This window comes from Megalobrama amblycephala, linkage group LG3, assembly GCF_018812025.1.
Source record: "Megalobrama amblycephala isolate DHTTF-2021 linkage group LG3, ASM1881202v1, whole genome shotgun sequence".
Classification (NCBI taxonomy): Eukaryota; Metazoa; Chordata; class Actinopteri; order Cypriniformes; family Xenocyprididae; genus Megalobrama; species Megalobrama amblycephala.
The window spans coordinates 235,635-307,723 of record NC_063046.1 but is presented as its reverse complement, the minus strand read 5'-3'; the positions used below and the strand labels follow the sequence as shown (position 1 = coordinate 307,723).

At 37.9% G+C, this 72,089-nt stretch overlaps 2 protein-coding genes and 2 long non-coding RNA genes across 6 annotated transcripts; 1 reads left to right on the top strand and 3 right to left on the bottom strand.

Moving 5' to 3' along the window:
• Window positions 1–12,129: 12,129 nt before the first annotated feature.
• Window positions 12,130–30,434, bottom strand: LOC125264208 (GTPase IMAP family member 9-like). Of its 2 annotated transcripts, XR_007184028.1 has the most exons (5): window positions 29,191–30,434; window positions 28,961–29,023; window positions 28,253–28,338; window positions 23,191–24,681; window positions 12,130–12,824 (listed from the first exon to the last, which is right to left on the bottom strand). XR_007184028.1 is itself a non-coding variant. In XM_048183413.1 (4 exons), the coding sequence occupies exons 1-4, from the start codon at window positions 29,229–29,231 to the stop codon at window positions 23,858–23,860; spliced, it is 1,014 nt and encodes a 337-aa protein (XP_048039370.1). In that variant the 5' UTR covers window positions 29,232–30,434; the 3' UTR covers window positions 23,143–23,857. The 2 variants fall into 2 exon arrangements, 1 of the variants encoding a protein (XP_048039370.1); XM_048183413.1 differs by lacking the exon at window positions 12,130–12,824 and having other exon boundaries at window positions 23,143–24,681.
• Window positions 26,848–27,565, bottom strand: LOC125264211. The gene is made up of 3 exons (XR_007184033.1): window positions 27,548–27,565; window positions 27,289–27,341; window positions 26,848–27,217 (listed from the first exon to the last, which is right to left on the bottom strand). It is a non-coding gene; the product is annotated as an uncharacterized LOC125264211 (long non-coding RNA).
• Window positions 30,435–32,662: 2,228 nt separating the features above from the next.
• LOC125264202 (tripartite motif-containing protein 16-like) lies at window positions 32,663–54,632 on the bottom strand. 2 transcript variants are annotated; one of them, XM_048183409.1, is made up of 12 exons: window positions 54,471–54,632; window positions 54,224–54,384; window positions 50,503–50,669; window positions 46,202–46,817; window positions 44,374–44,439; window positions 41,906–41,947; window positions 35,153–35,298; window positions 34,904–34,999; window positions 34,575–34,799; window positions 34,339–34,489; window positions 34,176–34,235; window positions 32,663–33,573 (listed from the first exon to the last, which is right to left on the bottom strand). In XM_048183409.1, the coding sequence occupies exons 4-12, from the start codon at window positions 46,791–46,793 to the stop codon at window positions 33,032–33,034; spliced, it is 1,920 nt and encodes a 639-aa protein (XP_048039366.1). In that variant the 5' UTR covers window positions 46,794–46,817; window positions 50,503–50,669; window positions 54,224–54,384; window positions 54,471–54,632; the 3' UTR covers window positions 32,663–33,031. The 2 variants fall into 2 exon arrangements, with proteins under 2 accessions (XP_048039366.1, XP_048039365.1); XM_048183408.1 differs by having other exon boundaries at window positions 54,224–54,286.
• Window positions 54,633–61,855: 7,223 nt separating this feature from the next.
• On the top strand, window positions 61,856–67,359 carry LOC125264206. Its single transcript, XR_007184026.1, has 4 exons — window positions 61,856–62,420; window positions 62,582–62,646; window positions 62,815–62,896; window positions 66,749–67,359. It is a non-coding gene; the product is annotated as an uncharacterized LOC125264206 (long non-coding RNA).
• The last annotated feature ends 4,730 nt before the right edge of the window (window positions 67,360–72,089 follow it).

The following is a 72,089-nucleotide window of genomic DNA, read 5'->3' as shown; positions in this document are numbered from 1 at the left end:
GCTAAAGTTTGACTAACAACACATGGAAAATATGACTGACAATATTTAATATGTAAGAACATGTGGAGCATGCATTAGAGCGCTTTCTGTGAAATGTAACCACAGAACATTTATCCATTGCCATGTGTGTTGTGTTTGAACAAGTTGCAGGAGTGTCGTGACTCACATGGTCTCTCTGCCTTTCTCTAACGTACCTACCTAACGTACTTAGCCTTTTGTTTCCTCCCTTTACAATATTTTTCTTTCTTTCTTTTTTTTGCAGTTTTTAAGTGTGTGTAATTTTTAGGGAATTATTTGTATTCCATTATCATACTTTGATATTAAAGGGTTAGTTCACCCAAAAATGGAAATAATGTCATTTATTACTCACCCTCATGCTGTTTCACACCTGTAAGACCTTCATTCATCTTCAGAACACAAATTAAGATATTTTAGTTGAAATCCGATGGCTCCGTGAGGCCTGCATAGGGAGCAATGACATTTCCTCTCTCAAGATCCATTAATGTACTAAAAACATATTTAAATCAGTTCATGTGAGTACAGTGGTTCAATATTAATATTATAAAGCAGTGAGAATATTTTTGGTGCGGCAAAAAAACCAAAATAACAACTTATTTAGTGATGGCGGATTTCAAAACACTGCTTCAGGAAGAATCGGAGCGTTATGAATCAGTGTGCCGAGTCATGAATCGGATTGTGTGTCAAACCACCAAACTGCTTAAATCACGTGATTTTGGCGCTCTGAACAGCAGATTCGACATGCTTATTAATTTATGCTCCGAATGAAGCAGTGTTTTGAAATCGGCCATCACTAAATAAGTCATTATTTTGTTTTTTTGGCAAACCAAAAATATTCTCATGGCTTTATAATATTAATATTGATCCACTGTACTCACATGACCTGATTTAAATATGTTTTTAGTACATTAAAGGTGCCCTTGATTCAAAAATTGAATTTACCCTGGCATAGTTAAATAACAAGAGTTCATTACATGGAAAAGACATACAGTGAGTCTCAAACCCCATTGTTTCCTCCTTCTTATATAAATCTCATTTGTTTAAACGACCTCCGAAGAACAGGCGAATCTCAACATAACACCGACTGTTACGTAACAGTCGGGTGAACGCCCCAATATTTGCATAATGCCAGCCCACGTTCCCCAACAATTATCAAAGGGATTACACAAGGGCAGCCAGTTAATGTCTGGATCTGTGCACAGCTGAATCATCAGACTAGGTAAGCAAGCAAGAACAACAGCGAAAAATGGCAGATGGAGCAATAATAACTGACATGATCCATGATATCATGATATTTTTAGTGATATTTGTAAATTGTCTTTCTAAATGTTTCGTTAGCATGTTGCTAATGTACTGTTAAATGTGGTTAAAGTTACCATCGTTTCTTACTGTATTCACGGAGACAAGACTGTCGTTATTTTCATTTTTTAAACACTTGCAGTCTGTATAATGCATAAACACAACTTCATTCTTTATAAATCTCTCCAACAGTGTAGCATTAGCCGTTAGCCACGGAGTCCAGCCTCAGATTCACTCAGAATAAAACTTTTAACATCCAAATAAATAATTTACTCACATAATTCGAAGCGTGCATACAGCATGCATGACGAACATCTTGTAAAGATCCATTTGAGGGTTATATTAGCTGTGTGAACTTTGTAAATGCGCTGTAATATAGTCGACAGCTGGTGTGGCAGGAAGCACGCCTCTTAAAGGGGCGGCGTCGAGTGTAAATCAGTGCATTGTTAATGATGCCCCAAAATAGGCAGTTCAAAAAATTAATTTAAAAAAATCCATGGGGTATTTTGAGCTGAAACTTCACAGACACATTCAGGAGACACCTTAGACTTATATTACATCTTGTGAAAGAACGTTCTTGGGCACCTTTAATGGATCTTGAGAGAGGAAATGTCATTGCTGGCTATGCAGGCCTCACTGAGCCATTGGATTTCAACTAAAATATCTTAATTTGTGTTCCAAAGCTGAATTTCTTGCGGGTGTGGAACAACATGAGGGTGAGTAATTAATGACAGAATTTTCATTTTTGGGTAAATCTCATTTACTGACTATTATTTTGTAGGTCGCTACGAATTGTCATTGCCCCATCTTCATTGTGAAAAATGCAGAGAAACATGGATACCAGGTGTGTTTGAAATGCAGAACAGTGGCTACTGGCCTGCAACCATGAACTTCTGCACGATTTATGACGAGGAAGTCTTCATGTCCTTTGAAGACTTAAAAATGGCTGCTCCAGGATTGTCTCCTTTAGCATTCATAAGAATTAGTACCTTTTCTCATATACTTATAAGCCATAGCATTAAAACATTCGGACTAATTATTTTTAAGCTCCAAACTCATGCAAACAAAACATTTTTGTATTCAGAACTTCAGTCAAAAATCCCAGGAGATGAGCAGTGTAGTCCATATTTACACCTGGTTTTAAGGGTGCTTTGACACTAGCACTTTTGCTAGTTCGAGTTTGTTGACGTCAAAGTCCAGTTCATTTGGATTAAATGAACGTCTTCCGAACTCGGGTGGACACCCTTAGGATGCATTTTGGTTGATCGGATCACCAGTAGATGCAGGAGACCATTCCCGTTTACACCTGGGGCCTGTACTGTGATAGTAGTTGAACAAACTCAGGATTATAGGATTAGTTTAGAGTTGACAAAACCAAACCACTTCAATCCAGCTTTGTTGGTAGCATGATGCTGATCATCAACTTTCTCCGACAGCTCAGTATTTGATCCTGAGTTTGTGAAGTGTGTGTGTGCACATGAAGGTGTAACATCAACAGTGAAGAGCCAATCGCATGCCTTGCAACAGAGAGCAAGAGGGCTAGCAAGATTCAAAACTCTTGCTGAAGGTTACACACATTTTCACTGAAGAAAATACTTGTCCATGAAAGAGATGTAGCGATTTAAACTCGAACATATAAGGTCACTTAGTCATTTTTAAAGCATTTTTATTACATGTGATCTGTATACATCAAAATTAATTTAAGCTAAATGCTTAATAATAATAATAATAATAATAATAATAACAATTGCTTGTGTGTAGTTGATTAAAAAAAGGATTTATATAATTATATGATCTATGTTGTTATTAGTTTAACTATATAGTGATCTTTAATTTGGAGCGACTTTATTGCCTTGGATGTGTCAGCTCACATCTGATTGGTCCAATTTCGGTTTGAGATCTCTTATAACCACAACAAAACCTCCCCTGGAGCATTTTTGCAGTGCAGTGTAAGTTACTATGGCAATGAACGCAGATAAAAACCAAGCCAAATTTTAATGCTATATAAAACCCAGGATTACCTGCAAACTAATCTGAAACTTAAAGGTCCCGTTTTTCGTGTTTTTTTTTTGAAGCTTTGATTGTGTTTATAGTGTGCAATATAACATGTGTTCATGTTTCGCGTGTAAAAAAACACAGTATTTTTCACATAATTTACTTATCTGTATACCGCTGTTTCCACTGTCATAAAAACGGGCTGATGACTTCCTTGTTCTATGAAGTCCCTCCTTCAGAAATACGTAACGAGTTCTGATTGTGCCAGCGGTTCCTGTGTTGTGATTCGACAGCAGCTTAGCGAACCTTGCCCGGAAAGGTCACGCCTCTTACCATAACGTGGAGATGCATGCGCTCAGTGTTATTGTAAACATGTCTTTAATTTTACCCTATCAATTTGAGCCAGAATCAGACCCGGTGATTGGACTGCGGGATGAAAATAACAACGTTTCGACGACATGGCGACAAACACACTCTACAAACGCAACTCTTGTGTATTCCTGTGGGCGGAGGTTAGTCAAAAAACTGTTTTAGTGACGTCATTAAAGAAGGAAGTAGAGGGATGTAGTCCAAACTGGCCGTTCGATGTAGGCGACTTCTGTTAAATAAAATATCTCGCTTGGCATTGAACTTTGAGCTTTAAAATTTTACAGATTTTATTTATACTCTAACAACAACATTACACACTAACTAAAGTTTGAAACATGGGATCACGAAGAACGGGACCATTAACTGGCTAGCCAGCTAATTTGACTTCATGGTACAGGCCCCTGGTATTTTAATCTGTCTCTTTTGTCCACTTCTGTCCTAATTTCTAAGAGAGGGTGTCTATGGGCAGGTAAATGTATGGGCTTTAGATTACCAAAAACATATAGAGAGCAGTAGCTTTTGTTTCTGCTCTGATAACCACACAAAACCATACCTACCATGGTGAGTGAATGTTAAAAATTAGAAGTGGTTGTAGAATGTTCCGCTTGGTCTATATATATATATATATATATATATATATATATATATATATATATATATATATATATATAATATTTATTGTCTTGTCTTAAAACCAAACCTGGGTGTTTAGCCAACTTAGTTTAAATCTCATCCGACTAGTGCACATCCCATAATCTTTATTCATTAGGTCAGTAGATGGAGAGTGGGTGAACTTTAGAGAGGCTGTTCCAACGCATTCAATCACAAGTGCATTTACACTATGAAAGAAATCTGGTTGAATGCATTTTTGACTACCTCTGGAAGTGGTCGAAAGTGGACAATCTCAAAATGTTTGTTGGTCCCATCTGGCACCAACAATCATCCATTTGATTATCAAATCAAATGCAGTGTAGTGCATAAAGTAAAGATGACCTATTTCTGCATGATATTGTTAATATCAGATCCAAATGTTATAAACTGCTAAACTCCTGGGATTTTCACACACAGAACTGTCTCTGTCATCTCTATCACTTACCCAGAATTGAGACAAAAATAAATAAATAAAACTGCAAAGCAGTTCTCTGAGGAAAAACACCTTGATGACCAAATAACAGTAGCCAGACTGGTGGTAAACTGTTTCGTAGAATTGTGAACAGAATAGCATTTTTGAATAGCTTTTTACTATTTCAGTGAACAAGGAGGTCCATGATAATATTATTCTGGCTGTTTTAATGTTTTGGTGGTCAGTATATTTAACTTGTAGAGGATGGTAGATGTGGAAAAGACTTACAATGAACAAGCCTAGAATTTAATAAAATTTTATATGTATCTTTATCTAGTCTGGTACTTTTTGTGGCGATACATTTTTGAAGAGCTTTTTCGAGTGGTCCATCTGCCGTTATGAGGTTGACAAGATCTGCGGCGAACAACATTTCATGTGCCCAGCTTGTACCCCTCTAAGGCTGGCAATTGCTGTGGACGGCAACAGAAAACTTCACCGTTTCAAAAAGGCTGGGAAGTAAGTGTTTAATAGTTGTTGTTGGTTGACTTAATCTATTTGAATGGCAATATTTTTTTATACCATTATGACTTAATGATTTTTAATTATTTAATTAGGACAGAAAGGTCAGAATTTGCTTAGACAAAAGTCTTGTCACATCTTTAACCCCTTACCAGTCACCCCCATTTTTGGCCAGGTAGTGAAAAATGACATACCCAAAATAAAATGGTTGCTGCGAACAAGTCCTCCGGACTACACACAAAACCAAGGTATCATTTGAAAGCTGACACTTGACAGTTTACTATGAAAGACTCAGAATTACTCTAGCAATTACTAATAGAGAGAGAAAAAAGCTCAAACACAATGGATAATTTTTTTTTTTTCATAATAATTGTTTATGGATATTAAAAATGCAAAAGGCAGATACATAGGGGCCTGGAAACATAAGCAAACTAAAGCCATATGTCTAATCAATATATGTTTAAAATTTGAAGGTGATACGAGCAAAAATGAACTTTTTACAGCCATTTATTTCAGTGCATGTCTAGGCACCTTTCCAAAAAGGCCACTTGGAGATGCCAAAGGGACACTTGGTAACCACCTTTTACTGTGAAGTATAAGAAGTCTATTTGATCATTTCCAAACATTTTATCATTACAATATGACAAAGCACAATTTATATACTATATCTGGTATATTTTTTTCCTCTTAAAAGTTTAGAAAAATGCAAGTATGTTCATTTTTTGAAAGAGCTCCAAAAAGACCCCAAAGTAACACTTGGTAACTTGCTAATGTAAGGAATGTAACAAAGTCTTTGTTCACTTCCAGTCTTTTAATGGTTTAGAAAGACACATTATTTAGAAAATAAAGTTTAAATACAAAAATTAAATAAAAAGTCTATAAATAAAATAAAGTCTATAAAATTAGGAACAGTTGTTCATAGCTATATACTAAGTTATAAGCAATCAACACAGTGATAAACATTTACCCAAAAATATGTATGTTTTGTATAAAACATAAACTAATACATATATAAAAAAATAAATATATACCTATACTTTGCATAAATGCTGTACATATACTCTGAACATAATCTGAATGCAGCGGTACAAAAAGACAGGACATGAGGGACATTCAGGGCAAACAGAACAACTTAGACAAAGTGCATGTAAACATATGCATTACCATGATGAGTCTGGGTATCAGTCTGAATGGTAAAGTGTCCAGTATGCATGGGGAAAAAGTATTACCACTGGATTAGATGGTTTCTTCAGCCCACTCATCCACCTGTACATACATGTACTCTCTTTCCTCTGCCCTGGAACTTCTGAAGGCAGCTGAAGATGCTGCAGCCAGTGAAGGACGCTTTGCCTGCTGTCCAGAGGCATGTGGTGCCCAGTCATCATCTGACATTCCATCACTGTTGAATTACACAAGTGGATTAGAAATGCACCCAACACAACAGATAATCTTGCACAAAGTATAAATATTTTTGCCTTTTCAAACCTGAAATTAAAATTATCATTCACAAAGCAATGTGCCTTCATACCCACCCTGGTTGTTGCCCTGATGGCACATTTACACCAGCTTACAAATTTTATATTCAAATTCCAAGGATCATTTACACAGCAATATAAAGCAATACCCACCCTGTTGTTGCCCTGATGGCACATTTACAGTTACAGTTTACATTTATCTATTCAAACACAAAGGATCATTCACACAAAGCAATTTAGCTGCTGTCCAGAGGCATCATCTGAAGTTTCATCATCACTGTTGAATTACACAATAAGAATTAGAAATACACCTAACACAACTGATAATCTTACACACCAAAAATTACACATATTATTTCATATTTTTCCTCAGATACATTTGTCTGAACTTTGTCTTGCTTTCGACATACATAACTCAATATTCATAAAAGTAATATGATCAAGTTACGTTGCATTGTATACAGTTTGTTTATAACTCAGCAAATGAATAGGGAATTTCATAGCAATTTGATATATTCGTAAGATGAAACAGTGGAGAAACTGAAAACTAGAAAACAACGAAGAAAAAAAAAAACACTACAATGTTTAGACACTTACCGATCTAAATCAGGGTCGAGACCTTCCAAAAAATATCCTCCGCTTCCGAGTCGACGCTAGATACAGCACTCTCCTCCGAATAATCCACATTTTCTTCATCACTGCTTCGCATAAGTTCCTCCGATGCAGCAGCAGGATAAAACTACTTATGTGCACGAGGCTAATGCATGGCTGGGGAATGCTGGCTGTGCGAGTGCTAGTGAGCAGCAGGTGTGTCCCTTGTATTTGCGTCACCCAGCGGGCGTGCGTAAATTTTCCAGGAAGCAAGTTGTTACGCACACTAAACAACAATAGGCTTGTTTGAGATGCGCCTAGCCTCGCCTGAAGTTCAGCCGAGAGTAGGCGGCTGCAGTGAGGGGAGGAGTGAAAAAAGTGCAGGCAAGACGAACAGTTCTCTGTTCTCGTAGTGGATCAGAACCTACGAGATCAAAGGCGGATATCGCGGGATTCACACTCGTGCGCTGTGTTGCTGATAAACTGGATGTAATTTAAGTTCTGTTGCTTTTATATGAAAATAAACATAATGAACAATACACCCAAAGTACTTGTTATTTATTTCCATTCGAAAGATGTGTGTATCAATCATTTTTACTTTAATTATAGACATGTTTTTATATATATTTTTTATAAATGACAACGTTCGCATAACCCATAGAGAGATCACTGTGTCAGAGAGTTTGGGAATATTCACACATTATTTTTACACATAAAAACATGATATTAGAGTTTTAAAATCAAACATTTTAAATCAGATCAATACATCACGGTTGTTTAAACCAATAAGCTTTAAGCTGTGTCGTCAGCAAGTCGTTTCCCATCATGCTTTTGGTCAGCGCAGTCGGTGGAGAGCAACTGCGCTCGACTGCAGAATCCGACACGTCCGCCTCGCACTCGCGAGAGGTTTTTGACACACGTCGGCATGACATCAGAGCAAGGCGGCCCACCCTCGGACACATTTCTAACCGGCATGCATCTCGCGGTGATCGGTTCTGCGCAGAATTTGCTCATCTCAAACAAGCCTAATGTTTTACACGCGAGATTATGCAAATCAACACATTGGCGTAATCGTTATGGCATAGGCTAACGTTACATGACAACACAATAGTTTGTCATTGCTGTCTTTTTACTTTTTTCCCCACTTATGTTTGCCTGTGCGTAATCGCACGTCACTGAAAGCGCCTGTCCACTTTTTTTTATATACTTGTTTATGTGTCCAGTTTTCATCGGACATCTTCTGGGCTGTTCTCATTTATTTACAGACACTCTACTAAATGCAGTGATAAGTTATATTTCATTGAATAAAGCGCTAGATGTGGACAGTTTGTCGAATAAACACGACAGCGCCCCCGTGAACAGCGCTTGCAGGATGTAAACAATGGAAGTTATATCGATTTTTATACCAGTTTGCATGCTTTTGGACAAATATTTACTATGGAAATCGTGTATTGGACTCTTACCATGGAAAAAACGTCGATGTCACCATTATATTGCCAAACATTACAGTTCCACGACACAAAAAGGTAAGGACCCCCCTCCACTTTTGTTGTCTTAGGAAATTGTTCACGGTCATACAGAATAACAAAAAACTACTATAAAGTTATCTTGATTGTATAATGCTTGCACAGGTTGAATCAGCATTCTTGTATCTTTCACACAACTTCATAAATTTAACTCAACTTGATCATTTTACCTGATAAAATGTATTGTAAACCAGCGATCACTGTAAACAATGTCACACGTGGGGCCGTCACCGATCTTTGACCGCAAAGGGGTTAAAGGATTCAACCAATCACAGATTAGAGCGTCACCTGTGACATACTGTAATTAACACATTCCCAGGTGTGTAGAAGAACCCCAGCACACCCAACCTTCATTTGAAATGTATCCTGACCTCTGACAGCATGCCAAAGATTCAACCACAGACCAAGTGCTGATCATCAAGAGCCTGAAGACCAAGTCTCCTGCTGACGTAACAGACATCTTTAATTTATCTAAACGTCAAGTGGAGAAGATAAGAAAAAGATTTGAAGAAACTGGTGAAGTTCATGACAGGCCCAGGTCAGGCAGACCCCGTAAGACAACTTATGTTGAAAAAGACCGTTTGTTGGTTCGACAGTCCAGGGCCAGCCTTTTTTCAACTGTAGCAGAGCTACATAACAACTGATCACCAGAAACCCCTGTATCTACAAGAACAGTTTGTCGAATTCTGTCACACAGTGGTCTCAATGGCCGAATTAGTGCTCAGAAACCAGCATTAAACAGAAGACAACAAAAAAATCGTGTTGCATTTGCCAAGGCCCACAGCTTGCAGGAAGGTTGGACTGTGGAAAAGTGGCAGAAGGTTGGTTTTTCCATTGAATCATCTATTGAACTGCATCCCAATCATCGCAAATACTGCAGAAGACATATCGGAACCCGCATGGACCGCATTTGATACAATGCACTTATTGTGTACATACATGTTTTTACATTGTATATATACAATATACATCTTATATTTTAAAAACACCTGCATGTAATTACATCTGTAATTAATTTCTGTAATTAAATTTATAATTACACTGTTGACCCATCCCTTAACCCGTACCACTGCCCTTAATGTATTTTGTACATGTAATTTTGTTTTATTAGTTCAGAGGACTCTGGCTACTTTGAGGGGTTGTTTCTTTGCAAAGATGATGATGTTTCCTCTTTTGTTCAGTACATCCGCAAAAAAGTGCAACATGTAAGTTTACTATACTTGCCATCAGATTGCTTGCAAGTACACATGATTCATGATTTTGTGTGTGTGTGTGTGTGTGTGTGCAAAATTGTATCCAGTGATTTCACAAAGTCATGTTTACACGAATGAATCATGCCTGTCTGCTTTTTTCCTCTCTATCCCAAATGCCATTTTTTCCTTCTTATCCTGTATTTCATGTAGGTGGGAGGCAAAGGTGTTTGTGGATCTGCAGAGTTTGCCGCTGCGAAAGAGTTTTCCTGCAAGACCAGCAGTAAGTTGGATGAAGAGGGAACTGAAGTCGCTGTCTATAGGCATGTGTTCTTTTGAGGGCACTCAATATGTTCAGAGGAGAGATCTATGCTTACCCTTTGTACCTGCAGAAAGAGCTCTGCACAGAAAATGCTACTTTCTTTTGTGCCGACATCATGTGCAAATACTGGCCATACTTGATAAAAGTTTGCCATGCCTGCCCAGAACTGAGACATGTTCTGAAAATGAAGCCTCTCAGTTATGCATGCGAAAGTACATGGTGTGAAATGTTAGGTATTTTAGACCATTGTGTTCATATTGCCTATTTTATATTTGTATTCTGTAAAAGCCTGCATGTATTAAACTTTTTCTCACTCAATGGATCAAATGGAGTGGAAGCTTTCAGACGGGCGCTGCATATACCATGGGAGAAGAAGTGGAACAAGCGAATAGCTTTTTTATCAAGGATTGGTATAAGCACTAAGTTCATGTCTAAAGCAAGTTAGTATGTTTATATGTAATGTTGGCCACAATAACTTTTCCAAATATTTAAATTTGCAAATAGCTCTTCCCAAAAGTAATGTGAGACTTTTTGTTGAGTGTTAAGTATACTTTGTTTGTTTTTGATTGACAGGGCGCACAGATTTACTCACATTGCAGTGTATGGGGTGAAACAAAATGAAGGCTCAGAATATGTGCCAAACTCTTTGCACAAGATACCAAAAGGCAATCTTTATTTATATTTGTCTTTTATTTGTTTTAAATGTAAAGCATCAGTCTCTTCTAAAGTGGCAGGAAATGTTTGAATTGGTTGATTTTCAGGTATTTCTCAGAAAATGTCATCTCATTCTCATTAAGTAACAACTGTAGACCAACACATTATAGAATTGAAATTCAAGTTATTGAATTATTCTACACATTGATGATACCTTTCAAATATTCAGTGTATTTTGGAAAAATCTTTGTGAAACTGACTTCTTAAATTTGGAAAGTGGACACCGGCAGTCCAGACTGTAAACAAATTGATGTGCTGTGTAATGACCTCAGAGAGCTCTTCACACCAGATATCATAAAATATATCTGAAGCAAGCAGTTCTTTAAGGATGAGTGGTCAAAAGTGTTTTTCAGATGTAATCCACATCCATTGGAAACACTTGGTTTATATTATTGCTGCTAAAGGAGGATCAACACCCTTTCCTTTTCACTTTCACTTACTTTTGCCACAGCGCTGAGAATGTCTGATGGGACATTCAATGTGATTATATTTCAAGACATTACTGATTATAATTGGTTTTGTGGTATTAGCTTAAGCACATTGTGATTAACCTATGCTTTTGACTTTCATGAAGATGACATTTTGTGACCAATTAATGCAGAAAACCAACCAATCACAAACTCTTAGAATTGTAACTAACCATATCACTGGTTTACTGGTTTGTACCTTTCAGACTCAGCAGAATCTACAAAAAGAGACAGAAAACCTACAAAACATGAAAACGGAACTGGCTGTGGATGATGGAGTACTCCATCAGTGGGTCACAGATGTACAGGAGTGGGCCCACAGTAGTATGTTACAGCTATATGGCATTCAGTTTACATTTGCAAAATACTATCACTGCAGTGTGCTACAACTTGTGATTGAGCAATTAATTTGTAGGCTCGTGGGTAATCCAAGGCACTCGAATCAAGTACAAAATAATTTTAAAAAGCCTTTATTTCATCTTGGCTATTTTTTAAAAACAGGTGACACATACAGACTGCACACCTACGCATTGCGGCTGGTATTGCCTTTGTCAGTGTAATGATGGGTCAGTAGACAGTGGATCCATTTGCAGCTTTATTAAAAGGCAGTAACAGACAAGGGCAAGACAGTACTGTAAACAGGGACAGGCAATGGTCGGGGCTGGCAGCAGAGAATCAGAGACAGGTCACAGGCAAGGATGGAGACAGGCGACAAACAATCACAGAGTCAGTAACAGGCAAGAGTCAGGGCCGGCGGGACGGTTCAGCAGAGATAGGCAGTCCAGGTAATAACAGAAGTTCAGTCCACAAGAAAACACTCAGAAATGATCACTACAGCAAATCAAGACTTCACGATGGAGTGTGTGTGTGTGTGAGCGTCTTAAATAGTGTGAGTGTGATATGGTACAGGTGCATGTGTAATCAGTCCCAGGAATGCAGGCCTATGGGTAATGGAGTCCAGATGGTACACAGTCAATATTCGGGAGACGGCTCCCTCCGGTGGTCCGGAGGATGCACCGGGGGAGCTGTATTCGTGACAGAGCCCCCACCCTGCGAGCGGCTCCAGACGCGAGGTGGCGGGCGCCGAGGTCTTCCACGAGGTCACGGGGCCGGTCTCTCCGGATGTGTCCGATGGAATTCCTCCACAAGATTGGGGTCCAGGATGTCTTTCGCGTTGACCCAGGATCACTCCTCTGGACCGTACCCCTCCCAGTCCACCACATACTGGAGCCTCGGACCCCGGTGCCTGGAATCGAGCAGCTCTCGAACTTGGTATCTAAAAGTCAGGAACACAAACTGAATAGTTTGCTTGACATCATCATTTCCGGTGGTAAGAACCTTTTTTTTTTTTTATACCAGATGGGATCCAAGGACTTCAGAGTGTGTTAAAGAGAAAATTACATCAGCTGAGAGCTCACCAGTAGTGATGGGACATTTGAACCGAGGCTTTGGAGCTTGTGTCGAGCATAAATGGGCGTGCCAGATGAAGCGTCGATTCGAGGCTTGTGTCGGGAATGTAGAAATCACGTGACCGATGACAAACGAGGCCTCGGTTTGTGTGGAATACGTCATCGGTTCGGTTTGAGTGTCGCTTCCGGATAAAGGGGGTTCGAAACACACGCCACCTTGTGGGTGTTTCAGGAGAAGTAGAACCAGAAGTAGTAGTAGAGTGTCGGAGAGTCCGATTTAGAGAGTTGTGTCATTGTCGTTATTGTATTATTAGAGCTATATTATTACATTATATTAGGTTAGTATAGTATTGTTACAGATCCCTTGTTCCCCGGACTCCATTTCCCAATATCCTCCTGTTCTCCACACCTGCACTCACTTCCCTCTTCATCTCCCCATCATCACGGATCACCTGCACCTGGACTCTCTCATCAGCACTCCCTTTATAATGGACTCACTCCTTTCACTCCTCGTCCGTCTTAATGTTATACTTAGTGTATGTTTGGTACTCCTTGCCCATGTTCATTAAAGTATTGTCTATGATTGTGGAAATCCGTATCTGCCTCATCTCTCTACCAGCTACATGTAACAAGTATAATTTATGAATAATTAATTATCTCTGTGTGTGTGTGTGTGTGTGTGTCTGAGCCAGTTGTCTCTGCACAAATAAAGTCAGACAGAGAAGATACATATTTTATCTTATAACCAGGCAATGCAGATGTCTGTTCAGGTCATAGGCTCAGGATTAATTAGGGCCCGAGCACCGATGGTGTGAGGAGCCTATTGGAATTGCTCAGCCAAAATTTTCTTCTTCTCCAAAATTAATCACATTTTTGAGGGCCTAAACGTTCTCAAAAACTCATGAAACTTTGCACACGCGTCAGAAGTGGTGAAAATTTACATCTGATATGGGTTTCAGAATTAGGTGTGGCAAAATGGCTTGATAGCGCCACCTACAAAATTTCAATTAAGCGCCCTTCGTGCTACGTTTCACGTACAGTTATGAAATTCGGTAGACAGATGTAACAGCCCAATACCTACAAAAAAGCCCCTGGGTGCAAAGTTTGTAAACCCAACAGGAAGTGAGATATTTTGAATTTTCTCTACAAAATTTTGGCAGTTTTTGCCATTTCCAGACGTTGTATTTTAACAAACTCCTCCTAGAGCTTTAATCAGATCAACATCATATTTGGTCAGTCTAATCTAAAGGCCTTTGAGATGTTAAATTGCGAAGATCTAGAGTTTTCGCTGAAGGGCGTGTTCGTGGCGGCCTGGCAAAGTTCGATGTTTCGCCATGAAACAGGAAGTTGTTGTAACTCGGGCATACAACGTCTGATCTGCCCCAAACTTCACATGTTTTATTAGAGTCCTGACCTGAAGACATCTATATGACAATATTCAGTTACAATCATAGCGCCACCTGGGGGCAACAGGAAATGACATGTTTTACACTGTGATTAACTCCACATAGAGATTGAACCAGCTCAACATCATATATGGCCAGTCTAATCTTAAGGCCTTTGAGATGTTAAATTGCAAAGATCTTAAGTTTTCTTTGAAGGGTGTGTCCGTGGTGACCGACAAAGTCTGATGTTTCGCCATGTAAGGTGAATCACTTTTTTGAGGGCCGAAACATACTCGAAAACTCATGAAACTTTGCAGATACGTCAGAAGTGGTGAAAATTTACGTCTGATATGGGTTTCAGAATTAAGTGTGGCAAAATGGCTCGATAGCGCCACCTAAAAAATTTCAACGAAGTGCCCCTGACACTACGTTTCACGTACAGGTATGAAATTTGGTACATACATCTAACAGCCCAATACTTACAAAAAAGTCTCTTGGAGTGAAATCTGAAAACCAACAGGAAGTGAGATATTTTGAATTTTCTTTGCAAAATTTGGGCAGTTTTTGCCTTTTCCAGGCGTTGTACTTTAATGAACTCCTCCTATAGCTTTAATCAGATCAACATCATATTTGGTCAGTCTAATCTAAAGGCCTTTGAGACATTAAATTGCGAAGATCTAGAGTTTTCGCTGAAAGGCGTGTCTGTGGCGGCCTGGCAAAGTTCGATGTTTCGCCATGAAACAGGAAGTTGTTGTAACTCGGGCATACAATGTCTGATCTGCCCCAAACTTCACATGTTTTATTAGAGTCCTGACCTGAAGACATCTATATGACAATATTCAGTTACAGTCATAGCGCCACCTGGGGGCAAGAGGAAATGACATGTTTTACACTGTGATTAACTCCTCCTAGAGATTTAATCAGATCAATGTAATTTTTTGTCAGTCTAATCTAAAGGCCTTTGTGACATTAAATTGTGAAGATCTAGAGTTTTCGTTGAAGGGCGTGTCCGTGGCGGCATGACAAAGTCTGTTGTTCCACCATGAAAAGGGAAGCCGTTGTAACTCAGGCATACAATGTCCGATCTGCTCCAAACTTCACATGTTTTATTAGTCATGGCCTGAAGACATCTATATGCCAATATTCAGTTAGTCATAGCGCCACCTGCTGGCAACAGGAAATGGCATGCTTTACACTGTAATTCCCTCCCAGAACCACATTTCAATATGCCACAAAGTACCAAACATACTAGAAACACGTAAAATCATGCAACACTTGGCTAAGTGCTAATGTATGTGATTAACGCCATGAAACAGGAAGTTGTTGTAACTCAGGCATATGATGTCCGATCTGCTCCAAACTTCACGTGTTTGATAACAGTCTAGGCCTCAACACATCTATGTCGCAATATTTGGTTATGGTCAAAGCGTCACCTGTTGGCAGCAGGAAGTGTGGTAATTCGAAATGACTTAATGGCATAATTCTCCTGTATTCATTCGCTTACATGCATGTCGACCACTGTTCTCTGTTTTCCTAAGGCCAACGGGTGGCGGTGAGCCCGGGTGCGAGGGCCCTTTCATCGCTGCTTGCAGCTTTAATTTTGTCTGCTATTTCTTTTCACAGTAGCTAGGTGTCACTAGTGAGCAATGCTGAATGAAGCTTCGGGTAATGAACCTTTTGGTGAAGCAATGGGTTGCGAAGCCTCAGTGCTTCGTGAGGCTCCATTTTCCCATCACTACTCACCAGGAGACTGTAAAAACAAGTTATCAGGCAATTGACACCATAACCGAACATATTACTGTTGAAGAATGTGAATATTCCAGCTGGCCAGAACACTTGGAAGCCCTTTACTCAAGCAGTACTGATTTGAGCTCTGATGAAGATGATATGCTTCTGCTGTAGATATTACAGTTTTTCTCCATTGGTTTGGCTCATTTCTTGAAACAGAAATTACATTCTCAAAACAACATGGCAATTGTTCACACCAGAATTTATTTTCTCATTCAATCAAATTGCAAATGTCTAAGTACATGTCTCAGTGTCTCAGTACATCTTTGCAAATGATTAAGTACAGGTAGCCTACATTTAGCACAATTTCCAAGTGAATAGATCTTGTTGATCTAAACCGATTGTTGATTCTCAGCCTAATGGTTGTTCACTCCAAAACATATCAGCGTCATTTCATTGTATAAGTCATCACATGCACAATAGTCTGTTCAATTATCAAAATTAGTCAAGAACATAATACCATGAATACCATATATGAATCCTTGGAACATTTTAAAAATGTATTACAGCAATTGACAGTCAGCTGAATTATAACCTTTTTACAATTAAGCAGTGGTTCCCAAACTTTTTTGGCTTCAGTACCCACTTTACCTGATTTGTGTATCCAGGTATGAAAGTATCTGATTTATCTGACTTCAACATTTTGCCTAAAAACTGCAGCTTACTGTATGATGCAATTATCATTATAATCCTTATTTTGAAGAATATAACATACAATAAGAAAAAGGGTCAAAGAGCTGCAATTAGTGCCTCCCATGTAAATCTATCTAATACTGTGGGTTTTACTGTAAGATTTCAGTAAGTGTAGTCATTGATGATTTTCCCCCTCCCCTTTCTGTCAAATACCCCCTGTAGTACCTCTGCACAGGGGTACATGTACCCCAGGTTTGAACCACTGGAGTATGGCCAGTAGTATATTGAACTTGTGGAGAACACAGAACATTCCTATGTAACTGTCTGTAACTGTAGTGTATGACTCTTCTGTATGACAGATTTGATTTTTTTTTTTTTTTTTGACGCTATTGTAGAGAATAATGGAATTGGAATGAAACGAGTCCCCTCACATCCTCATGTTTGTGGATGAATCTGGCTTCAACCTGGCCAAGGGCCGAAGAGTGGCCGTAATATTATTTGTCACTGGGCCACGGTGGATGTCCCAGGCCAGCGAGGGAGCAATATAACTGTGTGCTGCCATATCTGAGAATGGTGTGGCCACTCACATCCCCAGTCTTGGCCCATACAATACACAGAAGCTCCTCATCTTCTTGGACCGCCTTCATTTTGATTTGATCCCTGAAAATGAGAGAGGTCTCGTAGGGCCTCACCTACCACAATATGTCATTGTATGGGACAATGTGAATTTCCACCATGGCCTGGTCATCAGGCCCTGGTTCACTACTCATCCAAGGATGGTCATGGTGTTCCTACCACCTTACTCTCCTTTCCTCATTCCTATTGAGGAGTTTTTCTCCGCTCGGAGGTGGAGAGTGTATAAGCATCAGGCTCAAGACCAGAGGTCCCTGCTCCATGCAGTCCTATTTCTTTTTATCAGTTTTATACACAATTATATTCTGTTCGCTAGACAAAAAAACAGTACAGTAACCATTGTCAATGAAGGACTGGGCTAAGACTGAAAGGTGGGCATGAGGGATATTTCAATGATCCTCTGCCATAGTGACAAAACATCTAAACATTTTGACTTGCAGTGCTTACACAATGCCAAAGGGATGAAGCATTTTGGGGGCACTGACTGTTTAAATGAGAAGGAAATTTAGTTTTGACACATGAGTGAACTGTTTTGGGAGAGGTATGAGCTTTTGCAGGTGAACCATGGTGTTGTGCCGAACCATCCACATTATTTTGGCAAAAGCACCAAGATTGTGGAGAATGTCCGGTCTGTTTCAAGAAATGAGCCAAAGCAATTGAGAAGGATCTTTGCCATTTCCGTGGCACTGACTATTTATTTGGGAAAGGAATTTAGTTTTGAAACATGAGTGAACAGTTTTAGGAGAGATATGAGCTTTTGCAAGTGAGCTATAGTGTTGTACTGAACTGTAAGACTGTTTTGCTAAATGATCTTAGAGTTTTGAGAATGTAATTTCTGTTTCAAGAAATGAGCCAAACCAATGGAGAAAAACTGTAACGCAAATTAGCATCTTCTAGTACAAATGCACAGTTCTCACATTTATTTATGCATTAAAAAATTACATATAAGCTTGTGCCTTATATTGTGATCTCTCACATAGCAGAATATTTTAGTCCGGAGACATGTGACGCATATATAGGCCTACATGCATGCGGTTTTAACGCAGTTTTAATCACCTTTTTTGGTTATTTCATGACTTAATAGATGACAGAATTATGACGTTGCATTTATAGTGAGTAATATACAGCGCGTCATATTTGCGCGTGATTGAAAAGTGCGCGGTATTGCAACCCACCAGCTGAGAAACATTTATGTAAGCTGTAGCGAAAATTAACTCAAAGGGGAAATATTAATAATTATTCATAACTCATTATGATTATTAATTATGATTAATTATGAATATGCAAATCCGTTAATCAGATTAACTGGACGTAGCTACATTAAAATTAACATTACAATCACTTAACCTGTTCGTCCAGTGAACGCTCAGTGTTGATTGTTTATTAATTCTAAGAAATGTCAATTTCCAAGTTATGGAAAAATAATATTTCTTATTGTACTGTACTACTCACGTAGTCCGGATCTATCACTTAAGAGGCAATTCATTAGCAGACGGAGTCAGAACCAAACGTGTATTGTGCACAATCTTTATTAACTAACTCACAAACACATAACTAAACTAACAAACACATAACATAACATACATAAAGGGTCACACACACACACACACACACACACACGCAAGTCAGAATGAGTAATGATAGTGTTGAACCGGAAGAGATGCTGTTACTAGAGCTACATGAAATGTCAAAGGCAATCTGGAAAGGACTCATCAGTTTCTTTTAGCAATAGCAAAGGTAAAGTCTTTACAAATCAATACTAAATCGCTGTTTAGCATTAAAATGTACGATACTTGCAAGATGCCTTTAGGTTGAAGAGCGTCGGATCTGCAGGTTGAGGATAACTCTTGAAGTTATCATCTGAAGTTGTTGCCAGTCTGTTGGGTGATGAGCACATGGCTGGGTGTTGTAGGCCAGGGGCCTACCAGCCTTGCGGCCGGGCCTAGAGAGGCCGGCCGCAAGGAGATTTGTTCGGTCCAGAAGCAAGGAAGAAGAAGAGAGGGAGTGGCACTGTTCGCTGGTTTTTAACCTCTGGTCAAAGTCACACCTCTCAGTTGTTGACCGGACCAATGAAGATGTTGTAATTCTGGGTGGCAACACCCCTCCTGTCAGGGCTTTTACAACCCAGAAGATTAACAAGCTGAGTTCTTGAATCAGAACTATTAAATATTCTTTTAATACTGATGTGTTGCACAGGTATGGATGTACCGCATACACAAACATTTAAATCTTCCCGCTACGAACGTATAGACACTAAACATGGCATGATTGAAGTTACCGTGCAGGTCATAACATTTAACAATCATCAAACATGTAAATACAATGAGTACAATACAACATCAGTAATAATGGATACCATTTCCTGAGAAGGAATCATTTATAGCACAGTCTGTCTATACATTAATGCCATAGAGTCTGTGTTCTGTGTGGAAAATGCAGGGAAGATGCAGATTTTCTGTGTCTCTACTCTGTTCTCCATGCGGCAACCACATTCCTCAGCGCAATAAACTTGTAACTGAAAACTTCCCGGGGGATGGGGACAGACTCCAGAGTGAGCTTAAAACTATTGGTTAACTAACCAATAATTGTGTCTGATTTGCCTCAGTCATTACAAAGCTATAGATATATATAATGTTCGCCGTTCACCGTTGTTCTGCTGAAGCTCATTCGGCACCTGTATCATTTCCGCGTGCGTTTGACTTGCGCCTGGCGCTGAGGCGAAGTTAGAGTGCGCGTCTGAAAAGTCTCCCGTTTTTTTGTGGTCTTAAAGAGACGATTCTGCGTCTAAACGCAATTCTTGTCAACAACAACAACAACAACAACAAAAAATAGACAGAAACAGCAATTGTGAGCGGGGGTTGCCAAGCTTAGGCCAAGGGAATGGAGATGCGATCATGAATTTGAGTTGCATAATAAATTAACTGTGGGGTATTTTGTGCTGAAACTTCACAAATACATTCTGGGGACACCCAAGACCAATATTACATCTTGTAAAAAGGGGCATAATAGGTGCCCTTTAAGACGAGAATTTTTTTTTTTCTCTTTGATGAACAGTGGACACAGAAGATATTTCATAGAAGAATGCTGGTTACTAAAAATTTGATGGGTCTTATTGACTTCCATAGCATTAAAAAAAAAAAAAAAACTATGGAAGTCAAAGGGACCCATCAACTGACAGATTCCCCTGTGCCACTGTACAGCAGATTATGATTTACATGAGCCTAAAGAAAAAGCCAAAAAGCCTTGAAAAATTAATAATTGCAAAATTGCAACATCAAACTTAAAATTAACATTACCTTGGCCGTCCCCTGGTCTGTAAAATTGGTAGTGAATATGGGGCATTCACAGGAGGGTTGAAAATATGGTCCACCAGAAGACATAAGTCTTTTATAGCCTCTTGAAGTTCATTGATTGTGGTGATGAGGTCAAGGTCGTTCTAAAACATATATATATATATATATATATATATATATATATATATATATATATAATGGGTTTATAGTACATTGAGTACAATGGATTAATGAACGTACTAAATTATGTTTTTTTGTGTGAGTGTTTTTTTTTGTTGTTGTTTTTTTTGTTTTTTGATGCAGAAAGTTTCCTGATGGGTAGGTTTAGGGGTAGTGTAGGGGGATAGAATATATGGTTTGTACAGTATAAAACCAATAAGTCTATGGAATGTCCCCAATAAGATAGCAAAACAAACATGTGTGTGCGTGTATGAATTCAGGTTGGAGACTTTTTCCAATTCATCTCAATGGCAAAAAAGTGTCAACAAATGCTGATCATTTTAATTATGGAATTCAGATATAAAAACCTTAAAGTCTACAAATTTATAAAGTAATAATTTACCTGAACATGTAAACTGTCCGATATAATTACCAGGAGGTTGGCGTGCTCCTCAAGACGACTACGATATTGAAAGTCATTGAAGTTTCTGCTTTGTACAGCTCTTTCCGTAGCCTCTATACATATTTCAAAGTATCGACGCACAACACTACTGTTTTACTTGTAACTCTATTAAAGATAAACAAAAGGAATTTATGAGTTTCATCCTGATTTCCTTTGTCTTCCTAAACTTCAGCAGAGAACCAATGTTTGTAAGGAAGGAGGGGTTTCTTTATAGTACATTTGATTTGAGTGTATGTATGGTCTGCGCTGCGCTGTTTAAACTGGACCGCGCCGCGCTGCCCATTGGGTGGCGCTAGAAAACACGTCCGCGCTGCGCTGGTGAGATTAGCTCGCGCCGCGCTGCCCCATTGCGTGGCACTAGAAAACACGTCCGCGCTGCGCTGACGAGTCGGTCGCGCGGCTCGGTCCATTGATCCGCGCAGATGACATGTCAGCGCGGCGCGAGCTTTGTAACACCCCGCTACCTCGTACCACTTTTGGTGTGTTTGGCTTCCCATACTGACCCTATTGTTTCTGTGCGCGCGCGCGGGGTTTAAAATGAGCTCGCGGGCTCCCGTTTCCTCGCGAGGCTCGCGTGTAGATCTGGGGCACGTTCAAGCTCACACCGGTGCGCAACGTTTTGCTACGTTTTCTGGTTTGAACGACACGTTTCCTGGAAACGGTGTGCAACGGGTTTGAGATGCGTTTTCTCTTGTTTGGTGGGCGTGTCAGAAATGTCAGCCCAATCAGCGGCAACCTGTATATAAACCACGCGGTATTAAAGAGACAGCTCGCACACTGGGTATTAATGTAACATAAAAATACTTTACTTATATATTTTGCTGTTGTATTGTGAAGTTACACTTTAATAAACTGTTCTATACTCCTCTGATTATATAATGGTAAAAATTAGGCCTACCAAAGCACAACAACAGTGATCAGCAATAATTATAAGCCTATTAAACAATAAAATAATATAGATCATAACACAGTCTTGGAGGTAAGAAGGGTAGTCCTTCACCTGAAATGTTTGTCTTTTCAATGCAAGGCAATGAAATGCAAGGCAAGTGTTGTATCAAAAAAATTAGAAGATTCCACAAATCCTTTCACTGGATTGGGATGTTCTCTTTTATTCTGGACGGCAAGGGCAGTGGCTGTAACATCGAGGGTACTTTGCAGTATTAAACATATCGACTTAGTCAGGCTCCGAAAATTCTTCAAAAAGAACACAAAGATTGGCCTTCTCAGTTGCCATAGTTGCAACGCTTGCGTCATCACAACAGGGTGTTCAACGCGCCACCGTTTCCGTTTAAAAAACGTTTTGCAACGTTTTGTCGGGGCTGAACGCAGCCCTGTTATCCTCTCGCGGAAGTGATTTACTGCGCGCGCAAGCATCAGTTGAGCGCTCGGTCATTAATGGCATTAAAATACCGTCATAGACTACAAACACAAATTTTCTGACAAAGTACGGTGTGAGTGAACACAGTCTGAGGAGACGAGCAGACAGTGTGCACAGAGGAGACAGTATTCAAATTTCACTGAAAGAGCCGTGAAAGAAGCACATTTAGCCCAGCACACAGCATTGTTTGAGATCTTTGGTAAGTTTCGTAATGAAATATATGTAATAAAGGCCAGCCTTGTGAACATACGATATCTTTTATGTTCTGTGTGAAAATGCCAATGTGAACGCTAACCAGACAGCACAACTTTTTTTTTTCTTTTTTCTTACATGAACCAAGCAGACTGAACCAAGAGTGAACCAAACACAAACCTCTCAGAGCTGCATGTAGCAGATGATTGTGAAGTCAGAATCTGAGCAGAACTATTTCAGAATCACTGAAAACAATCATAGTTAATGTAAATATGATCTTTCTTTAATGAAATTATCTTTTCAACTCACGGTTTGTTGGACTTTGCTGTTTCAGTTTCTCCCATTCCTCTCGTTCTCTCTTCATCTCCTCACACATCTCTCTCTTTCTCTTTTATTCGTGTTTTATATTGTTCTCTCCCTTTAATCTCTTCTCTTTCTCTCTTTGTCCTGATTCTGTCATTCTTTCTCCATCATCATCATCATCTTCATTCTCTCTTTCTTTTCTTCATGTTTCTTCATCAGTTCTTCTCTTTCTCTGTTCAGTCTCTTCACTCTCTCCTCCATCAGGATCTTCATCTTGTTTTCTTTTGCTTCATGTTTATATTGAAGATCTTCTTTCTCTATTTTCATTCTCTCTCTCTCGTTTCAGTCTCTGGTTAAATTCATCACAAACTCTCTGTTCTTCTTCTCTTCTTTTCTTATCTTCTTCTCTTCTTGTTTTTTCCTCTAGTTTTTGTTTCTCCCATTCCTCTCTTTCTCTCTTCATCTTCTCACACATCTTTTCCTCTCTCTCTTCTTTCTCTTTCATTCTTCTTCTATATCATTCTTCTCTCTCATTAAACTCTTCTTCTCTTCTCTTTCTCTCACTCTCTATTCTGTTCATCAGTCTATTTCCATTTGACGTTTTTCCTTTTCTTTCTGCAGTCTCCTTTTCTTCCTTCATTTCCTCTATTTCATGTCTAAAAGTCTCTCGTTCTCATCTCATCTTGTCTCGTATCTCTCTCTGATGTTTCTCTTGTTCTCTTATTTCTCTTTTGAGTTCTTCTTCTCTTCTCTTTCTCTTTTTGTCTTGATTCTGTTGTTCTTCCTCCATCATCTTCATTCTCTCTTTCTCTTCTTCTAGTTTCTTCATCTCCTCTTCTCTTTCTCTGTCTCTGTCCATCAGGATCTTCATCTGTTGTTCTTGTTTTTCTCTCTCCATCTCTCTGAACATCTTACATGAGTAGAAACTCCCTCCGTTCGCTGTCACCATGTTGTCTATCTTCTCCAGTAGATCAGACACCTGTGTTCGGTCTCCAGTCTGATTATTATTGAACACATGGAATCCACACGCTTCAATCAGGTTCATCAAAGGAGATCCAGGTTTTCCCAAACACTGTTCAATGGTTTTGTTCTTCAGATCATCTCCTCTGGTGAAGAGCACCATGGTGTACTTTAGAGATTTCTCACCGAACGTCTCTTGGATGATCTTCACTGATGTTGCTTCTTCTTGAGTGAATCGTCCCAGAGGAATCAGTAGGAGAAACACATGAGGTCCAGGCAGGATCATGGAGATGCAGTGTCTGATTTCTCTCTGGATCTCCTCATTACTCAGTTCAGTATCAAACAGTCCTGGAGTGTCGATCACAGTAACGTGTCGGCCGTTGATTTCAGATGTTTCTCTCTGACTCTCTTTAGTCACTGACTCATGAGATGTTTTTGCTGTAAATGCGTCTCTTCCTAAGATTGTGTTTCCAGTTGCACTTTTCCCAACTTTTCCCAGCAGCACAATCCTCAGTTCATCTGTGTTTTCTGATGAAACTGAAATTGTAAAAGATTAAAAAAGCATTAAAAACAGAACAAATAATCAGTGTTGGGCACGTTACTTTATAAAAGTAATTAGTTATAGTTACTAGTTACTTCTCACAAATAGTAACAGAGTTAGTAGTGAGTTACATCATTGTAAAAGTAACTAATTACCAGGGAAAGTAACTATTGCGTTACTTAAAAAAAAAAAAAAAAGTCAAATGCCCCCAATATTAAATATAAGTCTAAGAATAAATTATTCTGCTTAAAACTGCTTATTTCTCTGGATTTAGAATTTCTTGGAAACATTTGGGATAATGTAAGTACACAAGTCAACAAAAATATATAACATTATTTTAGTGTTTTTTGAATCTAAAAACGAGTCTAAAATTTAATCTTTAATCTTTAATCTAAAAATCCTACATATTTGTGCCTTTAACTGGTTGCATTTGTCAGATTTATTGCATGACTCGGGAAGAGAAAAGCTGTTGCTACCAAACATTGTTTACTTAATCAAGTCAGTGTAATGGTGAAGGGATTGATCAAATGGACCAACTGACGGAAGGTTTGCAAAGAAATTTCATGCTAGCTTGTAAAAGTATTTTGTAGAATTTTCAAAATACAAAAATGCAGTATTTTATTTTGATACATGGTGAGGCTGCTGTATTTTGTTTTGATACATTTAAAATTAAGGTATTTGGTATTTTATTTTAAAATACATTTTGATGTATTTTTGCCCATCTCTGGTTACAGTCAGATATAAAAAGGGGGGATAAAAGCCAATAGAAAGTTAAATAGCCAAATAACCAAAAACATAACCAAAAAAAAACAATAATAAAAAAAAAAATGATTTTGTCTTTTGCCTTTTTGTCTGAGGCTGTTTTGTCCGATGCCTAATTGTACGAGACCTGACACCTGACGTTGTTTTTCCTGAGACGTGAAGCCTCTCAGTCTAAGGCATGATGCCTTTTCGTTGTATGACTGAGGTGTGAGAATGTCCTAAAATGAACACTGTGACTGGACATCTTGCATGTGTCCCCTCTGCAGGCATAGATGCACTTGCGATCTGTGAAGGAAGATCTGGGACCCTCAGCTGTAGTGAGTAATTCAGTAGTTTTTAAGTTATGTTTCTGTGCCTAAACAGGACAGAATGAGAGAGACATGAAGCAGTGGAAGAGAATTTCAACTGTGTGATCTTAAACTTTACCACAATTCTCAAGACTACAGTTTTCTTTGTTTTTCCATGTATCAGATTCGGGATCAATAAGGGTTATTAGTGCCAACTACTATTGTTTTCTGTCCATGAATCAAGTCAAATAAAAAAAAGAGCTGTTCCTGCATCAAACTAACTTTTCTCTGATCCGTGTGTTGGAACTTATAAATACCTGGATGTGACTTATCGATGTCAGTGAAGTAAGCCATTTGTTTGTGCAATTTTCATTGTGAATTTTGAAGTTTAATTGAATTATTAATCTTGACATTCTTTAGCTTTAGACAAGCTATGTTGACAATAATAAATAATAATCTTTGTCCCTTTTGTTTTTACTTTATAAGGTGCATTGCGAAGACGTCTTGTCAACTAAGTGCTTCAAACCCTGATCCATGTCAGCTGTCAATATCTGGAAGTGACTTACGTAAGCTGGTCAGGCTGGTTTTAGCTGGTCTCCCAGAGAGACCAGCTAAAACCAGCCTGACCAGCTTAGGCTGGTTTTAGCTGGATTTTTCAGCAGGCAGCTGTAAATAATATAATTTGTCAAGCCGTAATTTATGTTTTGTACACAAAGGAAGATATTTTCAAGAATTTTTGTAACCAGGCCACTTTGAGGTGCCCCAGAACTGTTCAGTTTCTCACAATCTTCAAAATATCTTTCTTTGTGTTCAACAGATCAAAGAAAATTATACAGATTTTGATAGGGTTTCTACGCAGTTTGGAAAAGTATGAAATTTGATTTGAGTAATTTCCAGGTTCACTAGAGTGAGTCGCAATCTTTCTTGGTGCTCTGTATCGTGACAGATTGCTGTAGCACCTCAGCTCAAGCGGCTCGTGAACCAATCATCTCTTACTACTAGTTCATTTACAGCATCAAATAAACATAAATGAACATGAGAATGAATGTTGTTTCAAATGCGGAAAGACGTCAATATACACAATCTTTCAAGTTTAACTCCACTGAGGTTAATCTTCTAACTCCAGACTGCTTTGTCGGACAAAATGGTGGATTCAATGTTCTGATTGGTTAGATCTCTTGTCAATCAAACTCCCTGCGAAGGGTCAATTGATCAGAAAGGCATCAATGAAACAGCTTGTAAAAATGTCACATTTAGCCTACCTCAGAAAAGCCGTTCAATGTCGAAAAACTAATGTCAGCTACAAAAATGAACTTTGAGAGCATTTTGCTAAATATATGTGTGACCCGTGTGGCTTGCTTATGCCCAGCGTGATGAGCGGCCAGCGACACCGGGTATTAAAACTTGGTCTGCGTTGTGTTACGTTGTGTGGATTCAGAAACAGACACGGGACAGCAAGCAGCCGATTCACTGGATCTTTTTACTGACTCTTCCATTGAATCACATTTCAAAAGGGGAGAAAACGTGAACATAAGAAATATATAGAAAACATACCTGTTTAACAGAGACAAATAAGCAGTCTCAGATTGAGTGGCCCTTATAACACTCTATAAAACAAATGATGCACCTCCATTACCATGTGCTGGTCTCACATAAAAGACAGAAATACCTCAAAGAAAGTAAAATGATGAAAATAATCCCAAGGATAGATAGAATAGTACTTTACACATAAGTTTGGGTGGAAATACCGATATAAAAGATATAATTAAAATAAGGATTAAATAAAATTAACAGGATGACAAAAGAAACCTACCTCTACCATTGAATCACATTTCAAAAGGGAAGAGGAGGAGTTAGGACAGGAAACACTTAAAGGAGAAGCGCACCTTTAGATCAGGTATCATAAAAACATATAAGAACAATTTTGTTTGAATTATAACAATATGTAGTTGTATACTTTGTATACCTGTTACATATGCACTATAGGCTATTGCATATTCATTGTATTTGTACTTAGCATGTGCTTTGATATTGAATGTATAAATCTGTTTTATGACAGCCACCATTTAAATGTTTAGGCCTACATAAAAAAAAAGTAGAAAAATAATTGTCATTAAAAATGTATTATAATGTTATTATAACCTCCTAGTGTGTAATTTAGCCTACAAGTAAGTAGCTTACAAATCAATATTAACCTAATATTATAATGATGTAGCAGCTGTGGTTCCCTGTATAGTTTACAGCATTAGTTGAGAATATTTTTCTTTGAGGAAATTTGCCATGTACTGTCCCTGATAGACCCAAATTAATCAACCAGACTCTAGTGACAAGTAGTTGTCCACAACAGATGTGACACAGCTATGAAGCTCGGGGAAAAAAGAAAATCAATAATAAATGTGTGGGTGGGCCTTGCCAGGCTCTCTTTGCCTGGCAAGGCCAAACTGATATGTCTTCTACAAGATATATCAGTCTGGTCACTCCGCCCTCCGTCGCTCCTCGAGTCAACTCCAAAACGTACCGTGCAATTGTAGCGTGTCTGAACCGGTCTCTCTCTCACTCACACAAGGACCACACGAACACTTATTGAGATTCAGCAAAGAATATCTGTAATTAAGAGAAATAATCAGTGGAGCAACGGGGCGACAGCTTCTCCCACTCTGGTACACACAGGATATTTTGTGAGGAGAAGCGAAAATCACATGCGTCATCGGCCTCAAACATGACTAGACTGATATTATACAACAATGGAAAATAACCATACAAATGTAAATCAATTATACTGCTTATAAATCTATAAATATCTTGTTTTTCTTATACATCAGGTCAATATTCTTATTCTATTACAATAAATATATCACAGTAGTGTATAATATAAGATAATTAGTATATTACAATAGTATATTAAATACAATATCTATATTACATTATTAACATATACATTAATTCAAATATTTATACAATATAAGTTCCTATAATAACATATAAACAATTGTAATACCATTTGTATGTATAAACCCATATTTCACACATTAAATATCAAAAATGGAATAAAACATGGGATATAATCAGCACCGTACCATGTGCAGGCCGCACAAAGTGCGTCACAGACAGCATAAACGATTAAATCCGATTCTCTTTCCCGTAACACACTCTGTACAATATACATTCATTATCAGTCAACTAAATCTCTTTTCTTTTTGAAACAAAACTGGTTGATCGAACATACCTGTAATTAAGAGAAATAATCAGTGGAGCAACGGGGCGACAGCTTCTCCCACTCTGGTACACACTAAGCATACAATGCTAATTAGTTAGTGTCATGATATATATCATTTAAACCAAATAACACATTAAACGATACATTTTCATCATAGCTAACATAATCAAATGTTACTATAAGTCAATCACATTCTTCCAGCAACAAATATGCATTTTAAACAAGTAACATCATCATACCAGGATATTTTGTGAGGAGAAGCGAAAATCACATGCGTCATCGGCCTCAAACATGACTAGACTGAGGCCGTTTCTCAATATGCGTACTTGTCTGTACTTGTGCTCTCGTGGACTTGTGAAACGTCATCAGTCGCTGTCCAAGTACTGTTCCAATTCAAAGTTCACATCTAGCCAAGTTCAGTTCAAATTCCCGGATGTGTTCTTGATCCGCCCCTTTTATCGAGGATGCATCGAGAGGTAACTTGTGCAGACCTATGGTGCAGACTTGAGACAGCCAGGTATCCCAGAATGCATCTCGCACTAACCAGCAAGCGTCAATAGTAAAGGAGAAACCCCGCATAATTTAAACATATTACTGTTTTTATGTCATGATATGTAGTTTTAAGAGTTTTTCAGGCGAGAATGTGTTGGTTTAAAGCTCAAATTTGTGTTTTATTGATACAGATTGCGCCTTTCTGACAATTTGATCTGACGTTGTCGGAGTTGTGAGATCCAGGCGATCACCGGACGCTCAGCGCTCATGTACCCAGCCGAGAGCAGCCTTATCTCGGCTTGTCCTTCTGACGTTTGCCGCTGGCTCCGTTTTGGCTGAGGGCAACGTGACGTTTGTTCATAACTTTATATATGGCTATTTAACTTTTGTATCCTACTAAAGCGCTGATTTTGTACGCTTGACTGAATTGTTTGCTTTATTTCTTATTGTATATTCTTACCTTTTATATTGATCATTAAAACTGACATAAAACAAAGAGACATGGTTTTGTTTTATGTTATAGCCTATTTCATTTTATTACAGTGAAGTTAATCAGAGTAAGCACAGATAGTACATTTAATATTTTTGAAATATATACGAAAAGAGGCAGGGTTGTTTAATATTTCGTTTTGTTATAAATATATGCACATTGCAGATAATCAATCACTGGTTGCCTGAGACTATTAATATGTTTTTGTTTGTTTTTTTTTAAATAAAACGAAAAGAGGCAGAGTGGTGTTTTATAACAAATTTCGTTTTATTGTTGGCTAAAATATACATAAAGAGATAACCGGAGAAGCCAGAGCGAGCTGAGTGACGTTATCAAGAACGCTGCTGTTCCATTTGCAGAATCACCGGACTTGTGTTCTCCCGTCCACGGGAGCTCGTTCTCCTGAGTCGAACTTGCCAAGTCATAACTACCAAGGATGCGAGTCCGAAGTTTGCAAACTTGGTTTTGAGAAACGGCCTGAGGCAATCGCATGTCGCACAAGAGGAAACCCCGCAGTTGTGTTCCACTGATAACGTTCCCTCTCCACAAATTCCCAAAGAAAGGTTCCGCTATTTTAGTGCTATTTTCATATAACTTGTGAACGATAATATAAGAACAAAATTTCGTGAAGTTCACTATACCAATCTTTACAAATGTAGAAAAATATAGCATTTATAAACCGATTTAAGAGAAGAAGAAAGATAAACATAATACAAATACAGAAGGAAATAAACAAGCAAGTTAGATTAAATCAATAAATTTTTCACACCAGTTACACAATCAGATTTGTTTATTTCAGTGACTCAAACAGCGTCACTCTAGTGCGGCGAAAGTCCCTTCAATATCAACAAACTTTTACTTTTCGCTGTTGACTCTCGTCGCTTTGCTAACGTCATATCTGCCCTTCTTTGATTGGTTTACTCCGCTTCCTGTTTGCTCGGATTTGCTCCACCCTAGAAATTGAATTGATTCAATGGCCGACCAGAATCATCCGCTGGTACAGTGGTGAGGCTGGATTTTCCAGGCAAGGGCTCTCACTGCAAGTATCACAACAAAATGGTACATAATACAATTCATAAATATTAAACCTTTTTAACATTATTAAAAATACATAGCCTACTGAGTGACCCTGACAATACTTCTTTTTTTTATCGTGTGACAAACTTGTTTGTTCACATAGTTTTTACGTCTATGTTTGCTTTCATTTACTTTCAAGATCTGAGGTAAGTTTGTGTTTGTCTACAACTGTAAGTTAAATTAAGATCAGACCACATTTGATGAGTAATCAATGCATTTGATTTATTATAAATATTTTATTGGGTGATCTCAGTGGTGTAATGTAACGAAGTAATAATACTTCATTACAGTACTTAAGTATTTTTTGGGAGAATCTGTACTTTACTTGAGTTTTTATATTTCTGTCAACTTTTACTTTTACTCCACTACATTCCCTAAATAAATTGTATACTTTTACTCCGATACATTTTCCCAAAGCATTTTCGTTACTTACTACAAAATAAAGTCGGAAGAACACAGATTGCAAGCAAGCATGTGCAAACAAGTGCTCGCACAACCGCAGTTGATTTCATTTTCCGGGTTGCGTCCGTTGCTGGAGCGGCTGAGAAGAGTGCGCTGTCATTACGAGACATTACTAGAGCGGCCTCTAGAGGCGAAATAAAAACTATCACTTTGTAGAATTTGTTTTGACACGTGATGTGAGGCTGCGCGCTGCACAGAGTGGGTCACTTCAAAAAGGATTTAAAACGGACAACACAACGGTATGTTATACAGTGTACAGTACACCACAGTACATGTTTTCATATAACTATAAAGTAATTAGTTTGTTGACTAGATGCTGCATTAGTGGAGAACAGTATGTTTGCCGTCAAGGCTGAGAGGACGCTAACATTAGTAGTACCTCAAGCGGTTAAAACAATGTGAAAAAAAAAAAAAAACAACAACTGTATGCCACGATTGTTACCATTCATTTGCATTAGTTTATATCTATTTGTTCGCTGTTATGCATTCATTATCCGGCGAAGTTGCATATTTAAACTGTATTCTCATCATACAGCGACAGAAGCATAACAAATCAGAAATGTAGCCTATTCAATTTCGTTTTTTATCGGCACTGTAACATATTTTGATTAGATAATAATCAATTTTTCTAAAATAGAGCCAAATAATGTGTGAAAGTATACATATAATAGACCCATGCTATGCCTTTGTGTGTTAAGAAGATGGTAATTTTTAAGCATGAGTTTGGATTTATATGAAATAGTAACATTTTACAATAAGAGTAGCCTACATTTGTAATATTAAACAAGGTTAATAAAAGTATTTTTCATTTTTAATTTCAACATTTACATTTTAACATTTTAAAGTTGTCTCTTACATTAGTTATAATGCACTATAAATTAACATGAACGATCAATGTATATTATTAGTATTTTTTATGTATAAAAATTACAATACACATTTAGCTATTTTTTTAATTTAAAGAAACAAAATGTAAGAGAGTTAACTGAACACAATCTTGCTGCTCAAACTGTATAGAACAATTTTTAATAATTTTTTTTGCTCCTTTTGTATTTTACATTTACTTGTACTTTTACTTTCAATACTTAAGTACGTTTAATATATATTAAAAAAAAATACTTTTCATACTTAAGTACAAAAAATATCACATACTTTAAAACTTTTACTCAAGTAACATTCTAAACAGCAACTTTAACTTCTACCAAAGTCATTTTCTGGTAAGATATCTATACTTTTACTCAAGTATGCTTTTCGAGTACTTTATACACCACTGGGTGATCTGTAAGCTACTTCTTACAGTCAATCCAAAGTTTAATCAAATTTCAAACAAAAAAAAAATCAAAACAAAATGATAAATTTCCACACATTTTTTTTTAAACATTCATTATCTCTTATACAGCCATGTTTATACTCATTTAATGAGAAATCTTACTCGTATTATATCTGTGATTATCACACATACACTGGTGGAATTTTGATGACAAAATAAGCCCCATGATTTCTTACTAGTACTGTTTAATCATGTTTTAAAAAACATAATAATGCATAGAATATCTGATTTACTTGGTCATTTGACACAGTTTCATCCTTGTCTTATAATATAGTCCAAGCATGGCATAGAGCGGCTGAGTAAATGTGGTCTGGACTCTGTGGATGAGGCTCATTGTGTCTGAGACGCTGTAGAAGGACAAAATCCCTGCGCTGTGATCCACATACACTCCTATTCTACTGGAGACATTGACTACAGAGAGTTCAGTCTCAATGTTATTGTGAAAAAATGAGCAACTAGAGGGAGTGCAGTACAATCTCCAGGACTGATCATTACGTCCAGCATCAATCTCAGGACCTAGTCCCTTCCTCCTGACGCTCTTATATGCCACTGCTATATCTGCTCCTGATGTCCCATCTCCACTCCACTCCACCTCCCAGTAACAGCGTCCAGTCAGACTCTCTCTACACAACGCCAGCGTCCAACAATCAAATCTGTCTGGATGATCAGGATACAGCTGATATGTATCAGCGAAAGCGATCTCTGTGTTTCCCTCAGATAGACGGAGCCAATAATTCACTGAGTTTGGGTCCAGAGTCAACGGACGGGAATCTGATGATTAATATAAAAATGAAAATTACAACAAATATTCCATCAAATTTAATATTTTTAGGTAAAAATATTGCATGAGATCTCTTTGTTGCTCTATTAATGAAATAGTTCACCCCAAACTGTAAATTCTGTCATTTCCTCATCTTCATGCTGTCAAATTATAACTTTCTTTCATTTGTGGAACATAAAAGTGCTTATTATGAAGAGCATTGGGGTTAAACATTGACTTTCATTGTATGGACTAAAACACTAAGACCGCTCTCAAAATATCTTCCTTTGTGTTCATCTAAAGAAAGAAATTCCCTTTAAGAATTTAAAGTTTAATATCAGAATGTCTGCACTTACAAAACTTTACATTTCCCAGTGACCAAATGTGTTTTTCAATACTGTAAAGTGACTTCACTGATGTGTCACAGATACAGCTATAAACTATAAAGCATCTGTTTATAATTTTCATTTAGTTTGTTGCAGATCATGTATTTTAAATAGAGTAAAAACAATTCTTGAACTGAATAATACCATTTATTTTCACACAGTCAAAAGAGTCAAACTCTCCCACTAGACTGGATTTTAGACTTGTGTGTGTTTTTGAGTTAACTCACACTGTAGAAACTCCTCTCTGGTCTGATATTCAGGAGTCTGAATGACCTGGACAGTTTTCACTACAGAAAACAAAACACATCTGCAGTTTAATTCTCATGAACAAATTAAACAATATTTAATGAATGGAGCTGAACTCATTTCTAAAAATAATGAGTTATTCACCTCTTCCAGATATCTTTTCTGTCTCCTCGCTGCAGAACTGCTGCAGTGTGTCTCTGAGCTGAGAGACAGATTTCACTACTTCATCAAAGGACAGATGAGAACTGACAGTGAAGCCATCTGTAGATCCAGAGAGAGAGACAGACGACAAACTCTACAGACACAAAAACAAAAACACAAACTCCCTGTAATTCCAGAAGCTTGTTAAAGTCCTCAGTGTTTGAGAAGATCTGTGTTACCTGGAGGAAATGAACATGATCCTGTGTTTGTGAAAGCTGCTTCATCTCAGCGTCTCTCCTCCTCAGATCATTGATCTCCTGCTCCAGTCGTTCTTCAGCTCGACTCACTGCAGCTCGTTCCTGATCTCTGATCAGCTGAATCACCTCAGAGCGACGTCTCTCAATGGAGCGGATGAGCTCAGTGAAGATCCTCTCACTGTCCTCCACTGCGGTCTGTGCAGAGCGCTGTTACACACATCACAATCACACAGTGGCTTCAGTGGGACTAGAAGAGCTCCAGCACTGGAGGAAAGTCCAAACTGAGACTCAAACTTCTTCTCCAAACTCACCTTATGAGACGCCACAGCCTCTCTCAGCTGCTGAAGATCTTTCTCTCTCTGCTGGATTCTCTGCTGGATGTTCCTCTGTTTCTCCTCAAAATGACTCTGCAGAAAACAGAAATATTAATAAATCTGAGAAATGCTACACAAGAGTGAACATATTTAATCACATCAGTTTTCCTGATTGAGAGAAAAGCACATAATGAAAGTGGAGAGGAACAACATGAACTGTCATTGAGATCCAGTATGAAGCAGTACCTGTTTCTCAGTCCTCGCTGCTGCAGTTGATACAGTGTCATGATTTCTGTGTTCATCCATCAAACACAGAATACAGATACACTGCTGGTCGGTACGGCAGAAAATTTTCCGCATTTTACCATGTCGAGGGCACACCACATTCCTACCTAAAACCACATACACATTTGAAAATAATTTTAAATTGTTAAAGTTCTTTAAATGCTGTAGTCACCGTTTGTTTCCCAAAAGTGAGAGGAGAAGATCTAATAGCAAGCAGTATATATATTTGTTAAAAAACACACACAGAAACACTGAAGGCAAACTAAAATGTAAGAGCTTAACATTAGAATGTCAAGACAAATTTGACAATCAGTGAATAAAAGAAATAACCCAGATAGTAAGCAACCATCGAAACAATGTAAAAATCAATGTTATTGCTTCAATGTTAACCACACTGAATCAACATCACATTTGCACATGCAATTAATGTTGAAAAAATGTTGACATTTTATCAAAAAAAAAAAAAAGATAATGGCATTGAATTAATGTTAGATAAAGATCAAAGAAAAGCAAGATCTGCCGAGATCTTCAGAGATTTATTGTCAACTTTTATCTTCAGTTGATTTCAGGCTGTGGCTTTAAGTCAGCTGTAGTTCTTGTGTTTCATTTTCTGAGCGTGCAAGCATGATGTTAAACCAGCTTTACATTGTAACAGTGAAAAAGACCCTCAGCGTTTCGCAGTGCCATTTCTATGCAAACTAGGCGGCCGATCGTTCTGTTCTACTACAAGTCGCTCCATCATCACGAGCAAAACTGCTGACTATGAATGAAATGGACTACATTGTGTTAGTGAGATTTGTATTAAGAGTTCAAATGTCAAACTTTCTAGCAGATCTCCATGAGTGAAGAGAATGATGGAGTATTTTATCACTTCTACAATCATCTGAAAAATCCGCTGTTCAATGAATCAGTCATCTACTCTGAACACAATGAGAACAGCATGTGATCCAGGATTGGATAAATAAACACCTACAGGTCCTTCTCAAAAAATTAGCATATTGTGATAAAAGTTCATTATTTTCCATAATGTAATGATAAAAATTAAACTTTCATATATTTTAGATTCATTGCACACCAACTGAAATATTTCAGGTCTTTTATTGTTTTAATACTGATGATTTTGGCACACAGCTCATGAAAACCCAAAATTCCTATCTAAAAAAATTAGCATATTTCATCCGACCAATAAAAGAAAAGTGTTTTTAATACAAAGTCAACCTTCAAATAATTATGTTCAGTTATGCACTCAATACTTGGTTGGGAATCCTTTTGCAGAAATGACTGCTTCAATGCGGCGTGGCATGGAGGCAATCAGCCTGTGGCACTGCTGAGGTGTTATGGAGGCCCAGGATGCTTCGATAGTGGCCTTAAGCTCATCCAGAGTGTTGGGTCTTGCGTCTCTCAACTTTCTCTTCACAATATCCCACAGATTCTCTATGGGGTTCAGGTCAGGAGAGTTGGCAGGCCAATTGAGCACAGTAATACCATGGTCAGTAAACCATTTACCAGTGGTTTTGGCACTGTGAGCAGGTGCCAGGTCGTGCTGAAAAACGAAATCTTCATCTCCATAAAGCTTTTCTGCAGATGGAAGCATGAAGTGCTCCAAAATCTCCTGATAGCTAGCTGCATTGACCCTGCCCTTGATAAAACACAGTGGACCAACACCAGCAGCTGACATGGCACCCCAGACCATCACTGACTGTGGGTACTTGACACTGGACTTCAGGCATTTTGGCATTTCCTTCTCCCCAGTCTTCCTCCAGACTCTGGCACCTTGATTTCCGAAGTACTTTGGACCACTGAGCAACAGTTCAGTGCTGCTTCTCTGTAGCCCAGGTCAGGCGCTTCTGCCGCTGTTTCTGGTTCAAAAGTGGCTTGACCTGGGGAATGCGGCACCTGTAGCCCATTTCCTGCACACGCCTGTGCACGGTGGCTCTGGATGTTTGTACTCCAGACTCAGTCCACTGCTTCCGCAGGTCCCCCAAGGTCTGGAATCGGTCCTTCTCCACAATCTTCCTCAGGTCCGGTCACCTCTTCTCGTTGTGCAGCGTTTTTTGCCACACTTTTTCCTTCCCACAGACTTCCCACTGAGGTGCCTTGATACAGCACTCTGGGAACAGCCTATTCGTTCAGAAATTTCTTTCTGTGTCTTACCCTCTCGCTTGAGGGTGTCAATGATGGCCTTCTGGTCAGCAGTCTTACCCATGATTGCGGTTTTGAGTAATGAACCAGGCTGGGAGTTTTTAAAAGCCTCAGGAATCTTTTGCAGGTGTTTAGAGTTAATTAGTTGATTCAGATGATTAGGTTAATAGCTCGTTTAGAGAACCTTTTCATGATATGCTAATTTTTTGAGATAGGAATTTTGGGTTCCCTTTCAGTCGGTCACGTTCGACGTACGTCAGTAGTGACCGACAAATTGGGATATCGCTTAGAGAGCCCTATCAGCTTCGTGTGAACTAAAACAAGCCAATGGAATTGGCGTGCGATATTTGCATAATGCGCACCGCCCCCGACAGGTGTATATAAATAGGAAGCGGATGCAATCGCACTCTGTCTTTCGCTTCGGAGCCATACACTGGTGTCCTGCTTCAGACTTCAGTAAAACTGAAACTAAAACTGCCTCAGAAGAGGATTAAACAGCGAGCTGTTCGTGTTGGTAGTGAAGGCACTCCAGCGAGGTCGCGAGCTTCCGAGGAGCCGAGCTATAAGCTCTCAACTGCTGTTGTAACAGCAACACTCTAAAAGTGTGTGTGCGTGTTGCGATTTGGGCCGGTTCCTCGGTTTGTTCAGGGAGTGGTGTACCTGAGCACATCGCGTCACTCCCTGTGTGCTTCAGCACAAGTGAGCTGATCTTTCCCCTTCTAAAAGAGCTTTACAGACGAACCCTGACAGTATGTCATTTCGTCTGTGCGTTACTGGGTGCGGTCGTTCCCTGGTCCCTGCTGATGGGCACAATCGCTGCATCTCGTGTTTGGGCGTTCAGCACGCTGAAGCAGCTTTTGTGGATGGTTCATGTTCCCATTGCGGGAATATGACTATCGCGTTGCTGAGGTCTAGACTCTCCTTCCTGAGGTCTCAGGAAGCGGGGGTCCCCTCTCCTATGCCCCGTTCGACCGATTTTCCGGCCCGGGCCGGAATGACGGTTCGGCGGTGTATAGGAAGGGTGACCTGAGGATTACGGTCAGGGCTTCCCCGCCGAGCGGAAACGCTCCGCGGGCCCCTGCCGCCTCATCAGCACCGCAACCCGTCGTGCCGCCGTTGGTTTCCGCTGGGCCCTCTACGGACTGTCCAGCCGTTACCTTTGGTGCGCCTGCGGCGGACCGGATGTCGATCTCTGCATCGAAAGGTGAGCCAGGGTCCTCGGGGAGGAAGATCCGGACGCGCTGCCGCCCTCCGGGACGGTAGCGGTGGCCGAGTCGGATCCCGAGTTGACGGCTGTGCTTTCCCGGGCCGCCTTGTGTGTCGGGCTCGAGTGGAACCTTCCACCCTGTCCCGGCCCATCTCGGCTGGATGATTGGTACTTGGGGGGGGGGCATTCTTCCCGGAAGTGCACGATGAGGTGACCAGGTCTTGGCAAACACCGTATAGTGCTCGTGCAAGGCCCGGTCCCTCGTCCGCCTTCACCTCCCTGGACGGCGGGGAAGCCAGGGGGTATGCGAGGATCCCGCCAGTCGAGCGGTCCGTTGCGATGCAGCTGTGTCCAACGGCCACTGGCTGGCGTGGTGAGCCGCGTCTCCCGTCCCGGGCCTGTAAGTTCTCAGCCGGTCTGACTGAGAAGGCTTACAGCGCCTGTGGGCAGGCTGCCTCAGCCCTGCACGCGATGGCCCTTTTGCAGGTTTACCAGGCAAAAGCGCTGTCGGAGATGCCCCAGGAAGGGCCTGACCAACAACTGCTTGGGGAGCTGCGCGCTGCCACCGACCTTGCCCTCCGGGCGACGAAGGTGACAGCACGCGCTGTTGGTCATGCGATGTCTACCCTGGTAGTCCAGAAACGCCATCTCTGGCTGACCTTGGCGGACATGCGGGAAACCGACAAGCAGCGGTTCCTGAATTCCCCCGTGTCCCCGGTCGGCCTCTTCGGCGACGCGGTGGAGAGCTTCGCCCAACAGTTCTCCGCTGCACAGAAGCAGGCTGAGGCTATCAAACACGTCATGCCACGGCGGTCCGCTGCTGCCTCCACCCACCCGCCCGTGGCTCAGCCTCAGCCCGCTCGTCGCCGAGGGCGCCCGCCTGCGTCGTCCTCCGCCCCTGCTGGTTTGGCAAAGCAGCAGCCTACACCAGCCAAGCAGCAGGGTGCCGGTCGCGGACGTGGTGCCCAGCCCGTCTCAGCCAAGCCAGGTGGCAAACGCAAAAGGAAGTCTCGGACCTCATTCTCCTCGCGACAGCCCCTCCCTGGCCGATTCCTCTGAGGAAGGACCTCCTGACTCAGAGACGGGGCACCCTGTGGCACCCGCGTCCCGATCTGTGGAACCTCCACGTGTGGTCCCTGGACGGGATGCGGAGGTTCTGAGTGATCTCCCGCAAGCGGTCGTAGACACCATCACTTCCGCTAGAGCTCCTTCCACTAGGAGTCTCTACGCGCTGAAGTGGAACCTGTTCGTCGAATGGTGCGCCTCTCGCCGAGAGGACCCCCGATCATGCTCGGTCAGATCTGTGCTTTCCTTCCTGCAAGAAGGGTTGGAGCGAAGGCTGTCTCCCTCCACCCTGAAGGTGTATGTTGCCGCTATCGCTGCACATCACCACGCAGTTGAGGGTAAGTCCCTGGGGAAACACGATCTGATCGTCAGGTTCCTGAGGGGGCAAGGAGACTGAATCCTCCTCGCCCTTCCTCCGTACCCTCTTGGGATCTGACCCTGGTTCTCACAGCTCTCCGGGGTCATCCCTTTGAGCCTTTGCGATCAGTCGACCTGAAGGTTATGTCCCTAAAAACTGTCCTTCTGGTCGCATTGGCTTCCCTGAAGAGGGTAGGGGACCTGCATGCGTTTTCGGTCGACGAAGCGTGCCTAGAGTTCGGGCCCGGTGATTCTCACGTCATCCTGAGACCCCGGCCTGGATACGTGCCCAAGGTTCCTACCACTCCCTTCAGAGATCAGGTAGTGAACCTGCAAGCGCTGCCCTCGGAGGAGGCAGACCCAGCCCTGGCTTTGCTCTGTCCCGTCCGCGCTCTGCGTGTGTACGTGGACAGAACGCGAAGCTTCAGGACCTCAGATCAGCTCTTTGTCTGTTACGGAGGCCAGCAGAAGGGGAAGGCCGTCTCCAAGCAGAGGATGGCCCACTGGATAGTGGAGGCCATCGCCTTGGCGTATGAATCCCAAGGCGTGCCTTGCCCGCTCGGGTTGAGAGCCCACTCCACCAGAGGGGTGGCCTCTTCCTGGGCGCTGGCTCATGGCGCCTCGCTGACAGATATCTGTAGAGCTGCGGGCTGGGCGACACCTAACACGTTCGCTAGGTTTTATAGCCTACGTGTAGAGCCGGTATCTTCACGTGTACTCGCATCTACTAGTCGGTAGACGTGTTGTACCCGCTCTAAGTGTCGGCTTGCAATGCCATTCCCGCCCCCTGGGCCGGATACATGCATACTTTTCGCTCCAGTCGTGTTCCCCGCTTGGCGAACCCTGTCGAGTTCCTCCGCCTCCCCCTTCGGCTCGGACATTGCGGAGTGTCTGATGCCAGGCCTACATCCGTCGCTGACGCTGTCTGTTGGCTGGGGCCCATATGTCGTGACCCCTCTACGTGAGCGGTCCCATATGTGTAATTGTCCACGGGTCTAAACTCCCTACGGCGAGCCCGTGTCTTTCCCTTAGCAGAGCCAGCTCTGCTGTCACCTGTCAGATGAGTCTCCCCCTACCAGGTGGAGCCATCCCAGGGACCCCATATGCGTACTGCCCCCCGGGCCAGTCCATATGTGTATTCTCCACGTAAACTCCTCCCCCGTTGGGTAGGTAGTGGCCTCCGCAGCGTCCCTTACGGGTTCGCTTCCCCAGTGTAGTCTAGTTTACTTAGTGGGTATTCGGTAAGACAGCAGTAAACTCTCTCGGCGTAAGCTCGCCCCCTTCACCGTTCCAGCTGGTGCTATGGGTAGCCGAGCTTGCGCTGGGCACTGGAAGGGGTTTCGTAACTGTGGCACTTTAGTTGGGATCCCAATTCGTCGGTCACTACTGACGTACGTCGAACGTGACCGACTGAAAGGGAACGTCTCGGTTACAGATGTAACCCTCGTTCCCTGAAGGAGGGAACGGAGACGTACGTCCCGTCGCCACAGTTTCTGTACCCTCGCTGTAGTGCGGACACCAGTTGTCTCCTCAGCGAAAAACAGAGTGCGATTGCATCCGCTTCCTATTTATATACACCTGTCGGGGGCGGTGCGCATTATGCAAATATCGCACGCCAATTCCATTGGCTTGTTTTAGTTCACACGAAGCTGATAGGGCTCTCTAAGCGATATCCCAATTCGTCGGTCACTACTGACGTACGTCTCCGTTCCCTCCTTCAGGGAACGAGGGTTACATCTGTAACCGAGACGTTTTCATGAGCTGTATGCCAAAATCATCAGTATTAAAACAATAAAAGACCTGAAATATTTCAGTTGGTGTGCAATGAATCTAAAATATATGAAAGTTTAATTTTTATCATTACATTATGGAAAATAATGAACTTTTATCACAATATGCAAATTTTTTGAGAAGGACCTGTATTTTCATCGCAAACTCCTCACCTGAGTCAGTGCTTCTGGGACGTTGTACAGGAGCAGCTTGTTCTGTATAAAAAGATATAAACCGGCATGTGATCAGCTAGAGATAAAAAAAGCAGGAAAATCCGGTCACGCCCCCGGCACTACTTACTTTAAATATATATATATATATATATATATATATATATATATATATATATATATATTTATTTTTTTTTTTTTAAATCACATTAATATATATACTATATCTTATATTGTAATAATACATTCTATTGTCCTGTAAAAATAAAAAAAGCAGCATTTAATAATCATTATAATAATTAACATATTACATAACATAATATAATAAAAGTAATAATAAAATTGTTAAAGTACCTGCCAAAAGTTTGTAAACAATTATGAATGATTTCAAAATAAATCTCTTCCGCTCACCAGGGCTGCATTTATTTGATCAAAAATACAGTAAAAAAACAGCAATATTGTGAAATAGTTACAAATTAAAAACATGTTTTCTATTTTAATATATTGTAAAATGTAATTTATTCCTGTGATCAAAGCTGAATTTTCAGCATCATTACTCCAGTCTTCAGAGTCACATGATCCTTCAGAAATCATTCTAATATGATGATTTGATGATCAAGAAACATTTATGATTATTATCAATGTTGAAAACATTCGTGCTGCTTAATATGTTTTGTGGAAATGATGATAGTTTTTATTTTTCAGGATTCTTTGAAAAATAGAAAGTTCAATGAACAGCATTTATTTGCGTTCATCAAATATATGAAATTTACTAAAGAGAAATATTTTGTAACATTTTAATTGTCTTCACTCACTTTTCTTCACTATAATACATGATGAATTAAAATATTATTTTTTCCCTCTTTTCTAAATCTTACCATTAATGTTTGAATGGCATCATTGTTTCCACAAAAATGTTAAGCAGCAAAAACTGCTTTTTAACATTGATAATAAATAGTGAATGTTTCTTGAGCAGAAAATCAGCATTTCTGAAGGATCACGTGACACTGAAACTTGTCTCTGTAAACAACAACAGAATTATAAACGACTCTGATGACGAATGTTGCGTTCCCAAATGCAGATTATAAAGCGTCACAAACGCAGTAATATTTACAAGTGTCTCGCAGAGGAGCACATCACGATATTGATGCTAAAACGATATGTATTATAATTGGTATTATATGTTAAAACCCTTACTTATTAAGTGTAAATGTGTTTAGTTTGTTTTATTTTCTTGCCAATCGGATGTCTAGGGGAAAAGGGAAGTCGAGGATCTAAGGGAGAGAAGGAAGAAGGCGTATGACAGTGTGAGCTGGTGAACTGTATATTAAACACATAGATTTGTGCGTTTAGTTGTTTTCAAATCTCAAGCAGAATAACTCATTTATAATGTGAGCGTTTCTAGAATTTCTCCCTACTTTGAGAGCTCAAGTGGACAGCGCAGCTCATGCGTTCTGATAAGATACTCTGTTAGCATGATCTAACCCAGTGAACACACAAGGCAGTGCTGCACAGACACTATAAATCTATCTGCTGATGAACGAGGACACCGCGAGGACACCGTGAGGACATCGGACAGTGCTCCGAGTTTCCAGGCAACACTCGGAGTTCTGCTGGCAGCGAGGGAGTTTCCTGTTGAATTTGTGAACGGAAACACATTTTCCGTTTTCCATTTTATTCCATTTTGTTAGTACAGCTGTCGATGACGCTAAACAGCTCATTCTCTAGCGAGCGTCAGTGTGCTGTAGTTTAACTGCTCAACTCTCACTATCTGGCCACTGTTACACAAACAATACGAGAGTGGATGTCTGTTTATCACAACTGACACGCAACAAAATGCTTCACGAAAAATAAAGCACAGATGAACAAATGACGGAAGCACAAAAAAAATTAACGTACAGTACACAAGAGTAAATACAAACAAGAGTTTGTTGTTAATCTCCAACAGAACAGCAGCTCAGGACAATCAAAACACAGTGTTACTTACATGAGAAGGAATCAAAGCAGCATCTGTGTCTGTTTTCAGGCCTTCCTGCTTAGCTCCAGCGCTGGAAAGCTTTTCTAATATTAACACAGTCCTAAAGCGCTTGCCCTGTCATAACCCTTCATTCCAGCGATATTCTTCTGAGCTCTTTAGTATTGTGTAAACTTACTACACCAAACATAGCAGCCAAAATGTATTATTATAATAACATTAAATGATTGGTGTTGTGCTGCTGTGACTTCACCCTTGCAGGCTCGCTATTGGTTGATTCAGAGGTTGAGGGTGGCCATTTTGAGTTGACATCATTGTAGTCCTTAGTTCACAACACTTAAGGATCGGTCTTATACTTCACTAAAGGTTGCTTTTAGCTTCTTTATAAAAGTCTCCTACTCTTAGAAAAGTTCTACTCTTTACTAAGAATTTTTTGACACTGAAGTCAAAACTTAAGACTATTCTTAAGAGCATTTCTGAGAAGTTGTATACTTACGGCACAATTGGAATAGAGGTGGAGGTGGAGGGTAAACATGCATCTGCTTGCTTGTTGCTCCTTGTTCTGTATAAAAAGATATAAACAGGCATGTGATCAGCTAGAGATAAAAAAGCAGGAAAATCTGGCCACGCCCCCGGCACTACTTACTTAAAACATATATATATATTTTAAATCACATTAATAGATATACTATATCTTATATTGTAATAATACATTCTATTGTCCTGTAAAAATAAAAAAAGCAGCATTTAATTATCATGATAATAATTAAAATCTCTTCCGCTCAGCAGGGCTGCATTTATTTGATCAAAAATACAGTAAAAAAACAGCAATTCCTGTGATCAAAGCTGAATTTTCAGCATCATTACTCCAGTCTTCAGAGTCACATGATCCTTCAGAAATCAGTCTAATATAATGATTTGATGCTCAAGAAACATTTGATTATTATCAATGTTGAAAACACTCGTGCTGCTTAATGTTTTATGAAAATGGTGATAAATAAAAAGTTTCAGGATTCTTTGAAAAATAGAAAGTTCAAAGAACAGCATTTATTTGCATTTATCAAATATATGAAATTTACTAAAGAGAAATATTTTGTAACATTTTAATTGTCTTCACTCACTTTACTTCACTATAATAAATGATGAATTAAAATATTATTTTTTCTCTTTTCTAAATCTTACCATAAATGTTTGAATGGCATCATTGTTTCCACAAAAATGTTAAGCAGCAAAAACTGCTTTTTAACATTGATAATAAATAGTGAATGTTTCTTGAGCAGAAAATCAGCATTTCTGAAGGATCACGTGACACTGAAACTTGTCTTTGTAAACAACAACAGAACTATAAACGATTCTCATGACGAATGTTGCGTTCCCAAATGCAGATTATAAAGCGTCACAAACGCAGTAATATTTACAAGTGTCTCGCAGAGGAGCACATCACGATATTGATGCTAAAACTATACATCATGTGTAATCCAATGGAGAAATGTGGTTTAAATTTCTTGTTTATTTATTTTTTATTTGTTATAATTGTTATTAAATGTTACAACCCTTACTTATTAAGTGTAAATGTTTAGTATTATTTTTATTTCTTACCTTGTGTGTGGCCAATCGGTCATCCAGGGAAAAGCACTGTTAGTTTGTGTTAGATTAGTTTGTGTTAGAATAAAGTCTCTTGTAGATTTTTAAAAGAAAGTGTCTCGTATTATGTGCTTGTAAAATTGAATGTCTTAAAGTGTCGATCTTAAAGTTACCGTGCTCTAATCAGTGTTTTCACGATTGTTGGATATTTATATCTGCTACAAGAGCCTATTACGGCTCGAGCAAATAAACGCTGGACGACTCAGTTGCTCGGTCGTAATCTAAACAACTCTTTATAATTCTCTATAAATATTTCATTTGAGCTAATTTTACTTCCTAGGGTGAGTTCCATACAAATGCAACACTAATTTTTGCATTCACAAACATTTAACATAGTGTAACAACAATTCTATTCTATTGAACTATTCTAAATATTCTAATTAGTCCTCATTTGTGTTGTCTTGTATATTATGTATTTAGCATAATCAGTGTTGTACTTAACACAATGGCACGGGGACACTTGCAATAAGTGGTGGTCTTGCTAAATGTTCTGCCCCAAAATGACAAACTTCAGTCAAACTTTATATTATTTCCCTCTGTAATTCTGTCTTGCTGAGCTTTGCAACTGCATTTGGAACTCTGAACAAAGACAGTGAGAGGGGAGATTACATGTCTTCAACAGAAATAATAAATAAATAATAGATTTTAAAAACTCTGAATATTATGTATAAAAGACTCACCCTTTGTGTCACAGTTTATTCCAAGTTTTTCTGTAAGCAGCATTTTAACTTGATCTTGTTCATTAGGACCTCTCTTCTTGTTGTTGTTGTTGAACACACAGTATCTCTGATCATATTTCTGAAGGAGTGTCTTTAAGGGTTCATTATCACTGAAGAATTCTTCTATTGTCGAGTCATCCTCTAGTAGTCGATCTCCTCCAGTGAACAGAATCCAGGTTTTCTCTATGTGCCTTACTCCCAAGACCTTCTCGATATTCTCCACAGTTTTTCTATCTCCTTCTGTGAATCTGTCAACTTTGATGACCAGCAGAAACACACAGGGACCTGATTCACATTTCTGCAAAACTTTTTCATTTATCATCTGAATCTTCTTTTCATTCTGCTCTGTGTCAAGGATTCCAGGTGTGTCATAAACCACGATCTGTTGTCCACAGACAGTCCCAGATTCAGCAGCTACATCTTGTGTGACTGAATTAACGCTTTTCTTTGATTTGAAAGCTTCTCGTCCCAGTATTGTGTTTCCAGTTGCACTTTTCCCAACTCCTGCTTTTCCAAGTAGGACCAGATTCAGACTTTTATGCATTTCTGCCATTTTAAGGCCTAAAGGTAAAAAGTGCTGTAAGACAAAAATGAACACACATGTAACTAACATCAAAGAGCTGAAAATACAACGGATCTAAAACTATGCATCCATATTAGTACCCGTGTGATTTTATGATCTTAATTTATTCAGGGGTGGCAGATATACATTGTCCATCTATTTTTTATATGCAACCTACTTATCTGTTAATAATCAGATCAATGGCCAAAGTCTCAACATGTTCTCCAACCAATACGCCTATATAGGTCGTTTGTCACTTCCCTGAAATATGACCTATAGGAGCATTTGCTAAAGTTGCGCCCCTCTTGACAACTGGACACTTTCATTTTAATGCATTGTTCCCTTTTATCTGCGTTAGGGCTGCACAATTAATCGAATTTCTAATCGCGATTACGATTACGGATGCCACGATTTCGTAATCGTCCAAAGGCGCGATTACAAGGAAAAATATCCACTTACATTATTCTGCGTGTTTTGAGCATGTTACGTTGTGAGAGGCGAATCACGACTACTTCAGAATGTAAAAGGTCTATCCCAGCATAAAAGAAGCTATCAGTGACATAGGTGTATGCTGATGGGGAAACACCAGGACCCGCCATTTTTAAAAAGCCGTGTACACAGGCCCGGTACTAGGTTTGCTGGACTGGGGGGGCAATCACAAATTTTGGTAGGGCAGCATTTTCTAGGCTAATATTCATAGCTAACTTATTGTAACTGTTTTTTTGATTCATCAAGAATCGTCTTGTGGCTAACAAATTATAGGCTATAGCCTAATTTGTACTGGCTATTGCTTAGTAGGCTATGTGAATTATTTATGGACATAATCAGGGGTGGAGCCAGACATTGTAAACTTTCGTGGCTTAGCCAAAATCTATATTTGTCCAATGACATTTTAATTTACTGACATGAAAGGAGCTTTTTTGTAGTATTCTTGATTAAAGTTCATAAAATGTACATTATTTCCCACTGGAATTAGTAAAACTATGTTTGGTGTAACTCATCTAGGGGGGTCTGGGGGCATGCCCCCCCGGAAGAAATTTTTGTATATTTTAAGGTTAAATGCATCAATCTGGTGCACTCTGGAAGCTCAAAACTGAGAGCTTCAACCCATGTACAGAGTGCAAATTGACCAAAGAAACAGCATTGTACCTGTTAATGAAAGAAGGCTCAAACATCTTTTTTGTTGTGATATAGAGTCTCAGTCTACATTGTATTTTAGGATGCCAAACAATTATTACAATAATATAATAATGTTTTAGGCCTATATAATTATTCATATGACAGTATTGTAACGAATGCACTCTAAAATAAATTACAATTTTTATTAGTTACTTTACACAACAGGGAAATTACAAAACTTTTGTACTAATTTCTAAGATAAAGCCTTGTGCTTTTATTTTGATCACACAGATCACCAGCTGATCGTGTGAGTAAATGTGCACACTTCTCTTTAAAACACACATCACAGAAACCTCAAACCTGAAAGATTCGGGGCTCCAGCCCCTTTAGCCCACCCCTAACGCCGCCCCTGGACATAATGTGCGAATTATTCATTGTTAACGAAATTACTGAGGAAATGTTCGCTGACAGCTATTTCAGCATGCAGAAAATATGTTCGGCTGATGCAGATGTGATCCTCATCGTGATATTTTTTTAGGCTACTTGCTTGAAGATTAGGTGTACACTGACGTATTTTCTGATTAATGTTCGTTACTTACCAGTTCGCATGTTTTTGGATTTTAAGTCCATTTTTGTGAGATTAAATATCATTATAAGCATAATATTCACTTTTTTTCTGTGAATAAAGTGGCCGATAAGATAAGACGTTTTTAATGTTTATGTATGCCTATTCATTTTTATTGTTGGCTGCACATTTCTGGGGGGGCACAAGGAAATTCTGGGGGGGCAATGCCCCCCCTAGCCCCCCCCCCCCAGACCCGGCCCTGCGTGTACACAGCCTAGTGTTGTCAAAAATGTTGATATTTCGATATGTATCGATACTGAAATATCTGAAACGATACCAATACTCCTTTCTGCAATATCGATACACCGATACCAGCTGCGCGAGCTTGCTCTCCTCTCTGACAGCGAGTTGAGACGCACGCGCCTCCTCTCATTCACAGCTCAGACACATAATAAAGCCGCCTTTGACATTCAAGTGCCAAAATAACCTCCTTTTCGCGGTTTATTAATGGTCAAATACACTCAGAGAAACAATATCACAATGCCCATCTTGGTGAGTATGAATGTAAAACAGTTCAGGAAGGATGTGTCCGTGCGTTCGTCAGGTCTTAAAGGGACAGTAGCCGAATAAACGTGCTGCTCTCTATGTTATTGTTAATCAACAGACAAACAGAAAATCACTTACTGCTTTTGACTGATTCATTTCTGTAACTTTAATTGATTAATCTGTATTTAATTACAATTACAATGAAGATTATCCAATGTTATTTTACATTTGATTACTTTGTTTTTTATTCAGTTTCTTACCTGATTACTAGACCTCCCTGAAAATAGAAAGCAGTCTATTTAATTTCTATCTTTATTCTATTGTATTTGTGCTATAGTTAGTAATTTGTTCATTTGTTCTTATTTTATTACTGTTTACTTGTCTTTTTTAAATTCAATTTACCATTTGAAATCAAGCTTCCTTGTGCTGTGTGTAATATATTGCAACAAAATTACCCCATTGTAAAAACAAATACATTGAGTTAGCAAAATATTTGTGAGATAATTGTAATGGTAACTGATCAACGTTTATTTATGAGAAAAGCTTAAAAGCTTTATCATATAAAGTGATCTTCAGAAGAAATTTGACTAATAATAAATAAAAAATATTAAAAATATCTATATGACAGTATATAAATTGTTTTTTTTTTTTTATCATAATATGATATCAAAGTTAGAAATTCCTGTATTGTGACAACACCAGCCTATATATTTACTCCACAAACTAACTCTACAAACATGGAAAAGAGTGATAGATGGACCTCTCAACCGTAAGCTGAGGAGAAAATTCAGCGTGACTTTGAACAGACCAAGCAAAACATGATTATTCGTTCAAACAATGATATAAGCTATTCAAAACATCATTCAATGTAAATTGTGATAATCGTCATTAATAATCGCAATTAAAATTTCAAGGGAATAATCGACAATTATGATTTTTGTCATAATCGTGCAGCCCTAATCTGCGTTATATTTTGGGTTTCGCATAGCTCAAATGGCAGCACATTGCAATAACAATATGCAATCATGTAATCGTGGGTTCGATCCCAGGGAACACATGTGCTATGTGTATATGAACTATAAATTTACATTATTATATATATATATTTACAGCAGAAACCGACAAGCACTCTTGTTGTTGTTTGTGTACACAACCCGATAAATCAGTTTTTTTGCAAATCAGCGTGCAGTATTCAGGTCAGATGACAAGGCTGCTAGTCACTATAGCTGTTAAATTGCCAAACACATACTTCTTATATACTCAAACATTGATCACATTTGGAATAAAAATAAACTATCGGCTAATGCAGCCATGTTGGCCAAATTATGAGTAAGAAATTATTAATTAATTGCTTAGCAGGTTCTACAGGCTGTGTAGTCTGTTAGTTCACCTCACCTCCAGATCCGAGTCATTCTTTTTATTTGTCACCTCACATTTATCACGTTTGTTCCACCAGAAAGATTAGTTTACCTCTCGTGTCTTCAGGTTCAAGTCGTCAATTCCATCATCAGTGTCTGATCTGGGCAGTGACAGCCCTATAGGCAGTCTTGGAAACAGAAATGATTAGTTCGCCTCTCGAGTCTTCGGGTTCGAGTCGTTCATTCATCCCGTCATAGCCCCACAGACTGAATGCAGTCCTTCATGTGAAAAAGAGTCAGATTCTGTTACAGAAGTGCAAGACAAAATTCTCATTCTCAAAATTCTCCCCACACCCTGACAGACAGCTTTCACGATAAACTATAAAGACCTTTATCCACGCCCATTGCTCCAACCTGCAGAAACTCACACTTGGATGTTTGAGATGGAGGAGGCATGACGCGCACAAGGGGCTTTTGCAAAAGTTGTTCATAAACATGCTTTATTTTTTAGTTCCACTAAAATGACACTAGTAGCAATGTTCCCTCTAATTTCAAGATTTTTCGTGGCAAGGAGCCCTAAATAATCCCCTTGTGAGATCATTTTTCTCAGGCCCTGTCCCAAATGGCTCCCTAAACACTTGTAGTTTTTCTTCAAGTCTGCACTTTCGTGACGTAACAGCGCTTTGACGTGAAGAAGTCTGCTGCAGAGCTCGGGAAAAATGTGCATCAAGGGTACATATCGATCACAAAGGGGGAGCTCACAAACACACTTCTGAAACCTAAAATGATAAATGGGACAGCCTACAGTACGGTCTCACAGACTTAACAGACATTTGTAAGTCATTGGCCCTGTCCAAAATGGCAATCTAAACCCGCACGGTCTTCCTCTGAGTCCGCACTTTGACAACGTAATGCCACTTTGACGCTCACGAACACCCTTCTATGATAAATAGGACAAATTTTCTTCGTTTGAGTTTGCATACTTCTTTTGCCAAAGCATAACACATCCACCCTGTCGACATAAAATATGCCGGAAGTGATTAGAATACAATGTTTTTAAAAAATTTAGGTTTAAATATAACAAATTCTCTTCAACAACCAGACTAGCTATTTAGCTAGTCACAGTTTGTTGTGAGCTAATATGCTAACTGAATCTCAAAATGTCCGCCCTGTCGGCCACTTAAGACTCGATTGGGTGGACATACACATGACAGGGTGGACATAGCATTCATTTGTAGTTAATATTGCAATTTATAGAAATGTAATATTGTAATTTATAGGAACATCTACTGTAGATAATATTTTGTAATTTATAAATGATTTATTGTTTGTGTTTTTGTTATTGTTTGTGAATGTATATCTAGATTTCTTTTCAGAAGTGTGTTTCTCTCTGTTCAGGATATGGCGTTTACATGAGGTTTTTAGTTAAAGGTGCAGTCCGTGAGTTTTCCCTCTTTGTCGCCATCTCTGTTTGAACCCTGAAATTGCTGTTATTTGTGGAATTATCATCTTTACGTGGGTTGTGCATTAGCACGGCTCCTCAGCGAGGAGTTTTGCGGTGGTATATGTGGGCTGTCTATCAATGCACCTGTTGTCATAGATGATTGTCGTTTTGAACTTGTTGGATTACAAACCGGCATATAAAGTTTAATTACATTCCAGCTGCTGTAAGAAATCCTGCATCCACACACAGGCAATACAGCCTGCTAGCCGGAACTCCTGTATGTATACAGACATGATATAATGACGCAATGACAAATGATGGACGCTCGAATTTCCGATGTAAACCTACCAGTACTTCTCAAATTATAAAACATTACTACAAGTTTACTGTGGTGAATCGGGCTATGGTAAGGAGATCGTTTTGAACACTGGCTGGTTATGTACCTGCTCAAAATTGATTTCGGATATTTCTTAACCAAAACATTTTTACAGACTGCAGCTTTAAGATGTATTGAATCAATATGAATTAAATTAAAATAAACTAAAATGAATAAGTGGTGGGGGTGTTGAATAAATAGAAGTTGAAAAAATGTTTCATTGTCATTTTGCTTTGTGTGTTCTGCTTTATGTGTCCACCCCTTCATGTGCTGATCCACCCTGTCATCTTGGTATTTTAAAATAATACAGTAGTCACAATTTGAAGTGGATCAAAATACTTAATCAAAGTTGTCCTAAGAACTAAGTTGTCCTATAAGAAGAAGGTTTTAGGACAACTTTGATGGAAGGTTTTGATCCACTTTAAATGTTGACTACTATATTTTAAATAATAATTATATCATACCTAAATAATCCAGTGTGTTCAGTAGTTAGGTGTGGGGGCAATAACATGCAAACAAAAAAACTGCATCCAAATATCATAGTTTTCTCAAAATACGAAAAAATACATGTGCAAATTGAATGAGTTTCTTTAAAAACACAAAATTTGCATAAAATCTTTTATGCATTTATAATTTGAAAGCAAACAAATAACACTGTTTAGGAAAGGGATGTCATACATTTCAGCATCTTAATATTGCACTTAAAACCTATTTAACAGTAATTTATATGTCCACGACAGGGTGGGCATGCCTTATGGTTTATGCTATAAATAATGGCCCATAATTATCTAAAAATATGTGTGGGAGCTCAGCCATATAATTTTTTACAGTACTTAAGTGTCTACTATTTATGACAAGACATAAAGCAAATGGAAAATTAAAACCAAAATTTGAGTATTGTGAGGGTTGAAAGACACTCTACGGTGATACTGACCCAATTAAGGATAAACATTTATTACAGATTTGAGATTCACAATAAACCACGATAAAATGTCCTGACAGTTAGTATTTTTGTTTAAACTTGAATTTCCAAGACCCACTTTATATTAAGTGGCCTTAACTACTATGTACTTACATTTAAATTAATCATTTAATACAATGTACTTATTGTGTACATACATGTTATTACATTGTACTTATATTTTAAAAACACCTGCATGTAATTACATCTGTAATTAATTTCTGTAATTACATTTATAATTACACTGTTGACCCATCCCTTACACCTTAACCCTACCCTTAAACCTACCCATACCAGCAAAGCTTTCCCTAACCTTACCTGTATCCCACCCCAAAAGCTGCAAAAGTGTTTTGCAATTCAATATGAACCCAATAAGTACATTGTACTTGTTTTTTGATGTAAGTACATAGTAGTTAAGGCCACTTAATATAAAGTGGGACCAATTTCCATTAAAACCATGTTTGATTATCATGATTTAAAAAAAATCCTGCCCAGGCAGCATCAGTCTGATGCATGCAACGTTGTTTTTTGTGCCCCAGCTTCTTAGTGATGTCCAATATTGTGCCAATGTGTACATATTCTGTGTTATTTTTAGGCCCCACTAAAGTCATAAAAACATTGTAAAGCACCAGTTTTCATGCACTATATTCCAAGACTTCTAAAGCCATTCAATAGCTTATTGCCTACAAATGAATATTTAAGTGAAGTAAGTAAAAACTCATCTCTCCTCAGTCATTCTCCATTCAGCATTCAAACAGTGCATCACATTTGGTTATGACATGAACATGATTAAACTCACTCTAAGATCAATGTTCCCATTATTATTCTTTATTTATTTATAGTCCATGGTTTTGCATAAAATGTCGCCGAAGTTTAGTTCTGTTTTTGAATCATATGATCTTTCTACCAGGTAACGTTAGGCTATATCTGCTACCATCATTTAACACAACTTTAACATTCACTCAGCAGTTCTAAGATTTCTTAAAAAAAATATTTAAAATCAGAATCATAAGAGTGAAGGTAAAGTCATTATTAGACACATATTAACTTACCTTTAAAAAAAATTCTCCGAGATGTTTATGAATTTCTGGTCAGCTTCGAATTGCGCTCGAATCCTGAGAAGAAAGGCTCGTTTTTGAAAGTGGTAGTTGTATAAACGTGTTTTTGTATGATTGAAGGTTAAGTAGCCTACTTAAAAACACGTCTTCATTTCCTGAAATTAAAAATGTAGAACACATTTTCTTCACTGTAAAAACAAAACAGTGATCATGACGAAGCCCAGTTTTATTAACAACTTACCAGTGTTTGTTTTGGCACCCCTAGAATTCAGAATACGTCTTCTAATTAAAAGTACATATACAGCTAAGCTCGCAGAAGGAAATCAATTTCATATAAGTACAAGACGATTCTACACCGGAAGTCTGCAGTTATTATTCCGCGGGCTTATTTCCCTAAAAATACAGATGTACACCTGGCTGCAGCCTGCATAAGGGGGCGGCGCTGCATGTGTCACCCCGCCCCATACATACTCTGATTGGCTCGATCGTCTTTCATAGGCATTCATGATAGAAAATGTGTCGGTGTAGGTACTGATGAGCAATGTCATTAATCCAGTATAACCTGTAACTGAAAGCTGTGCAGTTTCACTAGTCCTCACTGTAACGCACAGAGAAACATAGCAAAAAGCCTCTGAGGCTACTTAAAGGGATAGTTCACCCAAAAATGAAAATTTGATGTTTATCTGCTTACCCCCAGGGCACCTAAGATGTAGGTGACTTTGTTTCTTCAGTAGAACACAAATGATTATTTTTAACTCCAACCGTTGCTGTCTGTCATTCAAATAATGCATTTAAACGGTAAGACCATCTATAAGCGTCAAAAAAACATGCACAGACAAATCTAAATTAAACCCTGCGGCTCATGACGGCACATTGATGTCCTAAGACAAAAAACGATCCGTTTGTATGAGAAACCGAACAGTATAATTTTTTACCTCTAAAACACCACTATGTCCAACTGCCCTCCCCATCTGGTTAGTGAGGTCTGAACGCACCAGTGATAACGGAAGTGATCTCTTGCACTCATTAAAGCAAAGCGCAAGACATCAGTTCCGTCAACAGAACGCGTTTTTTGACCTTACTAACCGGATGTGGAGGGCAGTTGGACATAGTGGTGTATTAGAGGTAAAAATGATAAATACAAAGTCACCTACATCTTGGATGCCCTGGGGGTAAGCAGATAAACATCACATTTTAATTTTTGGGTGAACTATCCCTTTAATCTGAGACAAATTCATGTGTTTTTGTTAACTTAACTTGATGTGTCCATATCATTGAATCACTCTGATGTTAGCTACAGCCATTTTCTTCTAGATCAGACAAATTCACAAATGAATCATTCAATGTTATTTATTTATTGTAAACCAATTGATTCAAAGGAATCTGTTCAAAAGATTTGGTCACAAAAGTCTCGGAGATCTTGATTTAATATAGCCTACTTCACAAAGTGAATCACAATATTTGACCGCAGGGGCTGAAATTTTCGGATACAATGTGAGCTAAAAATGGGTCGAAATGTGATGTGTTATTTTTGTCTGCACCTGAAACGTAAATAAAAGTAAAACAACATGTATTCAAGGATAGGCTTGTCAGGCTAGTTTTAGCTGGTTTTAGAGGGGTTTTGGTTAGCTGGTCAGGCTGGTCTTACCTGGTCATTGTTAGAATTAGCTGGTCAGTGTTGGCCAGGCTGGACATATAGATAGATAAGAAAGAAGGTACGACTACTGGAAAGAGGAAGGCAGTGCAGCAGATCGATGGGGTATTTTAAGCTGAAACTTCAAGGGACACCTTAGACTTATATTACATCTTGTGAAAAAAGGTTATAGGGCACCTTTAAAGGAAATATTCACTTTTGAATATGTAAACAGAAACAGATGTAAACAATCTATTAACAAGGGACAATCAATGTAAATATGTTGTTACCAACACTTGTTTTACAGTTTTAAGGTATTTGGATTCAGCAGTTTGAACAGCTTCAAACCGGAAATCAATTTGCATACACTTTGCACAACAAAGAATAAAACAAAACCACTTGGAAAATTCAACACTGTCACTTTGTATCCCTACCAAATAATAAAAAAAAAACCCTCAACAATACTCTTAAAATAAAATATCACATTCAATAACTTGACTACACAAGAGCTTCAAATAATCAGTTTGTATCAAAAGTACAAAATGTGATTCTGAATGTCAATTTCCAATAAATCACTATTTTCCTTCAAACCTCCATATCTGTTCAATGTGAATTGGCTTTAGAGGAAAAAATAAGCAAATCTTATAGGGTCATGAAACCCTAAACCGGATTTTATCGTTATTATGAGTGCTGAACATCATAGAAGTCAGTGTTACCATCCGTTAGTTTTGATTGTTGGGAAAAAAAAAAAAAAAATCTTTTTTTCAATTTCAATTTGTCTGTGTGTCAATGTCACAGGATGTGTAGTTTTCTTGTACTATAGTATGGCAATGCCTCATCGGTATCTCGGCTCAATCTCCTCAGATACCAGCTGATCTCCAGTCTTCTGGTTCTTCTGCTCCTTCCAGTCCATGGATTATGGAACCCTGATTTAACAGGAGTTTCCACTTCGGATGCTGCGGCCTGGCTGCTTTTTGTGCCAGCATCTAAAGGGAGCAAACAAAAAAACAACAACAATTGAAATGTTAACAGAAATACAAAACAAGGGTTGTCACAAGTGTAATGTATGCACTTGATGTTTTCCCAAGGATCTTTTGAGAACCTCTAAATGCACTTTGACTGGAGAAACCTGAGAATCTCCTGTTTAAGTCTACATCATAACCTGAAGAGCACAGTTTATTTCATTTATGTTAATTCTATTGTATGTATTTGTGCTATTATTTCCTTGTAATTTGATTATTTGTTCCTATTTTATTACTTACTGTTTACTTCTCTAACAATATTTAAAATTTTAGTGAGTTAATCTAGTAGCTTTTGGTGTCATAATCTTACTTGTTAAGGTTACATGTTTCAAAAACAACTAAGACAATAACTACTAACTAGGCTTATGTTATATGCTCATTTTTTTTTCTTTTACTTTATTTTTCATTTATTTATTTTTTACTGTGGGGCCAGTGAAAAAAATTGCCAGGGCAAGTAAAAATTTGAACCATTGGCCCAACCGGGCCAGTAGAAAAAAATCCTTAGCATCAAGCCCTGCTTCGTTTAAGAGTGGAAGAGAACTCGATACTGATGCATGTTGTGTGCATGTCTTTAATGACTTAAAAGCATTTGCATGAATAAGAGCTTGATCATATAACAGAAAAATGGATACTGCATTGATTGCGTTAAATATTTATAATGCATCAAACTGAAAATATTTGCCGCGGTGGGCAAGTAATGAAACTGGTGTTGCAACTGAACACCGGTAACACAGACTACCGCAAGCCTAATCTATACAAATTAAAATGTAAACATTTCATCATTGATTATTATCTAATCAGTATGTCAGGAGTTCTCACCTAAAGCCAGCTGCCCAGCTAGCAGGGAACGTTCTCAGAACTTTGGCTAACATTCTGTAAAGGTTTTTTAATGTTTTAAAGAAAACATTTGAATGTAATGTTCCAAAAATGTTTTAAGAATGTTTTTAAATTCAGAAAATGTTCCTATAATGTTAAGTGCAAACAAATCTAGAACATTTTCCCTGCAACATTTTGAGGATGTTTTGAAGATGTTGTTGAGGTAACATTATATAATGTTGTCAATAAAACATTCACACAATGTTTCAATAAAACACATGAAGAACATTCTCTCAGCAACATTAGAGAACCCCTATAAGAACATCGAGGTTTGAGGTGATGAAATATTCTGTATAAAATGTTCTTCTAATGTGACGTATTAACCAAGATAGAACATTTCACCTGCAACATTTTGAGGATGTTTTGAGGATGTTGTTGAGGTAACATTATATAATGTTGTCAATAAAACATTCGCACAATGTTTCAATAAAACAAAGGAAGAACATTCTCTCAGCAACATTAGGAAAACACTATAAGAACATGATTGAGGTTTGAGGTGATGAAATGTTCTGTATAAAATGTTCTTCTAATGTGACGTATTAACAAATCTAGAACATTTCACCTGCAACATTTTGAGGATGTTATTGAGGTAACATATTATATAATGTTGTAAATATAACATTCGCACAATGTTTCAATAAAACAAATGAAGAACATTCTCTCAGCAACATTAGGAGAACGCTATAAGAACTTCACTGAGGTTTGAGGTGATGAAATGTTCTGTATAAAATGTTCTTCTAATGTGACGTATTAACCACGATAGAACATTTTACCTGAACATTTTGAGGATGTTTTGAGGATGTTGTTGAGGTAACATTATATAATGTTGTAAATATAACATTCGCACAATGTTTCAATAAAACAAAGGAAGAACATTCTCTCAGCAACATTAGGAAAACGCTATAAGAACATGATTGAGGTTTGAGGTGATGAAATGTTCTGTGTAAAATGTTCTTCTAATGTGACGTATTAACCACGATAGAACATTTTACCTGCAACATTTTGAGGATGTTTTGAGGATGTTGTTGAGGTAACATTATATAATGTTGTAAATATAACATTCGCACAATGTTTTAATAAAACAAAGGAAGAACATTCTCTCAGCAACATTAGGAGAACGCTATAAGAACATGATTGAGGTTTGAGGTGATGAAATATTCTGTGTAAAATGTTCTTCTAATGTGACGTATTAACCACGATAGAACATTTTACCTGAACATTTTGAGGATGTTTTGAGGATGTTGTTGAGGTAACATTATATAATGTTGTAAATATAACATTCGCACAATGTTTCAATAAAACAAAGGAAGAACATTCTCTCAGCAACATTAGGAGAACGCTATAAGAACATGATTGAGGTTTGAGGTGATGAAATATTCTGTGTAAAATGTTCTTCTAATGTGACGTATTAACCACGATAGAACATTTTACCTGAACATTTTGAGGATGTTTTGAGGATGTTGTTGAGGTAACATTATATAATGTTGTAAATATAACATTCGCACAATGTTTCAATAAAAAAAAAGGAAGAACATTCTCTCAGCAACATTAGGAGAACGCTATAAGAACTTCACTGAGGTTTGAGGTGATGAAATGTTCTGTATAAAATGTTCTTCTAATGTGACGTATTAACCACGATAGAACATTTTACCTGCAACATTTTGAGGAAGTTTTGAGGATGTTGTTGAGGTAACATTATATAATGTTGTAAATATAACATTCGCACAATGTTTCAATAAAACAAAGGAAGAACATTCTCTCAGCAACATTAGGAGAACGCTATAAGAACTTCACTGAGGTTTGAGGTGATGAAATGTTCTGTATAAAATGTTCTTCTAATGTGACGTATTAACCACGATAGAACATTTTACCTGAACATTTTGAGGATGTTTTGAGGATGTTGTTGAGGTAACATTATATAATGTTGTAAATATAACATTCGCACAATGTTTCAATAAAACAAAGGAAGAACATTCTCTCAGCAACATTAGGAGAACGCTATAAGAACATGATTGAGGTTTGAGGTGATGAAATATTCTGTGTAAAATGTTCTTCTAATGTGACGTATTAACCAAGATAGAACATTTCACCTGCAACATTTTGAGGATGTTGTTGAGGTAACATATTATATAATGTTGTAAATATAACATTCGCACAATGTTTCAATAAAACAAAGGAAGAACATTCTCTCAGCAACATTAGGAGAACGCTATAAGAACATGATTGAGGTTTGAGGTGATGAAATGTTCTGTATAAAATGTTCTTCTAATGTGACGTATTAACCACGATAGAACATTTAACCTGAACATTTTGAGGATGTTTTGAGGATGTTATTGAGGTAACATTATATAATGTTGTAAATATAACATTCGCACAATGTTTCAATAAAACAAATGAAGAACATTCTCTCAGCAACATTAGGAAAACGCTATAAGAACATCACTGTGGTTTGAGGTGATGAAATGTTCTGGGTAAAATGTTCTTCTAATGTGACGTATTAACCATGATAGAACATTTTACCTAAACATTTTGAGGATGTTGTTGAGGTAACATATTATATAATGTTGTCAATAAAACATTCGCACAATGTTTCAATAAAACACATGAAGAACATTCTCTCAGCAACATTAGGAGAACGCTATAAGAACATCACTGAGGTTTGAGGTGATGAAATGTTCTGTATAAAATGTTCTTCTAATGTGACATATTAACAAATCTAGAACATTTCACCTGCAACATTTTGAGGATGTTTTGAGGATGTTATTGAGGTAACAGATTATTCAAAGTTGTAAATATTCACAAATTTTTTATAAATATTCACTATTATTCATTCCTTAAATTGAACAATCTCAGAACTAACATTATATTGTATTATTAACATTGAGTTCTCAATGTACTATTGAAATTAATTTCTGCACAATTTAATGTTTTCTTTTTTTCTACAATTGAAGAGTTCAGATGCAAAAGCCTGTGCAAGTGGCATCTGAAATTTTCTTCTTAAATTAGCATTTTTGTCAAGCTTGTATGTTTAGGTTCAGTAAATTTCACTTTAATGGCAATTAATGGGTCCTTTTCATTGCCATTGAAGTGTAATAAGCTTGATAAACATGCTTGTTTTATAAGAAAATTTCAAATGGCACTTAAAGGCTTTTGCATCTGAAGTCTTCAATTATTATTGTACATAACTGATATAGCATTGTATTAGCAACAATTTCCTTCACTGTTTTGTTTCTTTACGCTTTATTAAAAGAAAAAAAAAAAGAAAGAAAGAAACTTCCCCCCAATGTTCAAGACATGGTTAGCTTGGTTTATGTAATGGAGAATATACAATATTGCCACAATGTTCCATAATAAAGGAGTAACATTATCAAAACAACATTTGTAAAATGTGGATATTATTTCAGATTGTGATGAAGTTTGGGCCAGATCATCATTACATCTGGCACTTCTGTTTTGGTTCTGGGTCTGGCTGGCATCATGTTTTAACACCATTGTGTGAAACAGCATTGGGCTGAACTCAAAAGAAACAAAATATAATAAGATACAAAATATAATAAGAAACAAAAGATGAAATGCATTATTTTAGCTGAACACTGGCTTGACTGCAATAGTGAGATGAATTCTGGGGGAAGGGAAAGTCTCGTATTTGGCTGAACTGTTGCGTGAACGTGTTTACCATAGGGCAGGGATGGGCAACTTTGATAGTGACGAGGGCCAACATTTTTTCTCCTTGATACCTGGGGACCAGATTACTAATCCACACTCGCACCTTTTACACTGTCTTACTCAATTTACTTTTTACTAAGGGAAATTTATGTATAATTAATGTCATTTGTTTTAAAAAGATTGTATTAACTGTAGCCTAAATGGGGAAACTTTGTTTTCAGTTGGCAAGCAATATTAAAGGGATAGTTCACCCAAAAAAATTAAATTCTGTCATCATTTACCTACCCTCAAGTTTCTGTTGAACAAAGAAGATATTTTGAGGAATGTTTGTAACCAGGTTGCTTTGGGTCTAATACTATGGAAGTCAATGGTGCCCCAGAACTGTTCAGTTTCCCACATTCTTCAGAATATCTTCTTTTGTGTTGAACAGAACAAATACATTTATACAGGTTTGGAACAACTTGAGGGTGTGTAAATAATGACATTTTTATTTTTGGGTGAATTATCCCTTTAATATCTTTATTAACAATATTAACATCTCAATGGCATTTTCTGTAAATTTGCAACAAACAAATGTAGCTACAGTTTATATTTGATTACAAGGTTAGAGAACATTTTCAACTCAGCCTCGTTAAAAAGTGCTTATTTTAAAATATGACAATCTACTGGGTGTTTACAGGAGACGAGAGGCGCTGATTGGGCCATGGTAAATCGACGCGTAAATCCACCAATCACAGCGTGCTTTTCTCGTGACGTAGGAACATTTGAAATTGACGAACAGCGCGAATGGTAGTTGAAGAAATTGGCGCAAAATGTCCCTGGTCTGATTGTCTTTTTGACGGAAAAAGCGAGTACGGACTCGTTCACAAACAGAGTCGCGGCAGATACAGAGTTGTGATGGAGGATGTTTTACCCGCTCGGACAGTTTGTGGCCCAAACAACAGAACTGTCTCCTGGTCAACGGAACTCTGCCTTCAACAATAAATACTGGAATGTAAGTTTTTAAATGTCTTTTTCAGTTTACATCTTTCGTTAATCCTTTACATATACACTGAAATCCGTTAGATCCTTCTTAGAATAACATGACAATTACATTAATTGTGGGTGTATACTGCTTTAGAATAACAGCTAACTTTTAGATTTGTTTTCATTCAGAATCAGACGGCCTACTTAAATATGGACACTGATGATGCAACAAAAAGTCTTCATTTACAACAAAGGTACTTTAATCCGTCGTTATGCGATATTGTGTTCTATATGCATACGGATACTGTGCATTTGCTACTTAAAAGTGTTAATCTGATTATTTCTTTTTAACTTAAATAATAATATTAAAGTAATTCATAAAGATATGTTGAAATGGGAAAGATATGTTTTAATTTTTTTAGGTACTTTGGGGCTGACAGACAGCCATTGTGAAGGACACAATCTGGCAAAAATTTACCTGCAGAAGTGAATGGGAAGATATGGGTAAGTGGTTTTGTAAGTTTTGTTGTAAATCTTAATAAAATGTCCTTTAGAAACAGTTTGTAGTAATTATTTACTAATATTTTCAAGAACAAAATTATGTTGGTTTAAGAAATGCAACATATTGTTAACCTATTTGAACATTATTATTATTATTAATAATAATAATATTATTATTATGTTTTCCTCCGAGACAAAATTTTTTAACCCTTAAAGGATTAGTTCACTTTCAAATGAAAATTAGCCCAAGCTTAAAGGCCTTTGCACACTGAGTCCAAAATTTGCATGTGAAACTTAAAATAAAAAAATAAATTCGACCTCACGTTATGTCAATTGCGTTTGCACACTGCCTCCGAAACTTTCTTCCGTCAAAAAAATATTCGGATCAGGTTCGATTTTCTGCGTTTTTTGCATCCGTGGCATGCGTTTTGAGAGACGTTTTGACAATTCAGAGCCACCGTACGCGAACGCAAAAATCCAGAATGCCATCTGACAAGTTGATCCACGTCTTCTACAGCACAAAACAGCAGCACTTAAAGGGCATATTGCAGGTTAGAGCATCAGTGATTCAATGTATAGAAAAATAATGTATGAAATAGATTTTCTTGAAAAAACACATATAAATACGCTACATAGGCTTCTGGAGTCGTTTTTTGTGAGAGAATTTTACTTCCGCATCTGAAAAATGCCAAATCGGAAGTGACGTAACTCAAGGGAGTGCGATCAATATAAACAATAGGAAAACAATGGATCGCAATGACAGTTCGGATGCTGAGGAAGTTGTACATTTTTATTCATACTTGTATCACAAACCACAGCCATACAATTAGCCTGCTATGTGTTTATGAGAGCAGGGACAGACCAGGATTAGACAAAATAACGGTCAAAATAGACAAATTGAGCTGTTGTGTGAGGAGAACCAGTGGAGAACAGGGCAGCGACCGATGTTAGCTTAGCTAACGATATGTGTTCAGATCACAATATTGTACAGATTATTATCATGAATCAGGATATAGCAAAGCTATTGGTCATCTAGGAGTAACGTTATTGATTACTAATAACAGAATCTAATAAACCTTGATCAGGCCTATGTCACACACGTTAATATCTGTCCACACTAAAGTTACGTGATATAGCGGTTTCTCATCATGACTGATTTGGTAGTTAGCAAATTAAATAATAAAATAATAATAATAATAATAAAGATTTACGGTGCACAATTCACGTGTTCATCAAGCTGCATCTCTGACGGATCCGTGATCATGTCTCCCGCCGGCGGCCGAACGTAGTTTGTGTTTCATGTAATGTTATCCTTTATTCATTAATTCTGTGTTATGAGTTTATTCCGTGCCCATTCACTGATAGTGTGAGAATGTATATGACGCCATGATTATGTAGTTGTGTGAACTTGAATGTATATACGTTTACAGTATATACATGGCATGAATGAAATTGGAGTATTTACATTACCAGCACATAATTCAAAACTGTTTTGTGTGAGACTGTATGTATGTGTACATAATTTGTATTCATCAGTGTTGAAATTGATTCAAGTAAAAATGGTGAAGAAGCATAGCGTGTGTAAGTTTATTCATTTAATATCATTATTTACAGTAGTATTACAATGTTGAACTCCATCATATCGCCAGGATGATAATCCTTCGGTCTATAATGAACACGTTTTTTCGACGCAGATGCAGAAGTGAAGTCCCGTCTCTTCACCTGCACAAAACACACCCCGGCACGGAAGATAGCAGCGTCCTTTTTCTTGTTATTAAACCTCTGGACTCGATGTCCTGACAGGCTGGAGTTTGTGCAACCTCCACAAACACAATAATTTACCATGACGATGATAAATAGAATACAAAAACTACAGAAAACACACTAATTCACGACCACTGTCACTGAATACCAGCCTACTCTGCACTGAGTCAACACAGAGCTCAGCGATCGACTCCCTTGAGTGACGTAAAATGACACGACGCTGAAAAAAAAGCGTTTTTTACAGAGACTGTCACTTTATCTACTACTTTATCACTACTACTTTATCTACTACTTTATCACTTTATCTACTTTATCTAAATTCATGCCCTTATGTCCTGCAAAACATGTTTAAACCCTGCAGTACCCTTTTATATGGTATTTTTGTACAAGGTTATATATTCATCTCGAAAAAAATGTTTAACCTGCAATATGCACTTTAATGACAAACAACGTGCGGTTAATTAAGGCCTTCTGAAGTGTGAAGTGATGCATTTGTGTAAGAAAAATATCCATATTTAACAAGTTATGAAGTAAAATATCTAGTGGTCTGGCCAAAGCTAGATATTTTACTTCATATACACCTAGGATGGCTTGGGTGAATAAAGCTTGGTGTCATTTTCAAGCACCAAACACAGACCTTAAGACTGTTCTGAAGTTCAGTGCTATCATTTGTAACTGATCAGACTTAACAGTTGTCATATACAGTGTTAAGTTGGGCAACCCTTTGCAGAATCTGTGAAAATGTGAATAATTTTAACAGAATAAGAGCGATCATACAAATTGCATGTTGTTTTTTATTTAGTACTGTCCTGAGTAAGATATTTTACATAAAAGATGTTTACATATAGTCCACAAGAAAATAAATAGCTGAATTTATGAAAATAACCCTGTTCAAAATTTTGGGAACCTTTGGTTCTTAATACTGTGTCGTTACCCGGATGTTTTTTTGTTTTGTTTTTTGGTGATGATTGTTCATGAGTCCCTTGTTTTTCCTTAACAGTTAAAACTGCCCAATATTCCCAGACCCCTGACTCTTAATGCATCGGGTTTTCCTTCTGGAGCATCAGTGAATGTTTGAAACTTTTTTAATAGTTGAGTTTAAGTACCTTAGTTGTTCTCAGTGTGAAAGATGAATCTCAAAATCATACAGCCACTGCTGGAAAGGGTTCAAATATGCAGAAGATGCTGAAAAACTGAAGAATCTGCAGGAGCTGGAGGATTTTTCTGAAGAACAGAGCTCAGTTTAACTGCTCAGGACAAACAAGAGACTCATGAACCACCATCACAAAACACACAAACAGTCGTGGATCATCAGGTAGTGACACAGTATTGAGAACTTGCAGTTGCAACTTTTTATCTCACAATTCTGAGAAAAGTCAGCAAAAAAAAAGCAATTGTGAGAAAAAAACATTGCACAATGACACTGACATTGTAACTCCCAATTGCGAGAAAATGTCAGCAGTTTATGTTTTTTCTTATTCCATAGTGGAAACAAGCGTCCATACGCACATACTGTAACTCATATATAATGTGCAGATTGCAAACGGAAACCTCCAGGAGCACAGAAACTTGTCAACTGTTCTATAACTTAACAATAACAAAACAGTGTAGAAACTGAAAGTTATGGCATATATTTTTCTTTCTGCTTTTAAAGTAACTAAAACCTACAACTTCACTATTAGCAAAGAGATGCTACACTGGTAGGATTAATTCACACACACAGTTGCTCTCGCTGATGCATTCAAATACAGTGCTACTTTATCTGTATCTAAATGAAAAGAAAAGCAAAAATCTGTAAGAGATGTAACGATCCATAGACAAAATAACTGATGAAAACTAGCTATGTCGTAGCAATAGAATTGTTGGCAGCGTTCTGCTGCAGCTCTGCACAAGGTTCGAGGTTCATGCTTTTCAAGCCAACATCAAAGTTTGTAGTTGTGTTATTAACATAATGAATTAAGTAGATGTGTTTTAAATAGCAAACAGAGTAGATACTTAAAGTATTATATCTATTGAATATCAATATTGTTTGCGATCTTAAAATGTAATATGTATTTTGTGTTTACACTGTTGTATGCTCCTCTGTTATAGGCTCTGAGGAAAAACTCTACACACAGACGCTCTACACACATAGATGGCTCAATGCTGCTAACTGGCAGAGCAGCTGGAAAACTAAAACACAAGAAAAGAAGAACATTAATACGGACGACTGTATTATTTTTCTTCAAGGACCAGGTCAAGCAAAGACAATGTTGAGCACTCAGAGCAAACACAGCAGTCAGACGAAGGATTACACACTGGACTTTAGAGTTCTTCAACATGTGATGTTGGACATTTACTGTTTCTAAAGCCAATAATTTATGTGGATGCCATTTATAGACCTGTTAGATTTTGTTTTATTTTTGAGATGAATAAAATTGTATGTTTTAACAATGTTATAGCTAAGCTTTTTCTTTCTTTCTTTTTTCTTTTTTGAATATTTAGGAGAACATTCTGGGAACAAAAATAAAACTTCCTGTTAAATAACTATAAGAATGTTAGGGGATAATGTTCTAATGTTATGACTAAACATTTATAGAAGGTCATCGCAAAACGTTTTTAGAGTGTTTTGTAGAGAATGTTATCTTACCTTTTTAGAAGAACATTCTAAGAACAAAAATAAAATTTCCCACTACAAACTTTATAAAAACATTGGGAAATAATGTTCTAACAATGTTATGACTAAACAGTTTTAGAATGTTTTAGAGAATGTTATCCTACCTTTAAGGAGAACATTCAGGGAACTAAAATAAAACTACCCGCTAAAAACATTATAAGAATGTTAGGGAATAATGTTCTAAGAATGTTATCGCTAAACATTTGTAGAATGTTTTTTAGAGAATGTTATCCTAACATTTAGAAGAACATTCTGAGAACTAAAATAAAACTACCCGCTAAAAACATTATAAGAACGTTAGGGAATAATGTTCTAAGAATGTTATCGCTAAACATTTGTAGAATGTTTTTTAAAGAATGTTATCCTAACATTTAGAAGAACATTCTGGGAACTAAAATAAAACTACCCGCTAAAAACATTATAAGAACGTTAGGGAATAATGTTCTAAGAATGTTATCGCTAAACATTTGTAGAATGTTTTTTAAAGAATGTTATCCTAACATTTAGAAGAACATTCTGAGAACTAAAATAAAACTACCCGCTGAAAACATTATAAGAACGTTAGGGAATAATGTTCTAAGAATGTTATCGCTAAACATTTTTAGAATGTTTTTTAAAGAATGTTATCCTAACATTTAGAAGAACATTCTGGGAACTAAAATAAAACTACCCGCTAAAAACATTATAAGAACGTTAGGGAATAATGTTCTAAGAATGTTATCGCTAAACATTTGTAGAATGTTTTTTAAAGAATGTTATCCTAACTTATAGAAGAACATTCTGGGAACTAAAATAAAACTACCCGCTAAAAACATTATAAGAACAATACATGATAATGTTCTCAGAACATTTTTAGAACAAAAAATTTCTAGCTGGGTGACCACCAACTTGTCCAGGCTGGAAGACCAGCTTGACTAGCTAGGCCAGGCTGGGAAACCAGCTAAATCTAGCTACTTCCCTAAATCAGGCAACGTGACTCACGAGTCACATAGTTTTTATTGTCTTTTTTTGGGGCATAAGAACAATTTTTTTATTAAATCCTTTTATCATTTATCAATGTCTGGTCTGTCTCAAGTATGCTGGTCACATGATTTGCTTCAAGTTTTCAATGATCTATTAGTCAGCCTGATCTAAATCCAACATGGCTGCCAGTGGTGGAGAACATTCAGATTTTGAAGTAGATAATTATATATTAAACTTACTTTTCTTTTGGAAAAAAAATTATATTACTGCTAACATTAATTCTGAACATTGTCTTAGGGTGCTGAAGAAAAAAAAAATTGTCATATGTTGTTTATGTTGTTATTTAGTACGTTTTGAAATGTATGTGACTCCTGAGTCACGTTGCCTGTTTAGGGTATAAAAAAGGGATTAACCCTAAGAGTGGAAAAGTCTAAGGTAACCATATTAAAAAAACTGTTGCTCCCTTTTTTTGAGAATATACGTAACACTACACTAAATTTAAATGGTTGTAATTTAAGAATGTTTTGGAATATAGACATAAGTTTGGTCTTGTTTTTTTAAAAAAAGAAAAAGTAACTTCAAAAAATGATTATATTTACTGTACATCAAATGTACTCTACAGTACAGTCCAAAAGTTTGGAACCACTAAGATTTTTAATGTTTTTAAAAGAAGTTTCGTCTGCTCACCAAGGCTACATTTATTTAATTAAAAATACAGTAAAAAACAGTAATATTGTGAAATAGTATTACAATTTAAAATAACTGTTTTCTATTTGAATATATTTGACAAAGTAATTTATTCCTGTGATGGCAAAGCTGAATTTTCAGCATCGTTACTCCAGTCTTCAGTGTCACATGATCCTTCAGAAATCATTCTAATATGCTGATCTGCTGCTCAAGAAACATTTAATGTGTACAATTGTACAAAATATTTGTGTACAATATTTTTTTTCAGGATTATTTGATGAATAGAAAGTTCAAAAGAACAGTGTTTATCTGAAATCTAATCTTTTGTAACATTATAAATGTCTTTACTGCCACTTTTGAATGATTTAATGCATCCTTGCTGAATAAAAGTATTCATTTCTTTAATTTCTTTTCAAAAAAATAAAAATAAAAATTCTTACTGACCCCAAACTTTTGAACGGTAGTGTATAATGCTACAGAAGCTTTGTATTTCAGATAAATGCTGTTCTTTTGAACTTTCTATTCATCAAGGAATCCTGAAAAAAAAAAGTACACAACTGTTTTCAACATTGAAAATAATCATAAATGTTTACTGAGCAGCAGATCAGCATATTAGAATGATTTCTGAAGGATCATGTGACACTGAAGACTGGAGTAACGATGCTGAAAATTCAGCTTTGCATCACAGGAATAAATTACTTTGTCAAATATATTCAAATAGAAAACAGTTATTTTAAATTGTAATAATATTTCACAATATTACTGTTTTTTACTGTATTTTTAATTAAATAAATGTAGCCTTGGTGAGCAGATGAAACTTCTTTTAAAAACATTAAAAATCTTAGTGGTTCCAAACTTTTGGACTGTACTGTAAATATTTTATATAAAATGTATATTTTACAAAATAATTTTTACTCTAAAATTACTATCAAATCAAAGTCATATGTCTAACCAATTTGTGTTCTAAATTTTAATGTGATATCACAAAATGTAACTTCCCATGAGATTTGTAGGCGTTGTACCAAAAATAGCCACTGGGTGTTTTTTTAATGCATTCTCCTGTATCAAATTTATACATTTTAGTCTCAATATCAAAAAACAGTTGGCAGATGGGACCGTGAGACTCAGAACTTTCCAATGATATGTGTTTTGTCAAGATTAGAATTTTTTTTTTTTTTATAAAGTAGTTCAAATAAATTGTGTAATACAAAACCTGACACCACCCACTAGGTGAGGAGCTTGCTAAAAGAAATTAAAGTACCATTTTTATGGTAAAGCAAGGTCCGATTTCAAAATGGTTTTCACAGGCTGAATCTTGAGTTCGTAAGCTTTTGAATGATATATAATTTGTCAACATTACAACAGGTAAAGTATAGGATATAATCAGGGCCGGATTAACATAAGGGCTAGGTGGGGCTGAAGCCCCAGGGTCCGCGGGTAGAGGGGGCCCATGATTGGCTGGAGGAAATGAGATTGACAAGTCATAGGTGGTTGATTTGTGTCTAATAAAATAACAAGAAAAAATGATTGGAAAATGTGCCTGACTGATAAATCACCGTCCAATCAAAATCACTTTACAATTCGCGCCATGACATCGGGAAGCGCCTCTTTGCGTTATGCTATCGCATGTAGACTAGAAAATGCGTGCGCAAAAAAGGAAAAATAAGCTTGAAAGGGAGAAAAGGGATGCTAATCTTACAGCAAAAATTCCAAAACTAACTACTTCGGTTCACATAAAACATCCGAGCCAGTGGAAGACCCCGCATGCAGCGGCAGCTCAATTATCTTCAGCCACCGACACCGTCGCCGATCTGCGTGCTTTACACGTTGAAGAAGGTGAGATAGCAGCTGCAGCAAGTTATTATTCTTATAACGAGTTAAGCCCTATTCGGATGGTAATTGTTTCTCATGAAAACGTAAGGTGTTTTCAACATTTACAGGGAAGAGTCGATTGATTTTATTGCCGTTTGAATTCAGAATGTCAATGTTTTTCTCTCATCATCATCACCCGTGTAAAAATCCTGAATTAACTTTCCTACTGTTTTTTGACGAACACCAATGTCGTGTGACTTGTCTCCACTATCTGCCTTTGTAGCACATTCTATCAGTTGCAGTTCTGCTGGTGCCTCCATCCGTACAACTCGACCTCGACACATTCACATCACACGTTAACACAGCGGTAGAGTTAATCACCGGACACTGCACTTATTCGCAATGACAAAAGTTCTTTATTTGCATGTGCTTTAAAGCCCTGCCAGTTAAACATGTCATTCGTGTGCTGTTCTGAGATGCGCTTTTTCTGACCCCATACACACGAAGCGTGCACACACACTTAAGCCTGTCAAACAGCACCTGACTAGTGGACTTCATCTTTCGCGTCTGATTGCGCTATAATACTGTCAAATACACAAAAGGTTTACATAACACAGTTGGTTATGTCTGAATTGAGTTGAGAAAATCGGACGCATGCAGGTCTTAAAGTGACAGCATCCTAAGTTAGCATGCGGACCCTTGTCCTTAAAGGGATAGTTCACCCAAAAATTAAAATCCTGTCATCACATACTCACTTTCAAGTTGTTTTAAACCTGAATGAGTTTCTTTTTTCTGTTGAACACAAAAGAAAATATTTTAGAGAAGGTTCGTAACCAGACAGTTGACGGCACCCACTGATTTTTTTCCTACTATGGAAGTCAATGGGTGCCGTCAACTGTCTGGTTACCAACATGTAACATGTAAGTAATGACAATTTTCATTTTTGCGTGAACTATCTCTTTAAAATATTCATGGTAAAGTAATCATTGAGGAAGTATGACTGAAGTATGACAAAAGTTTTTGCTGCTTTTGGCAACCTGTTTGTTTGGAGTTCATATCTGGAGTTAATGCATTTGTTTGTAATGTGTTAAATAGCAAGGAATATTTAGTGTGCTTGTGCTTATATAAAATGATTTGATAAAATGAGATTTGTAAAAATATAAAAATAATAACAATACAAAAAAATTCTTGTGGTACAAGACACTGTGGCATGGCAATCAGATGAAAGGGGGCCCTTGGTGTTGCTGTAGCCCCAGGGCCCAATGTGTTCTTAATCCGGGCCTGGATATAATTGTTTTAAGCATGCAGTGGCAA

Bases quoted from the DNA above. Each gene is read 5' to 3' on its own strand.
- LOC125264202 (XM_048183409.1), bottom strand. From the start codon at position 46,793: ATGGCAGAAATGCATAAAAGTCTGAATCTGGTCCTACTTGGAAAAGCA. The intron at 41,948-44,373 runs GTAAGTATACAA...CTTTTTATACAG, and splicing joins ACCTCTATTCCAATTGTGCC to AACAAGCTGCTCCTGTACAA. The intron at 35,000-35,152 runs GTACTGCTTCAT...TGTTTTCTGCAG, and splicing joins CAGCGAGGACTGAGAAACAG to AGTCATTTTGAGGAGAAACA.
- LOC125264208 (XM_048183413.1), bottom strand. From the start codon at position 29,231: ATGACGCATGTGATTTTCGCTTCTCCTCACAAAATATCCTG. The intron at 29,024-29,190 runs GTATGATGATGT...TTGTATGCTTAG, and splicing joins TCTCCTCACAAAATATCCTG to TGTGTACCAGAGTGGGAGAA. The intron at 28,339-28,960 runs GTATGTTCGATC...TCTTAATTACAG, and splicing joins ATTATTTCTCTTAATTACAG to ATATTCTTTGCTGAATCTCA.